A 71,405-nucleotide genomic window follows, 5' to 3' on the forward strand; every position below is an offset into this window, starting at 1 on the left:
GGGTTCGTTCTAAAAACCTGAGTGGACGGACAGGCAGGTGGACGGCGCGGTCAGCCAAACACCAAAATCGCCCTGCACGTCCCGGACAGAAAAGTCCTGCGGAGTTCGGCTGCCAAGAGCGGCTCCCCGCGGGCAGCAGGATGTCCCGCTGGTGCTGGAGAGCAGTCAGCACAGAGAGAAAAGCTAGAAAAGCGTTCCTAGATCTCCTGCCTGCCCTACGGGATAGACTCAGGGCGTCCCTTCGCCCTCCGCGACAGCTTCTGGGGCAGCCCCGCACCTCCGGGCACAGTCTCGGGGCATTCCTGCGTCCGTCTACCGCCGGAACAACCTCCCGGCCACGCACGCATCCCCGGCACAGCCCCCCGGGGGGTTCCCGCATCCTCCGGCACATCTCCCGGAGCATCCCCGCATCCTCCGGGACACCCTCCCGCACCCCCGCTCTCCCCCCGAAAGGGCTCGGCCGCGGATTCCCAGCGGGGTCCGCCCGCTCCGGGGGCGGCTTTGCCCCCCGCCCCCGCCGCTCCATTGGCCCCGCCGCCGGCAGCGCTCCGCCCCGCGCCCGGCGATGCCTCCGCCGAAGTTTTCCGCGGCGGGCTCCGCACGTGGAAGCCCCGCGTCCAGCCCCGGCACCGCGTCCCCTCCGGCCCCGCGGCGGCGGCGGGGGGCGCGGCTCCCCGCTGCCCCGAACCCTCCCCCTGTCCCCCGCGGGGGATGCCCCCCTGAAGCGCCGGGGATGCGGCAGCGCGCAGCCCCCCGGCACGGCGGAGCGCGGCGCGGAGGGGCCGCGCCGGGGGGCGGCCGCGGAGCATGGCCAGGGCGCCCGGCCGCCCTCTCGGGGTAGCATGGCCGTGAGCGCGGCGGTCGCCCCCGCCGCCGAGCCGCTGCCCCGCAGCATCTTCAAGAAGTTCCTGGTGATGCTCTGCTCCCTCCTCATGTCCCTCTACGTCTTCTACTGCCTGGCCGACCGCTGCCAGACGTTGCCCGGACCCATCATCGCCGCCGGCGCCGCATCCGAGGAGGACGAGGGCGGCGGGGGCGAGTTCCTGGGCGGCTCGGCCGAGCTGCCCCCCTGGCAGGCAGCGGCGGCGCGGCGCAAGCGGCTCCTGCAGCGGCTCAAGCAGCGGCGGCGGCGGCAGGAGGAGGCGCCGGCCGGGGGCGGCGGGAGCCGGGCGGGCGGCTCGGGCGGCGGGGGCGGCGCGGCGGGCACGGCCGGCACCCTGGCTCTGCTGCTGGGCGAGGGCAGCAAGCGGCTGCCCCAGGCCATCATCATCGGCGTGAAGAAGGGGGGCACGCGGGCGCTGCTGGAGTTCCTGCGGGTGCACCCGGACGTGCGCGCCGTGGGCGCCGAGCCCCACTTCTTCGACCGCAACTACGAGCGGGGACTCGCCTGGTACAGGTACGGGCCGGTGGCGGGACGCGGCCGGGGATGGGGATGGGGATGGGGATGGAGCGGTGGCCGAGCCGCCAGTGCCCTCCGCTGGCCGCTGCTCCCGGCAGCCCCGTCCTCGCTCCCCGAAGCACCCGCCGAGCCTTTTCTCAGCCGCCCCGCCAGCCCCTGTCTTCATCGAGCACTCTTCCCCCCCCCGACCCAGTCCCTCGCTCCACCCGTTCTTCCGTGCCTGCTCCCAAATCCTCCAGCCCTCCTCTCCCCGCATCCCCTCGCGGCTCTCCCCGTTCCTGAGTCCCCCCACCCGCCCGGTGCGGTCCCTCCGGCGGTGCCCGCTGCGAGGCGGGTGGCGCACAAAGGGAGAAGCGCTGGGTGCCCCGCTGCCCTGAGGACTGCTCGGGGATGCTGAGGCAGAGCTAAACCCTGCCATGAGAAGGCCAGGCCCCCCAATACCTTTATAACTCCCCCAGCTCTTCGCAAAACAAGTGGCTGACTGCTCTCAGCCGCAGCCCCGGCTGCCTCCCCATCGGATCATCGCCTCCCGCAGCTCCCAGCCCAGCGCTGCAGCCGCAAGAATCTGCTTTTACTGTAGTCAGTGTGGACAAAACTCCCCAGTTCCCAAGTACATGTTTCAGCATCCCAGTAATGACTAACCAAAAATGTCACTTCCAGGAGCGCACCCCCCCCATGCTCACCTTGCCTACAGAATCCTAGCAAGAGGTCGTTCGGGTGGTTCTTTTAATGAATTCGTGTTTTGTTAAACAAGCCAGTAAACGTTAAAGCCGAGAGGGTTCTCGGTGACGTTGTTCAGGTCTTTTTTTGCTGTGTGTTTTAAAGTTAGTAGAGGAGCGTCCCTCCGGCAGATTCCTACAGGAGGGCTTGGTTAAGGTGAGAATGGAACTGCTGTCTCGAGAAGTGTGTCTTGTGTTTGTGGCTTTCTTGAATGAACTAGCAAACAGGCGAGGATTTTGGGTGCCCCTGGAGCTTGTTTTACTTTCATGTAAAACCCGGCTATTAGCAGAAAGAAGAGGATTTTGGCTCAGGTTGTGGTGACAGCATTGAAATGTGGAGTAGGGTAGTACTGACAGTCCGAGTGTTTATGTAAAAGTCTTAACACGTGGAAGGGATGAGCTTCCTTGTGTATCCGCCAAAGTCAGAAACACGCTGGGTTTCTGCAGGCTGCAAAGTGTGGGTTCTCTTGAGAAGAAAGATTTCCTTTTGTGTGGGCTGAAGCTGTCTACGAAATTATATTTTTAGCCTGTGCTCATCTGATTTCCACATGCTGACCCTGTAGCAGAAAGGAAACGTTAAAAAATTAATCTGAAAAACCTCAAGAACTCTATTAAGTCTTGACTTTGAGAAATAAACACATGGCTGTGGGGTGGCATCTACTGAAATTTATGGTGGATATGCAGAAAAGCTCATTTATCAAAGATGCTCTCGAAGCTTTGAGGAGCAGATGGCAGTGGGATAGACCTGCTTCTGGAAGCAGTCCCTGGGCGAGGAGCACAGACCTAGACAGAGGAGGAGCCACAGGCATTTAGGGCATGGTGCAGTCCTCGGTGTCAGGGATATAATTTTCCAGAGGTTTGGTCTTGATCTTGCAGCTCCTATTCATTGGATGTGCGGCCCCGTGCGCTGTTTGTGTAATCATCATGTTTTAGCTGTTGGCACACGAGCGCTCCCATTAATTGCCGCAGTTTGTTTGTTCTGGTATTTGATGTACTGAGTTGAGTTTCATCTTTTTTTTTTTTTTAATTTTATTTTTTTATTAGCCCTGTGGAGGCTGAGGTACAGTGAATTCTTTGTATGGGATTGTTCCTTTGAGACCTAATCTTGCTGGCTTTGCTTGTATGAGTAATCTTTGCTAGCACACAGAGTCCCGGCGCGATGGCAGAGCTGGTGCCAGCGTGCTGGTCACCACTTAGCAGCCTGTTACAAATACTCATTTCAAAAACTACCTGTCCCTCTGCACGCTTGGTTGTAATCTTTGATGAGGGTTCAGTGCTGGGGAAATGGCCAGATGTTTGCCAGAGGTCCCGATTCCTTATCTTTGGCATCAGAGGTTTGGGTTTCACGCTCGCTGCTGTTTCCCAGCTCAGACTAAACAGCGTCATTACAAGGTATAAACACTCGGGTTTGTTCTCAGCGCCCGCAGGAAGCCGGCACAGGCAGCCAGTGCCTTGGCCCCGGGAACAAAAGCTGGTGGCTGTTGCAGAAATGGAAGAGGCAGGCAGCCTTTGGAGCTGATGCTGCTGCCACCGGAGCACGGAGGTGGGACGTCACGGGAACGGGGTAGCTGTGGGGTTTCGGGCAGGAGGAGAGCCCTGGTTCCCCCTGGACACAAAAGAGCTGCTCCCCTGGCAGAGTGGGGAAGCGGCCGAGCTGTGGCTGCAGCAGTGGGGTGATGCTCCTGGAGCAGCCAGGCAGGTGAGGCACAGGTTTGGGGACGTGCAGGTCACCTGCTGGGGTCCCACACAGATAGTGGAAGCATCACCCAGGAAATCAGCTGGAGCAACGAGGAGGTGTAGCTCTTGTCCCTGGGTAAGGGACAGCTGTCCCCCCGAGGAGCTGACTTGGTAAAAGCCATCCGTGGGATAGGTTTGGTGATGTGACACTTGTGTGTGGGTTGAATATCAAGGGCAGATGTGTGCCCAAAGGAACTTTTTCTGTTTTGGGTTGGAGTCCCCTCATCCAGTGGGGACAAAAGGAGGGAGGGGGCAGCCCACAATGCTCGCATTGACTTCAGTGCTGGGATTGCTGCTCCGGTCCTGAACAAGGCTATTGAGCTAACAGGGTTCAATAGCAGGTGAGCATGGGCTTTAATAGAGTTCAACTGCCAACCCCCACCCAAAAACGGCTGTACAGCCTGGGGAAAACTCCCAAGAATAGGGGCTGAGCCAGTCATGTTAAAAAAAAAAAAAAAAAAGCCTACATTAAAAGAAAATATCTGTGTTTGCGGGTGATACTGTGGATCTGCCTCTTTCCCTCTGATCTTTTGTTAGTCTTGTACTGATTGAGCTGCCTGTTGGAATGCCATTATACTGTCAGTCACCCCAGGAACATTTATTTCATATGTTTTAATCTCCCTGCCTCTGTAGTACCAATGCCACTTTCACTAGAGTGAAGCCAAGTTAATGTCATTAGATTACATCTGAGCCAGGGGAAGATGAAAGATAATTCAAAGTTACTCCGTCAGGTTGGGAGCCTAAGTATTGCTCCTCCCCTCCTCAATGCTTCCAGAGCTGGGGAGTTCTGACTCCTAATTAATGGATTCTTGGGATTTTTTTTTCCAAGGTGTTTTTTTGTTGGTTTTTTGTTTGTTTGATTGTTTGTTTTGGTTTTGGCTACTTTGTAATCTATGCAATCCCTGATATTTCTGAGTCAAAGGGAAGAGAGTAATCTCAGATGCTGAAGGGGTCTGGGGTGGAGGAAAAGGAGTATTGTTGGGAGGGGACATGCTCACAGCAGCTGTGAGCAGCTGCATCCCCCCTGGAGCTGTGTCCCATCCTCTGCCTAGAACCAGAGTGAAATCAGAGCCTGGGGATGGAGGAGTCGGGCTGCTCCTGGAGCAGGGGCTTTGAGTCTTTGCAATCCAGCAGTGCATTCTGTGAGTGAATAGAGTAAGTGTGGGAGGCAGGGTGGGAGTGCTGGTGTAGGGGGCAGGAGTGTGTGGTTGGTGTCAGGGGGACATCAGGGCAGTGAATACAATTTACAGGTGGAGCAGGACTGGGGTGGCCTTCAGGAGCAAAGACCTTGTTGCAAACCCCTCTGCACGAGGGAGGTGCTGTAGCAGTAGTTGCCTTGAAGTGATCATCTCCCCACTTTTCTTCAGCCATCCTTGCTGCTTCTGCGAGAAACACCAGCTCTTTGACTGAGTTCAGGGTGTGCCCAGCCCAGAACATGACTTGTGTTATTGGACACTGAGTTTATTTGGGTTTCCACTCCGTGCTGCCTGTAGGAAGGGCTGGTTTAGCAGCACCTTCTCCTTGTCCTGGGAACATCTAATCTCCCAAACACATTTGAATCACTAATAGCATCAAGCACAGCCTGCAGCAGTTTCTCTGGAAATTGCAGCCTTGGACAGCCACATGCTGAAGAGATCAAGGTCCTTGTTTATGTATTAGCTGTGTAATCAAACACCTCCTGTACTGAGCTTGCAGGGCCAGGTACTGTGCAAAAAGGAAACAAAAAGGTGGTCTTGGCCTCAAAGTGCAGCAAATTCACTGTAAACAGCAGGTGGAGATGGGCTGAGCCTGGCACAGAGAGTGGTGATTGGGCCACATGGATCTCCTGGGCAAGGAGTCCCTGCAGATGGAGGATGAGGTGGGTCTGTGGCTGGCTGAAGTGACCTTTCTTTGCTGGGGAAAAACAAGGGGGGAAAGGAGCTGGAAATGCTGGTGAAATCAGGGCTGGAGTCACTGAGTCTATATAAGATAGTAACTGGTTCTGGTGCTCACGTGTTTTGCCACTGCCTGGACTTGGATACTCCAAGGGTTTTCAGTAGAGATGTGAAACAGTTTGGAGGTTGGTGCTGACTGCTGGGAGATGTTGCGGTGTGCCTCAGTTTGCCCACGTGTAAAGGGGAAGTCTCTGCCCTGTGCTGCAGGGATGGAACCAGCAGGGCTGGGCTGTGACCTCTCTCCAGCACAGACACGAGGAGTTTCTGGGAGTCTGGGGGGTTCAATACCACCCTGAGCAGGTGAACCCCACCAGAGCTGCTGGCAGAGCAGCTGTAGCCTTGACACAGCTTTGATTGTCTGTCCTTGTGCACGTGGATGGAGTGTCCAGGGATGGCACTGTACAGGCACTCCTCACGAGATCTCCCTGCAGAGAGCCAGGGCTGGGCTCTTTCCACTCTTACTCCTTAAATAGACCCCAAAGGGTTTTTAATTTTTGGTGGTTTTTTTCCAAGCATTTTGTATCTACATCTCCCTTCTGTTTTCTGTTAATGGAGAAGTTAGTATCTGGGGTTTGTATCTGTTCCTGATGATGGACTGAGCTCCTGAGTTGGCATATTAGGAGAAGTCAACCACACATCTATGGGAAAGCATCAAAAGAAATATTGAGATTTTACTGGACTCTTCTTTCCAGGTGCTGTGGTCTGCACAGGGGTAAATTGGGGAGATTCTGAAGTCTATAAACCCATCCTCCTCTTCAGTACTGCTTCACACCTCAGTCCTGGAGAGAACAGCACCTTTCTCACCCACCTTCTGCTCTGCCTCAGCCCGAGATGCTTGGAAATAGAGCTCCCCTGGCCCTGTCTGCTGGTGCTGAGCAACTGTGAAAATATGGCCTTGGCTGTCCAAGATGTTGTCAGTAAAATTCTCAGAGCCAACTCTCATGGAGAGCAGAACAAAGCTGCAGCTGGCTGGGGTGAGAGCTCATTTATGGCAAAAATTGGGATAAACTTTAGAGAAGCAGCAGACTGACCTGCTTTAAGCACTCCAGTCAGATTTAGTGAGTCTCCATCCCTGCACGTAGCCTGTCCTGCTGCCTTGGCCCTGCTGCCTCCGGGGGGCTCCTGGGGATCATTCCATCGAGTCTGGGTCCAGGGCCATGCTCTGGCCACGCCATCACCACCAGGATGTCTTTACCACAGCCCAGCTTGGATTTCACCCTGACCTTTTGAAGTTTATAATGGGAGCAGTGAGGTCTGGGGAGGGGGAAGGGAGCTGGTGCATTTTCAGAGAGTTCAGAGCAAACAAGCAATGATCAGAAAACCTGAGAATAACCCCCCGTGAGCCCCCTGTGTGACGCAGGCACTGAAACTCCTGAGATGCTAATTATGCTTTTTCCCTGGAGAATTCTGGGATAACTCAAACTGCTTTAACAGGGAAACAGCAGATGCTGGTGAGGGGCAGCAGGGGCGGGCGTTGTGGCCATAAATCTTTGCAAATTCTCATTATGTGCAGGTATTATGGGAGGGAAGTGAATTAGGCTGCAGTTAAATTTGTGTTGCTGGGGTTGGATAGGGGGGTCTTACCCCATTAAAAGACCCCAAGTGGGGCAATGAGGGTGTTCATGCAAGGTCTGGGATCATCCTAGGGATTGTGACAGTGGCTGGTGTTTCTGTATTTCTCCTGCATAACCCACCTCCTGGAAAATTCACTTTTTCATGGCTTGGGGTTAAACATGTTCAGCTCCAAACTGTGCCCACCTGAGCCCTGTGCCAGGAGCTACGTGAGCAGGATGGTGCCTGCAGTGAGAGTATAAATAGAGTTGCTGGAGGAAGTGAATTATTCCTGGCATTTCTTCCATTGAATAATGTGATTCTGCAGGAGGAAATCTTTCAGCAGAAGAAATCGCCGGTTCCCTTCGTGCATGACAAGACCATCCTTCTTGCTTCCTGGAAGTGAGGAGACTCGTTATGTGCTCTCTGTCTTGCAACACCATCTGTTGCAGGATATGAAGATCCCTGCTCAAACTCCCCCAGGCTGCTGAGTACATCTCTGGTGGGAGATAGAGGAGAAACTTCTTGCTGCCCCAGGGGAGCTTTGGAAGCCTCGTGTGGTTGATTTCTCCATGGCCAAGCATCTGTGTCCAAGTGTCACATAAGAAACTCCTGCTGGGGCAATTCGAGGCATCTGGAGACCTTTCTTGCACCAAACTCCTGCAGATTTGGTGAGATCCTGCCTGGTTCCCAACTCTACCCCTGGACTGCAGTTCCTGAGCACAGCTGGTGGCTGCAAGATGGGATATTAGCAGTTGGATAATTTCTTTCCACAACCACCCTTCTCACATCATCCCTGGGGAGAGATGTTCAGGTTCAAGTGCAACATCATGATGGGAAGCTGGCTATTTATTGATTTAATTATTTATTTCTCTTTCCAGTGGGGTCTTTTTTTTTTTTTGTTAAAAATTGCAAAAAGCCAGGCTGATTTGTTCTGCCATTGCCCATTGGAAGAGGGCTCCCTCCCATAAACCAAGCTGTCTGGGGAAGCCCTTGATGGAAAATCACCAGATCAATAGTTTTGCATTCTGTGTTTTTCCATGTGTGGCTCTGTGTGTTCCTATCTGCTCTCAGTGTTGCATTTTGTCATTACCATTTCACTTCTGTCTTCAAGCTCTTGTATTGTAGCACAGAGCATCTTCTGACATTATTTAAACATTTTTGCACAGTCTGAACTGGACTCTTTGGGAAGCCTAATTACAGGGAGAAATCCCAAGCATTGGCTCAGTAGAACAAGTGAGGAAGCATCTGGATTTCCCACCTGGGTGATGCTCCTGACTCCTCCAGCACAGAGTTAGTGAGTGGAAGGCTGGGGATGCGATGCCCAGGGGAGATGTTGTGCCAAGGAGGTGCCTGGCTCAGCTGAGCCACCCAAAACACCCTGCAGGTCAGTGACCCCACAGGACTGATGTGCTTCAGGCCCCTGTAGCCAGCAGGACATGTTGCTTTTCCCATTTTGCAGCTGCACTTTGGCTCCGCAGTTGTTCCCTCAGTTGGAAAATAGCTCTTTAAATCCCGTTGGTTTCCAGCATTGCTGGACTCCAGGTTGTACCTTGCCAAGTTTTGGGTTGGGCCTCATTAAGAAGCTATTGGGAGGTCCCTGGGTCTCCAGGTGCAGCAAGGCACAGCTTTTCCCTGCTCCTGGGGGACCTGTGCCCACAGCAGGGTCCCCAGGCCTGGGTGGGGGAAACAGTGGATGCAGTTAGTATTGTGCCATTAACATGCTGTGATGTGGATAGGTTAAACTGGTGATGGCAGGAGGAGCCTGGGTGATGTGCCAGAGCCACAGGTGAGGGAGCTCTCCCTTCTGTGAGACACAAGCACTGGGTCAGTGGCCTCATCTGGCATGTTTCTCATTTGCCCAAACCTTGCTGATAGAAAATGTTGGCAAAGCCCCATCCCATCCCATCCCATCCCATCCCATCCCATCCCATCCCATCCCATCCCATCCCATCCCATCCCATCCCATCCCATCCCATCCCATCCCATCCCAGGTGTTTGGCAGCTTGGTGCCATGCCATGGCCATCAGCAGCACTGATGGAATGGAGGATGAGGAAATTTCTCCACTCTGCCCATGGGGAAAGAGGCAGAAAAGCACCCGGAGCCTCTGGCAGAGTAAGGCAGAGCACATGGGACCTCTTGGCACGTGTTCAGCCAGTGTTGATGTCCCCTGGCTGTGGTGAGAGGGAGTTTGGCTGGGACAGGCATTGACCATGGGTGTTCAACGTGTGCTGAGCTTCCCTTGGCACCAGCCACATCCTCCAGGCTGCTCCTCAAGCTGCTGCTTGTGCTGAAGGTCAGGAAAAGTTCCCCTGATGCCTCTCACAAGGGTTGAGGGTGCTAATCCCCACATGTGGGCTAAATTCCATCTTGGGTAATTCTGGTCTCTGCCCCTAAAAGCAAACTCTGCCTTTTCAGTTGGCTCCAGTTGCCTTTGTTCCCTGTGCATGGACTTGCTGGGCAGAGCCCCACCAGAGGGCTTGGGGTGTTTGGCTTTTAATTGCTACAAAGTAGTTGTTCTGAAAGACAAAATAGGTTTTTCTGCACGCAAAAGCTGCATGTCACAGCAAGGCATAAAGTGAATATTGTGCAATAATCCCGTCCTCCTGCACTGCTGAGCTCTGCTGTGTGAATATGAGTATCTGTAAATGTTTGCCTGGTATTCAGCATTCTTGTACGTGTGTGGCAAAGGTTGTTATAGCCTTCATCACCTCTAAAGGAGGATAAAAACACAAAAGGAAAATCTCATTGCCTGCAGCAAGCAGAGCACAGGCAGTGGCACGCAGAGCTGGGCCAGAGGAGCATGGTTTGGGGTTGACAGCTGGCACAGCCACGTCCTGTGCAGGGCTTGGGGAGCCCTGGCTTGTGCATGTTCATTCCATGGCTCCAGAACCCTCTGAGAGGAGATTTCATGGGGTGGCTACTGAGGCAGTGGGTGTCCCTCCTCCCCCTCTCTTGTCTCCATCTGTACTATCAGCAACAGGTTGGAAAGAAGCAGAATTGGAGACTTTCTCAAACAGCGTGAGATTAAGCTGTGAAATTGGCTGCCACAGGAGGTTTTTAGCTAAAAGAATCTAAAAAGGGTTCTGGAAGTGCTTGGCAAAGAACAATGCACAGGAGCTGCTAAGTGTGATGGACAAGAAACAAAGTCCAGCTGAGGGAGTTGCCAAGTCTCATCTGGGAGGTACCCAGGGCTCTGCTCCTGCTGCTGGCACAGGAATTATCTTGTGGATCACAGCATCACCCAGGGAGGCTCATTTTCCCATAACTGTTACTGGAGGGAAATTATGGTTGGTGTTGTTTGGTTAACAATCCAGCTGGTGTGCAGGGATGAATTTTTGCAGTTGGCATCACGTGGTTGATAGCAAAGAAGGGAGCATTTCCACTTTGCACCATGGTCTGGGTAATTTGGGAGAAATGACCATCAAACCCCTGTTCCCTGTCAGCTCCTGTGCTGCCTGCAGGGCAGTAGCCAAACTCCTCTGCCCTGTGCAAACCTGCCTGGGTTTAAGGGCTGCCAGAGGTTTCTGAGCAGGCACAAAAACCCCCAAAACAGTTTGTGGGTGGGTGTGAATGGCTGAGAGTCAATGTGTGTCCTGCAGAGCACCAAATGCTTCTTGTCCAGCTGCTCAGTTGGACCCTCCTTAGGACCAGGGACAGGATTTTGTTGGGCACCTGAGGAGAGAGAGGTTTGGGGGCCAGCATGGGCATTGCCATGGCCTGGACAGCACGTTCTGTGTCATGTCCAGAGCAGCTGAGGAGGCTTTGGGACACACTCAGCTGCCTGGTGGTGAGCTAGGGCCTGATGAACTCCCAAAACACTGAGCTCATTGCTAAAGGTGCAGCTGGGAGGGCTGGGATGGGTTTCCTGCAGCCGGTGAGCGTGAAACAGAGCCATGATCTGTCCCTACAGCATTGCCCTGCCCGGGCTGTGTTTGCTCTGACCACAGGCAGACACGAGGTGCTCAGAGGCTCAGACACAGGAGTCACACTGAGCTGAAACCTTGTTTTGTCGTGCCCAGGATGTGATCCCAGCACAGGCGCCCGGAGCTGCCTTTGTCACAAGTCGTGATGCTGCTCTGCCTGCTCCTGGCCCGGCCACCCTTCCTCCCAGCACAGCACATCCTCTGGAACAGCCTCCCGAAGGGTTTAGTAGGACGTGAAAGCAGCCTGGGGAGGGGCTGCCCGGGCTGACCCAGATGCAGAACACGCAGCTAATTGAGTTTGACCATCGCCAGTGCCCGGGTCGGGGTCAGCCCTGGGCAGCACCACGGCTGCTTTGTTTGGTGTTGGACAGGTTGAGCTCTGCACTGCCTGCACAGGGGGGTCGTGGCCCCCTGTCACATCCTGGGACCTGCTGTCCCCACGGGGCGATGTGACAGGGTCAGTGAGCTGTGCCTTTCCAGGGGGCTGCACCGTGGAGTTCACAGCTTCATCTGCCCCAGGCTTCCTAATTGCACTGGAGTTGTCTGGCCGAGTGACAGCACAGCACTGGTCACAGCTGATGCCTGGGTGTGTCCCCGTTCTTGGTGCTGCCATCCCTGCAGTCAGCCTGTGGGGGATGCATTTAGGAGTTGTTTGACCCCTCAGCTTCCACAGATGCAGCAGCCGAGATGTCCAGAGGGAGCTCTGTCCTGGCTGGTCTCCCAGGCCAGCCATTAAGCACATGGCACGCACTGGGAGGAAAGTGCACGGAAAGCCATCCCGTGCCCGTGCTGTCCTCAGGGAGAGGGCACTTGCCACACCTCCAGATGTAGGAGTGGAACCCGGAGATGATCTCACTCCTGCCCTGACCAACCTTTTCCAGCTCACTCCCAGCCCAGAGCTGTAAAATGGATTCCAGCAGGATGCTGGAGATGAGGAGCAGGGAGAGACCTGGGCACTGTCCCACTCTCTTCCCCTGGCAGCACCAGTGGTGGCAGTGCCAGAGGCTCCAGGCACATCCGTGCTGGGAGCCACAAGCCATGGTACTTGGGAAGGAAAAGGGTCAGGAAGGAGCTTTGGGGAGTGAATAACAGCCTCAGCTGAGGCAGGGCCAGTTATTCCTGGTGATATTCCTGCTGGAGGACATGGCAGATACAGATCTACCTGCTCCCCGAGCTTTGGAGGAAAGTAAGGTCAGGGATGATGGGGACATCCCCCGAGCCCTGCTCTGCAGAAGGACTTTCAGGCACAAGTCCATGGATCACCCTGACATTGCTGACTCGGCCACGGGCCTTTCCCTCAGCAGAGACTTCCAGGAATGCCGTCCTTAACATCTCCCACTAGGCAAATCATAGCCAGCATATGGTTAGGGAGAAATTGGATTTACCCTGCAATCTAATCAATGTTAAATAACAGTAATTCTAACTCCGAGCTCCGTGTTTAAAGTGCTGTTGGTCTCTGGGGCTCATTGGAGTTATTTAATCTAACGAAATCCCATTACTGTCTCATGAGGGTGCACCACGGGGATGTCCTTCCTAGGAAGGAAAGCAACGGTTAAAGAATTGGCAGCCAGGGACAAATATCTTGTAGGGGAAAGGGGCTGAGTGCAGTAAGCTGAGGGTTTCACCTGGCAGGAACTCAGAGCACTTTGGCTGCATCCTTCCAGGGGTGACTGTCATTGCTCAGGACATGGGGGTGGGGAGCACATGCCCAGGTTCCTCCTGCCACGTCCTTGGGCAGGCTGTACCATGTGGTGCCACCTTTTCCTTTTTCCTGGCCCAAACAGGAGTTATGTTTCTTAACCCATCTCAATACCCAGAATCGCAGTTGCTGTGCTTCCTGCAGTGGGTTGTTCTCAGCACTGCCTCTCCCCGTGCTGGTCCTGGCTGTGTTGGCTACTGGACTTTCATGGAATCAGAGAATCAGCCGTGGTGTGGCTTGGAAGGGCCTTACAGACCAGCTCGTTCCAAGCCCCCTGCTCTAGGCAGGCACACCTTCCACTAGCCCAGCTTGCTCCAAGCCCCATCCAATCTGACCTTGAACACTTCCAGGGATTTAAGATTGTTTCCCCCAAACCTGCTGTACTTTTTTCCATTTGTGTTAAGCAATTTTTCATAATCTGCTTTATAGAGGGAGACAGGAACTCTTCCGGGTCACATTTCCCACACTGGCTTTGTGACAATTTTTAAGCTTTCAATCACTCACATCACAACAGAATCAAGCCGAGCCTTTTGCACCAGTTGCTTTCCTACATGCTGAGCATATTGTATTCAAATATCTTGGAATTCTGTCAGCAGAAGGTAGGGACTCTGCTGCTGTCAAATACCAGCTGGGCAGCATCCTGTGTACTGGGGGAGTGCTCCTTCCCCTGTAGTGTGTGCTCCAGTTTCCCATTATTACTTCTTTATTAAGACTAATACTCTGCATCACTCATTTGCTGCTAAAATTGGAACCATTAGAGCAGTAAGTGACAATTACCTTTTGAGAGGTGTGAGGTGGGAGCCCAGTGTGGTGCTGCCCCAAAGGAGAGGGATCAGAGCTGCATTTCAGCTGTAAATTCCTGTCTCACACTGGACCAGCTTTCTAGGGACAGTTGGGATGACTGTCAGGGGTGCTTGGCATCCTCTAGAGGAAGGATTGCACCCATAGGTGCTGGGAGAGGACATGTCTGGCTCACTGTCTGTGGATGTGATGGGGATTGGGGGTGGTGAGGGGTTGTGGCTCTGTGCTGCTGAGTTGCCTTGGGACATCTCTGAGCTGCTCATCCCCACAGAGCAGTTTCTTTCCTCGCAAATCATCTCTGTGCTGCAAAAAAACCCAAACAAAACAAACATTAAAAAGGAGCATGTGTGGTAATTTAGTCATGTCATGTTAAGTGCTCCTAAAATCACGTCTGTGCTGCACAGCAGCATGCCAGAGCTCCCTGGAGGAGACGATGTGGCAGGGTTAGGTGCAGAAAGATGGGGCAAAAGAGGGATTTCTGCAGGAGGAAGGGTGAGATGTGCCCTGGCAAGCACTGCAGGGCCAGCCCTTGCTGTCTGAGGGGTGGCAGTGGGTCCTGAGCAGGGGCTGGGTGAGGCTGGCAGGGTCCCTGAGGTGGCAGTGGGTCCTGAGCAGGGGCTGGGTGAGGCTGGCAGGGTCCCTGAGGTGGCAGTGGGTCCTGAGCAGGGGCTGGGTGAGGCTGGCAGGGTCCCTGAGGTGGCAGTGGGTCCTGAGCAGGGGCTGGGTGAGGCTGGCAGGGTCCCTGAGGTGGCAGTGGGTCCTGAGCAGGGGCTGGGTGAGGCTGGCAGGGTCCCTGAGGTGGCAGTGGGTCCTGAGCAGGGGCTGGGTGAGGCTGGCAGGGTCCCTGGGGTGGCAGTGGGTCCTGAGCAGGGGCTGGGTGAGGCTGGCAGGGTCCCTGGGGTGGCAGTGGGTCCTGAGCAGGGGCTGGGTGAGGCTGGCAGGGTCCCTGGGGTGCCATGGGAGCAGGGGTGATCCTGGCTGTGCTGGCTCTGCTCATTATGCACGTCCCTTTCACACCACCTTCATTATTCCCTGGCTATCTTGTGTCATTAAGATATCAAGTTCATTTAGGTACATCCACATTGGCAGTTTAATTATGTCTGGGTACTACTCTGTATTTTATTCATGGACTATCTGGGGGCGGTTGTCAAACACAAGACTGGGAGATAAAGGTTGGGTGGCTGCAGAATGCTAATGTCCTGCTGGTTCCCTTTTGGCAAGTGCACATGCCAGTTATTACCAAACTGATTATTTCATTCATTAACACCACATACATCAGCTCCCTTCACCCGCTATTGTTGTATACATTCATCTTTTCATAAACAATTACCCGACAAAGTTGAGAAAGGCAAGTATTGGGAATTAATGCTCTGCTGGGAAGTTCCTGGTGTGGGTTTGTAACAAGGTGCTGGGGGTGTGTAGAACGCTCTGTTAGAGTGATGGCTTCATTAATCAAATTAGGGACAATAGCATGTCACATGTGTGCCGTGGTTCCCAACAACCCGCCTGTGCTGTGCCAGGGGCTCGGTGGGTGGAGCTGCCTGGACACTTTGTGGTGACATGAAATCCAGGGCACCCTGTGGGAAGGCTTGGAAAGCAGCTGGACCATGATCTCATTCCCCATTATTATTGGTTTTTGTAGTACTATCATTATTATGATGAGGAATATTTGCGTTGAAAACAGGTTCTTTGTGTGTTGTTCCTGACTTTTTTTCCAGCTTCCTCATACTGCTTTTCCCAAGCTGGAACCCTGTGCAATAGGATTAGAAGTGGTGGTGGGAATGATTAGGACATCACAAGCGTGTAACCAGCTGGGGAACAGAGCCCCTGCCATGTCTTCTTTCTACAGGTTTTGAGTGTAAAAGCTGGTGATGGAGAAAAAAAATAGCAGGGAGATGTGAGCAGTGAAGAGAAACCAAATCTTGAACTAAGTGATTCCTGCAGCCTTCCTGGAGAGGGTGGTGAGAGCCAGCAGGAAGGACTGGCGATGCTGCTTGCCCAGAGGGAGATCATTCATAGCATTCTCCAGCTCCTCCTGCCCAGCACAAACCCCTGTGAAAGGGATCAGACCTGGAGCTGCTCCCAGCCATCCCCTCCAACACACACGTGGTTCTGGTGTGGTGTCTGATTTTATTTCTTCAGGTACTTTGTACCCTCAGCTGTTTCCCCAGGCAGGCTCTCTCCCTGGGATGTGGAGAAGGAGCAGCTGCAGGAGGCCACCAGTACAGGCAGAATCAATTCAGCTTTTCACTCAAGCAGACACGCTCCAAAAGTAATGCTTCAGGGGTCACACTGCTGCACTGCTCCAGTGCAGGATTTGCAAACTAAATAAAGGATCTGAGTGAGTTTTAAGTGCCTAACTCCCTTAGGCCCCTTTGGAAAAAACCCCACTGGAACAACTAAGAAGCTTTCACTGTGCGTTTGCAGAAACATTAATCCTCCTTGCTATGTCAAGTCTCTTTGATCACACTTCAAAATCTTCATCTCCAGGGGTCCTGCCTGGGCTTTCCAAAGTGGCTTAAGAACAGAAGACCCGGGCCCCCAAGACTCAGAGTCCTTTTCCAAATCCCTCCGTGGCTCTCCATGGCATGGAGAGATCACATCGTGCCAGGGGTCCCTGGTCCCACTGCCCTGCAAGGTGGGACCCCACCATGGGTGATGGGTGACTGTCATAATGGGATTTAAAATCTCTGCTGCTCTAAAGAGTGTCAGTGTGGGCTTAGCCAGTTCTTTCTGTGTTTCCTTATGTATTCCCAGGGAAGTGTAATGAAAGGAAGCACACTCAGGCTGGGTTTTCTCTTTGGGGATGCTGAGAAATGAATGGTGAAGGAGGGTTGGTGTTGCTAAGCAGGGCAGCCCTGGAAAAGGAGAGGCTAGGAGTCATCTTCAGGAGCTGAACTGAACCCTCCAGCCCTTGCTAGTCCAGTTCTGAGTGAGGAAGAGCAGTGTTTATTGACCTGGATCTAAATTACTCAAGTTGACTTATGAACCTGAGGGTTTTTTCCATCCATCCATATTCTGAAAAACACTTAATCTTTCTTTCTTTTTTCTTTTTTTTTATTATTTTTTAAATTTCTTTTCACATTATTGAGCTGTGTTCACTCTGAACATCCTCAGTATCACACTAATGCCCCAGCCTCAGCCTCCACATCCCTTCCCTGCAATGTGAAGGTGAGCATGGTACAAACCTAGAGACCAGCCAGAGCTGAGCTGGCTGCTGTGTCATTTACCTGTGAAATTTAGATCTGCTGCAAACTAAAAGTCCCTGAAATATGTCAGTTACTGGATTAGACAGTGATGCACTCCCTGGGAGAAGGTGGAATTGCTGAGCACAGGGAAGACTCTTGTGAGTAGTGGCTAAACTCCCTGCTGACGTGGGGCTGGAGAGACCAGCATCCACCTCTGTGCAGCTCCCTCTGCACTGCCCCTTGCCTTGCCCAGAACTTGCAAGTTAGGCCAGGAAGAAACTTTTTCAGCTTTCTGTTTTCTGGAGACTTTTGCACACTTTGCACTTGACTGCTTTGCTCTGGGAATGAAAGTACAGAAGCCTTTCCTAGCCATTAAAGTTTCATTTAACAAAAGGGCAAAGAATTGACATAGGAAGGATGAAGAACCACTGCAAGAGTGAACTTGTGTGACTCTATATTTTAGATCATAGCCTGAGGTCAGGCTCCCTTTTTTGTAATACAGATAAAGGGTTTTTTGGCCATGCAGCAGGAGGAGATGTGTAGTGATACATAAAGAAGTCACCTCTAAGCATAATTTAAGGAACAAGCTCTGTTCTCAACAGTGAGGTCCTTTCAGGTGTCTGGGTGTTTCATGAAACTCTGCACACACAGATACACACCCAGATGGGCACACACCATCTCCAGCAGTACAGGGCATGCTGCAGGGATTTCCAAAACTTTATCATAATCTCTGTTGAACTGTTAAGGACTCCACAACATCTTCATGGACAGATCTTTTTATCTCTGCAGGTAAGGGAGAAAATCCATCTCCTTGCTCCCAAAACCTTGGCAGCCAGTTCATAATCTCCAGAGACACAAGAGTGTCCAGAACTCCCCAGGTGTGGCTGTAGAGCCCAGTGGGTCCCAGCTTGTTGCATCCACTGCCCACTTCCAATATTATTCCCTACCTCCAGCTTCAGCTGCCTTAATTTAGCTAATTTAGTCCCTGCACTTACTAGGTCTTGATTTTCACTCTCTTAGATTTTGTGGCATTTCTTCAGAGGGAAGGAGAATGGAGAAACACTGCTTTTTGTTTGTTAGTTTGTTTTTTTGGTTTTTTTTTTTTGGTTGGTTGGTTTGAGTTTTTTTCTTGTTGTTTTGTTGTTTTTTTTTTTCACAAATCACCTCCATTCCTTGTTTTTTCTGTGTCCTTCCAATTTTCAGGCAACTTTTTATTCCCCTTTCTATTGTCTGCAGCTTCTCTGTCACCACCCCTCTCTCCAGCTCCAGTTCCCATCCTCTTCTTCCACAGGAGGAGCACATGCACTGCAGTGAGTGTGCATGGCCTGCGCTTGCACCAAGGAAAAATGAGGCAGACATGGCAAACGAGCAAATTGCATTATGTATTGCAGGCAATAATGTAGCTCCCAGGGGACAGAGATAATGTAGTGAGAGACAAAGGAACAATAGTTCTTGCTGGCCTGAGCACTCACATGATTGTGGCCTTTCTGGAATTATTCCTGATTTCTGTGTGATTGTTTGTGTCAATCCTTTGACTTTTCACTTTTGTCTGGCTTCTTCTGAATCAAGCCCAGAGCTGATAAGGGATCAGGATGTGGGCAGAGGCATCCCTCAGCACCAGGGATCGGGATTATTTTCAAGATGGCTGTGATTTTTGGGCTTTGTCTGTCTAGGGGACTTTTTCTGTAGAACTCATGGTTTGGGTTCCTGCTTTCTGGTGAGGGCAGATGTGCCATTGGCAGTGGGAGGGAAGCAAGGGAGATTCCTTGAGTTTTGGGTGCAGAAAGAGGCACCAGGATGAAACTGGTGGAATAGCACATGTCCCCAGGCCACATCTGGGTTTGGGGCTCTTGCAGGACACAAGGGACTGGTGATCCATGGTTTGCAGGACACTGAGCTGTCCCTGTGATGGGGATGGATTTCCTCAGCAGCCTAGATGGTGAGAAGCTTTCCAAATCAAAGCTCCACCAGCTTTTAGAAAAATCCCATCCGGGATGTTTGCCTGGGGGCTCCCCAAGGTCCCTCTACAGAGACAGCAAGGCTCTAAGATGTGCTTTGGATCTCTTCTCTTCTCTTCTCTTCTCTTCTCTTCTCTTCTCTTCTCTTCTCTTCTCTTCTCTTCTCTTCTCTTCTCTTCTCTTCTCTTCTCTTCTCTTCTCTTCTCTTCTCTTCTCTTCTCTCTCTTCCTTCTCTCTCTCTCTTCTCTTCTCTTCTCTTCTCTTCTCTTCTCTTCTCTTCTCTTCTCTTCTCTTCTCTTCTCTTCTCTTCTCTTCTCCTCTCCTCTCCTCTCCTCTCTCTCTCTCCTCTCCTCTCCTCTCCTCTCCTCTCCTCTCCTCTCCTCTCCTCTCCTCTCCTCTCCTCCTCCTCTCCTCTCCTCTCCTCTCCTCTCCTCTCCTCTCCTCTCCTCTCCTCTCCTCTCCTCCTCTCTCTCCTCTCCTCTCCTCTCCTCTCCTTCTTTCCCTCTTCTGCTTTTTCTGTCTCATCTCTCCACCTTTCTCAGACATAAGCAAATTCCAGGAAGGCATCAGTTGTCTTTAACACCCAAAGGAAAAATCGAAGGGAAGGGTTCAATTACTTCATGAAAAATGAGTCTCCTAACGGAGGTCTATCCATTTGCTAGTTGTGCTTGTTTTAAAACTGAATTATAGAGACTGCACATTTTTCCAGAGACAAATGCATTAATTTTTCTCCAAACAGACAAGAGAGAAGCAGAGGGAAAATAAGATAATAAGAGTTTCCACAGTGATTTATATGCCTTTGTGAAAAATAATGGGGGCAGACAGCAGTGTGTTCCAGCAGCTGGGAGGAAGGGGCAGGGGGGTGGCAGGGACGACTGCAAGGAAAACTGCCAAAGTCCAAGTCTCATTGTTGGTTTTAGATGATATAAGATCACTTTATGTCTCTGACTGGCTTGAAAAATCTCTCTTTCTCTCTCTCTCTCTACACATATAAAATATAGACCATATGATGCACTTAAAGCCAGCACAGACTATGGTGTTTATACAGGAAAGGATTGTGTTTCTGGCCGACCTCTCCCCAGCCCTCCTTCTTCTGACGAAGGATAAACTGGGACCTTTAGAAAACAAAGTGGTGGCTGCAATTTTTAACAGATTTGCTCTTGTATATATTTATACAGGGCAGGCGAGCCCTTCCCCAGGGCCTGTGGGCAGAAACCAGGGGGGTTGAGTTTATTTATTTTTTTTCTGTTCACTTTGGTTTGATTTATATGGTAAGAGATATTTTTTATTATACTGCATAGTAAATTGGGGTTTTTTATTGCTCATGAGAGCTGTTTCCCAAAATTGGACTATTTATATAGTACACTGATTGCAGTGTATTTCTGATCTTGATGTCTAACTGTAGGGAATAAAAACACTTACATAAAATCAGATGCTTTTTAAGAAAACCTTCAACTTCTCTTGAAATAAGATGAAATGGGTAACTTTTTCTCAAGATGATGATGTGGCACTCAGCAGCTCCCAGGAAATCATCTTGGTTTGGTGACTAAAGACTTTTGGTGGGAATTGGAGGCTCTGGGAGGTTTTGAAGCAGTTTTGTGGTTTGTCCATTGATGTAATCCACAGGAAACACATCCGTGGGGCCAAAGGCCACCAGGGCTGTGGTACCTACACTGATGTTTCTCTCCAATTATGGGAATCATTCAGTGAATTAATTCCCAGTTGGTTTCCCAGCAGAAAAATCCTGCAGCATTCAGATGGATGTGAGAGTAGAGGGAGGCTGGAAGTGATGCTTTAAAGCAAAACTTAAATCTGTTCCAGGGCAGATGGTTAATTGTGTTGTTCAATTTATTTGCCTAATGCAAATCACATCCCATTTGCCCGTGGCACCAGGAGAAGCAGATTCCTGTTTGTTTTGCTAGAAGCTGATGTTTCAGGGAATATTCTGCAGCTCCCACGTGAACCTCCTGCGTGTGGTCCCACAGGAATATGACTTGCACACAGGACAAACAGTGGTTCCCATGGAAAGGTGCTGGCATGGGGATAAAATTATCCACGTTGGTTTGCAAGATGCAACCTCTCATGCTCATGGCTCCAGACCTGAGAAGGTGCTTTAGCATCCTCTTTTCCCCTTCCCAAACCAGGCACCAGGAAGTGTCTGTGGGGCTGGATTCCTGCCTTGGGCTAAGAGGGTTTCTCAGGGAACTTCCCAACTTCCCAAAAGGGCCTAATTGAAGCCTGTAGAGATTTTTCACAGATTCATGGCTTTTCAAAGGAGAAATTTGCATATTAATAAGAAGCTGTTCAGACTGATTGGCTTAATGTGTTTGGGGTAAGTATAATTAAATGTCAAGGGAAATATATCATGAAGTAATGAAGCTGGAGTTAATTTATCAAAAAATGAGTCCTAAAGAGGGAGACACTTCCAATAACAAACAGTTCTTTAACCTTCCTCCTTAAGATGATTTGCTTAGTCAGGGCAGAAATGTGTGGTCTTGAAGGTCCTCGAGTGAGAGAGACATGAGGTGGTTGTTGGTTTGGGGATGGAGGTTTTTCCATAGTCTCACTATTACAGACCCTTCTGTCCTGGCTGAGCCCATCAAGAGGGTTCCCCCAGGTCCAGGTGGGGGAAAGAGCAGTCCTGGTCTCTCCAAGACCAGCAGCAGCTCCTGTGCATTTCTGGGAGAATGTGCCCATGTAAGATTTCAGGGGTGCCCTTAGGGAGGAAGAATGAGATTGAGATTGAGATTTATTTATGTCAGGTGCTGAACCATTTGAACCCATTATTTTCTCATCGCTCAGTCTTTACTCTTTGAACTTTTCAGAACGTGTGCCATCTCCTGCTCTGTTCACATCCTAGCTGGGCATAAACCCCAGCCCACACAGGCACATCTTTAAAACAAAAATTGCAATGCAGGGTCTGAAACTGGATGGTTTAAGATCATAACTGAGGAAGGTGAGGTCCAGGCTGAAGGCTGTGCTGATCCCTGTCAAGGCTGTGGCTCCTGGCATCCTTCTGTGTGATGGAGAGAGGTTGGGAGCTCCCTCCTTGGTGCAGACATGCAGTGGACACACAGGCAAGGACTTCCCAGCAAAACTCTGCTTTAGGTGAGTGCTGGCTTCTTGGGATTTGTGTCCAGCCGTGTCCTCTGCTGTCCTCTTCCAGCAGTGACTGACCCTCCTGCGTGCTGGGATGGCAAAAGGGAGCTCGTGATTTGCACGTGCAAGGGAGAAGGGCAGGGTGCAGGGATGTGAAAGGATCATGTCCATTGTCTCAGCTGGAAAATCCTCCTTTGGAATAACGTGACGTAGAGGGGAGTCAGCAGGTTGTAACAAAGAATCACTTCTCATTTGGGAACTGCATTGGAAATATGATGAAATCACTGTGAGCCCGATTTTCTTCCTTGTAAGAATCAGCTGGTGCTGCAAGAATTTGGCAAATGACACACCTTGTGTGTGGAGCTGTGCCCACTGCTGGGGTCAGGCTGTCACTGGGAGAGGTACCTGGTGCTGGAGAGAGCAGAGGTGATGAGTGTTGGGTCCAGGTCTGATGGGGACAGGAGGAGTTTGTCTTTCCCAGTGCACGACTTACCCCACTCACTGGAACTGCTGGGAGAGGGGCTCTAAGGCTGGGTTAAAGAGCTCATGGCCAGCCAAGGGGGAAGCAGTGCAGAGCTGCCTGATGAACCCAGCCCCAGCCCCTACCCTGGCAGAGAAAGATCCTTTAGAAGATGCCTGGTGGTGTCTCCATTCCCATACAAAGGATGGACACATGTTGAAGGGGCAGTGACCAAGAGCCCTGGGGCTCTTCATCTGTTCCTGGTAGGCAGAGGGCTGGGATTTACCAGCAATTATCCATTGGAAAGAAAAGAGCTCTGAAACACCCCTTCCAAACCCCAGCTGGACAGCCCAGAGGAGGTGGCAGTGCCACCTGTGATTGCCTCAGTTCCAATGAATTTCTTGTTCCAGCAGAGAAAATCAATGGCTTGCAGGGCTAACGACATCAGGGAGTTTCTGCCTGTCCATAGCACTTAGGCACTGGTGGTCTCCAGACGTGCTTTCCAGTGCTGTGCCTTTTTGGGAGCCTTTTGTCACAGTTTCCTCTCCCAGACTGGCCACAGGATGGGACATCCCACGGATGCTGGGACATGGGGATCACTTCTCAGCACAAGGAGCACAGGAGGCCCCTGGGCACCTGCGTGAGCACAGTGCTCTCCACTACCTGCTGCCCTCGAAGCAGCAGCCCAGTCCGTCAATAATTAATCACAGCAATTAGACAGAGGGTTTGCGTGCTGTAATTAGCTCTGATGCACACAATCTCCATCCCCAGGAGAGCAGTGGGACAGGAGCTGAGCACGGGGAGCACAGCAGGGGCACAGGGCTGGTGAGCAAAGCCCCCTCTTTGCGTGCAGATCACCCCCATCCCCGTGGCTCTGCAGCCAGGGGGGCTGACAGGAGGGGAGCTGACATAAAGGGGGCTGACAGGAGGGGAGCTGACATGAAGTCACACTGTGCTGCTCTGACAGGCTCTCCTGGGGGTGTGTGACCCCCTTACCTGGGGACACTGCTGCTTCCTGCCAGCTCACCTTGGCTTGGCCCCATGTGCCTTGGCTGCCCTGACCCCAGCCCAGGATTGGGGATGCTCCTCCTGAGCAAGGTCACAGCCTGAGGTCCAGGAAGGTTTTTCACCTCTGGAGTTTCCAGGAGACAAGCTGCATTCTCCACAGCATTCCTTAGATGGGTTTCCCAGCTCCTGAGGAAGGGACGAGGCTTCCTGGCTGTGACCTCGGGACAGGGTGATACCAGATGTGACCTGGAGCTGGGTGTCCCAGTCCATTCTGGAGGCACTGAGATTCCTGGAGTGTTTTCTTCTTTAATGCTGAGGTGGTTAAACCCAGGGATGAAGGGAGTGGAGGGTGCCCATGGCACTTGGTGTGCAGCTGGGAGGGAGGCTCTGCTGAGGAGCCCTTGGGTGGACACATGGACACCTCTGCCAGGATGTGATGGGCATGGATGGGATGGCTGTCTGCCCTGGCCCACTCAGGGCTTTGGGGCTGGGGCTGGGTTAGGGGCTGTGGTCACACCTGGCTGTGCTCAGTGCTGGGGGTTTGGATGAGGCCACAGAAGACACCTCGGGAGCTGTGGGGGCTGTGTTTTAGGTGAAGGTTTGCACCCGTGTCAATCAGACTTAAACTTCAGAGGGAGCTTAACTGGAAGGAGAGAAGGGAGGGACAGGAAAGCATTTTTGCTGAAATGCTGCTTGACAGACACGGCGTGGAAACAGCTGCTGCTGGCTGCAGACGTAATGAGATACATAAATATAAATACTGAGATTGCTCAAATAAACGCCAGCATGCTCTGTCAGGAGGAGCTCCTGGGGCCAGCAGCAGCCACAGAGGCAGCAGATCTGGGGGCTGGAGCCAGGAGAGGCTCTGTCTCTTGGAGAGCTCTGTTTGGTGTTTGGGAAGGTGGCACAGAAATGGTGTGCTGTGTCTGTCCCCAGGGCAGTGACTGGCCCCGCTGCCTGGGCTCTGGCACAGGTGGAGGTGGCTGCCTGCCACCAGGTCTGGTTTTTGGGGTACTTTGGTGAGTTCCTGAAAGAGTCAACACGTCCCATGTGCTCTGAGAACTGTCCCTTTCATCCCAGCACAGCTCGGTGCACCTCAGTCACAGAACCCAGAATGGTTTGGGTTGGAGGGGCACTAGAGCTCATCTCATTCCAAGCTCCCCTCTCATGGGCAGGGACACATTTCACTAGCCCAGGTTGCTCCAAGATCTGTAAAACATTATTTTAAAATAGTTTTTAACATTCTAATCTTTCATTATGTCTGTGGGTCTCTACCTGATAATGAAAATAATCTATGCTTCTTAATATACAGTAAAAAACAGAAAAAAAACTTCCTTCAAGATTTCAGTGATTAAGATTTATTCTACTTCTAACATTTTTCAGTAAAGTTTTTTCTTTGCTTACTTGGACCTATTTGAGATTAACAATCAGATATTTCTCATGTTGAGGTCTACCTTGGATATTCACCTATAATGTGAAATTTTATCCCCTTGATCTGTCACAGTTGACTGAAGACATCACTGGCTTTGAACACTTCCCTGGGCAACCTGTGACAGGATCTCACCACTCTCATAGTAAAGAATTTCTTCTTAATATCTGATCTACTTTTTTCATACTTCAACTCCTCTGGAATACTGGTGATGTAAAAACCTGTGTGCTGGGAGGGACCTCACTGCACTGGGCACAGGGACCATGCTGTGGTGGCAGGACAGCCACCTCAGCACATCCTGTGGAAGCAAAATAATCCAGAGATGGTTTCCTGACAGTGGGAATGAAGCAGTCCTGCTGGACACCTTTCTGAATACAGCCAAGGGAAGGATCCACCAGAATTTCAGCAGGTGATATGCTCATCCTGCATGGTCTGCAATGGGGATGAAGAGCAGAGACAAAGGAAATTCCAAGGCCCCTGACTTGTTTTGTGAGGGTGCGGAATCAAAATTTCCCTGTGCATTATCTTTCTGCAGAGAGAATGCCTCTACAGCAGGATGGGTAAGGATAAGAGAGACCCAGGGCTCCTTGTCCTCTCCCAGGACTATTCCTGCCTCTTATTTTGCTCCAAGCTCAGCTTAATCCATCCTTATTAAAATCAGTGGCAAGGGTGTCCTTTTACTATTTATGCCAGTTGGGTTTGATTTTACATCCAACAACAAAACGAGTGTTTTTCTTTTTTCCTTGCAGACCTCTCTGATCTTTTGCCTCTCTCCTTTCAGCTCCCTCAGTCTCACAGCTTTTCTTGGAGGTTGTTTTTTTTTTCAGTTTTTCTCAGTTTCCTGAAATGCATCTTTCCGTGTATCGATTTCACCTGAGATCTAAAGGAAGGCAGAGCAGGAGGCTCAGCTAACTGCCATGTACACTCACAGCTCATCAAAGCAAATACAGAGCCTTGTGAGAGCTGCTGGGGCAGCACAGCCCCTGGGCTTAGCAGCTGGCCTCATGGGAGGGAGGAATTAATCTCTTTAGGCAGCATTTTTGAATTTATATATCCATACACGCTCCTGGTTACATCAAGTTATCACTCTTGCTAGAGCATCTTTCTTTTCAGTCATCTCTTGAACATGCTGTAATGGTGCTTCTGGGAGTGTGGGCTGCAGATGGGGGAAGGGAGTTCTTGTGAGAGCGAGTTCTGGGTTTTTTATAAATTCCTCTTGCAGAGACACTGCTTAAAATTATTTGGAAGAAAAAGAGAGATGGTGGGGGAAGAAGAAGACAAGTTGCTGGTGACAGCAGTGACCCAGGGAGCAGCACACACCTCTGGGGGGTGTGAGATTGCACCAAGCCACGATGCTGGCTGTGCCTCAGTTTCTCTGTCCTCCTTGTTTGATAGCTTCATGATGGAGAAGGCTCTGTGCTTCCCCCAGGGCTGCTAGCTCTGTCACATGCCTGTCACCACGGTGTCTGGCTCCCTCCTGGAGACAGAAATTCTGGCACTGTTTCTGTGGAGAAGTCAGAGATGGAATAAGCCCCCTCAGACAGTTTGTTTTCCCTCTCTGCCCTGCTACTCCACCCTATCTAGAGGGTCCCATCCACCCTGTGACCGTTTTGCATTTCTGGGAGCAGATTTGGCCCTTCCTGACCCTTTTCCACAGGGCCCAAGGTCCCACAGCTGATTGCAGAGCTGTGGGGCTCTTTCAGAAAGAACAGCATTCCTTTGCTAAGTTTTCCCTGCAATGATCCCTTCAGTGGCACTTCCTTAAAAGCAGCACTTGCCACCACAACTCCCTTTCCCACCACTGCCTCAGGCTGGGGTGCTCCAAACCCCAGCCAGACCCTGGGCATTTCTTGGGAGGAAAATCAAGCTGCAGCAAAGCTGCCAAGCAGGGAAAAGCTAACAGAGGACAGAGTTCCCCTGTACAGTTTGCTTTAAGGTGTTTGTTACCACATCCATTGACAGCTCATCCCTAGCCATGAAAGCAGGGAGGGTCCTTGGATGCTCTAACACCTACCCAGGGGTTTGTCCTTCCCCACCATTTCTTTGTGTGTATCTCACTGGTTGGACCAGTACCTCAGGCTAGTGACAAAGATGGAGAAAGCACCTGGCAGCTGGAGCAAGGTGCCCCCAGTCCAAGGTTTGTTGGGGTCAGCGGTGCCTTCCTGCTTCTGTTGTGTCTTACAGCCCTGCAGCTCCTCAAAGGCTGTGCACTGGGAAGATCCTGATTGCCAAAGTCACCACCACCACCTCTGGGAAAGCCCAGCACTGTGTCCACAGGCTCTGTGGGACTTCTTTACCCCAGGTGGAAAGACCTGACACCCTTTTGAGGCTGCAGCCAGGGCAGTGGGAATGCAGCTGAAGAACCCAAACTGAAGTCTGTGCCATTCTCCTGCCATTCTCCCGCCCTTCTCCTGGTTGTTCAGTGTCTCCTGCTCTTGCTCAGCATTGACTCTCAGCTGTGGAAAGTTGTTCCAGGGACAGGGACCAGTGAGGATGGAGCTGGCAAGCAGTGGGGAAGGGGGTGTGACTTGGTTTCTTCACCTTTCCAAGGGTTCAGGTGCTCCCAGATGTCTCAGTAGCTGCAGGGCAGCACCACCACGTCAGAGAAATGTGGGCTTGGTGCCCGTGGGGGGAAAGGGCAATTCATGGAATCACCAGAGACTGGTTTGGGTTATAAGAGTCCTTAAAGATCATCCCATTCCAACCCCCTGCCATGGGCAGGGACACTTCCCACTCACTGTCCCAGGGTGCTCCAAGCCCCAATCCAACCTGACCTGGCAGGGATCAAGAACAATCACAGCTTCTCTGAGCAATCTGTGCCAGGGCCTGCCCACCCTCACAGGCAAGAATTTCTTCCTAACATCCAATTTAAATCTGCCCTCTTTCAGCTTAAAGCCATCACCCCTTGTCCTGTCTGCCACTCCCTGCCACTGTCAGAAGTGAGGCTCCCTGAGCAGACCCCTGCAGAACCATCTGCCCTGGTCCAGAGCAAAGAGAGTCCAGCCCAGTACCTCCTTCCAGATGGTATCAGGCACCCACAGAGAAATGTCTAAAAGCTGGGGACTGTAGTTCTCCTCCTGTTACCTCCCCCCAGTTCAGGGCAGTTGGGTTTGGAGGTTTCCCACAGCTGAAGGGGCACTGGGACTCTGATGCTTCACTGCCACCCCTTTATTTCAGCCGCCATGAATTTGGCCAGTCTGTTTCTAAATCATTTACACTTTTGTCTTTTGCAGCATCAGGTAAACTGGCAAATTGGCAAAAAATCACGTCAAATTCTGCTGTAGAATTATGTTCCACTGTAGAACATTGGCATCTGCTCAGTAAATGCCACATTTATTGTCAGCAGTGATTCCCTTCATCTTCAAATCATTCAGGATGCATGAGAGGTCCTTCATACTCCTCAGCTTGGTTATTCCCCAGCCTGAATGTCCCAAATTCTTGGAGTTACCCCTCAACAGAAACCCTCAGCAAAGATTTGACTTTTTGGGACCATGTCTTTGCTCAGCCTCCATGTAAAGTGGTTGCAAAGGGAATTGTATTAGGAAGGCCCATTCCTTATTCTCTCATTTGTAACATAACAGCCTGGGGTTTGGTTATTATTGCTGTTTTTAGCTGCTGTTGTCTTTCCATTGTTGCTTTTTTGATAGATGAGTTCAATTTTGCTGGCATATTGCACAGGTTTGCAAACCAGATGTTGCTGCTGAGGGATGGTTGCAGTGAGGTGGGCAGGGATCAGTTCACCTCACACAGGGGTCAGAGCCAAGGGCTCAGGGTGAGGGGGCTGCTGTTGCCATGAGAAGTGCTGGTGGCATGGTGCTGAACCTCCCCAGGGCTGCAGCCACCCTCATCCATCCCCCATTCCCCCTGGGAAGGACAGGACTGTGGGAGGATCAGGGAAACTGCTGGGAGCCTGGGAGGCAGGATGGATTTGTGTGCAACCAAATGTGGGGGTGGGAACCTGGCGTTTTGTAGGTGCTCCTGTCTGGGTGTGGTGTAGCAGTGATGTGTGTGAGGGGTGGGATGTGGGGTACCATGCAAGTGGGATGAGGAGGAGAGGGAGAGGAGCTGGGAGTCACCTGTCCTGTGGCTCCTACACCTTCCTGGTGTGCTTTGTCTAACATGAAAGAGCTCGGGGTATCCAGCCACCAAACATTTTTTATGTGGCATCAACTTGCTGTCTCCTTGGAAATACCAGAAAATAAAGTCTTGCCTCCTGGCCCTTGAAAATTCCTCTGTCCTACAGGAAGGGAGTGTTGTTACTCCAGGAATTCACTGTTATTCCAGGGAATTGAAGCCTTTGTGCAGGAAACCCCAATGTGGGCAGGGAGGAATTTAAAGGGATAAGGCATTATGATGTTTGAGATGTGCAGTGTTCCTGCCATTGCAAGGATCTGGTGGGATCCCACCCAGAGGGCAGGGCTTGAACAGGCAAAATGAATTCAGGTCCAATTCCAGGTAAATGGGCAGTGAAAGGAAGTGGGAAATCAAGGACGAGTTCGGGTGTGTGCAGAATCAGAGCATGCAGAGTCAGGGGCCTCCTGACAATGACTGCTGGGAGGGGAGGGCTGGGCCAGAGGCAGGAGGCTCAGGATCCCCAGGACATCCCCAGAGCTCTGCCCACCTCAGGGGATTCTGGCACTAACGTGTCCCTCGTTCCCTCTCCGGCAGGGACCTGATGCCCAGGACACTGGAGGGGCAGATCACCATGGAGAAGACCCCCAGCTACTTCGTCACCAAGGAGGCCCCAGCCCGCATCTCCTCCATGTCCAAGGGCACCAAGCTCATCGTGGTGGTGCGGGACCCCGTGACCAGAGCCATCTCGGACTACACCCAGACGCTCTCCAAGAAGCCTGACATCCCCACCTTTGAGAGCCTGACCTTCAAAAACAGGACTACAGGCCTGATCGACACCTCGTGGAGCGCCATCCAGATTGGCATCTACGCCAAGCACCTGGAGAACTGGCTCCTCTACTTCCCCATCGGGCAGATCCTCTTCGTCAGCGGGGAGAGGCTCATCAGTGATCCTGCAGGGGAGCTGGGCAGAGTCCAGGACTTTCTGGGCCTCAAGAGGATCATCACTGACAAACACTTCTACTTTAACAAAACCAAGGGCTTCCCGTGCCTGAAGAAGGCAGAGGGCAGCAGCAAACCCCACTGCCTGGGGAAGACGAAAGGCAGGACCCACCCTGACATCGACCAGGAGGTGGTGCAGAGGCTGCGGGACTTCTACCGGCCCTTCAACATGAAGTTCTACCAGATGACAGGCCAGGACTTCGGCTGGGACTGAGGCTGAAAGAAATAATTTAAGAAAAGGAAAATATAATATAATATATATATTTTTTTTATCAGTAGAGAGGGGGGAAAATACAGAAGAGAAAATAATAGCTGTGCTGAAACATGATTTTCTCTGATTTGTTTTTTTTCTTTTCTTTTTTCACGCTGCTTTCTTTCGTTTCTTCTCTCAGAGGAGAGGTGCTGTGTACATCCAGAAAAGGAGGCTGGGAACAGCAGCCTGGTCCTATTGGTATGGGCAGCTTCCCTCAATGGCCCCAAGGTTTAGTACTGCCTCTGTAAAAAAACACAGGTGCAAAGTTTTTAGAAGTGACAGGGGTGCTTGGGGTAGCTCAGAGTCTTCCTGAAAGTTCAGCCAGGTTTTGGCTTGAAAGTGCCATTTTGGCCAGACCTCACCATTTTGACAATAAAACAAAGGTGGCTTGATACCTAATTTGGCTTTTCAAATGTTACCTTAGGGGATTTTTTTTACTGCATGAAACATTTGGTGAATTTTGCTTCCACTTATCCGATTTTTTTTTTTTAGTTTTACCCCACTTAAATCAAGCTCTTTTCATCAGCCAAACTTATTTTTCCTCTTAAGGCAGCCAAAACCAATAATCCCTTGTTTTGTTTTGAGACAAAATAATTTTGGTAGCCAAAAGTGAAAGAACACAAATGATTCTTTTGATTCTATAATGAAAATCTCCAGGTAATCAAAAGGCCTCATTCACAGGAGCTGGCTCTAAACCAGTTCCCTATTGCATCCCTTTTGCTACTCCAACAGCAAAATGGTTTTAAAGTTTTTTTGTTGTTTTTTTTTTTTTTTCTCAGGGGGGACCATCTGAAGGGACTTTGGGGATGGGAAGTCCACACTGACATGATGCTCATGGCACCTGAAGGTGTTGGGGGGGACCCATCATCTCACCAGGCTTATGCAAGAAACTTCTCAGTGTCCAGTGAGCATGGTTTGAGCCATAATGATGAATGTTTTAAGTTGGGCCAGTCTTAAATAGACTGGAGGAAGGGTTGGTTGTGAAAAAGTGAGCAATAATCATGTCCAGAAAGAGGAATGAGAAAACAATAGTTCTTTCCTACAGGAGAACTGAGAGGGAAACTGGAAGTTTGTGAAGAGTTTTTAAAACTGTCAGGCAAAACAAATCTCCTTTACCACACTTTTTTAGCTGGTGGAAATGTTTCAGTGACAGAAATCTCTTAGTGAAGCAGAGCCTTTTATTACCATGGGCTCATTTATCTGCTGGCTCTTGATCTTCAGCATTTCTGAGCTATGGGAGTACCCAGTTATAGCTTGGTGCTGCATAAACAGTGTGGTAGTTCTCCCTCTCCTGAGAACAACTTTGAAGAGTACCTGAAGGGGTAAAACTAGCTAAGTGGGCATCCCCCAGGAACGTGATGAGGAAGAAGCCTGGGGATGAAGTTTACTGGCTGCCTGCCTACCAGCAAAGATCTTGATAAAATCCCAGCAGAGCAGAGATTTCAAAGAGTCCAAAGAGAATTGTATCAGAAGTTACAATTTCACCTGAGAGGGAGGCGTTTCCACCTCGGCAGGTTAGGAAAAGAGTTTGGTGACCCACTCAGCCTCATGGCACTGAGTTCCTCTGCTCGTGTTGAGCCACATCTTCTCCTGACTGCCCTAAACCTCCTTTCTACTCAACCCTAACAGCTCCCTCTGTCCCCAAAGAAGCTGAGTCCTGGAACCTTCCTATCCCCCGAAGACACAAACCCACAGGGTTTTGCATGCCAGGCCCATTTCCCAAGGGAATGAAAATAGCTTCCTTCAACTCGTGAGGCCCCAGGAGCTTCTCCCACCGTTGTCATTGCAAGGCTCTGCCTGAGCCCAGCTTTCCATGCCCCAGCTGGTAGAGAAATGCTGATGGGTTGGTGGGCACCAAAGCCAGCCTGAGCTCAGCACTCTGTCGTGGTGTGGCACAGCTCAGTGCCACGTTTACTGCCTCCACTGATGCTTTCACCCCTTCCCCCATTTATGTCCCATTTTAAAGCCTTTTTTTGGCAAAGTCCCATGCCACATCTGCATAAACACTTTAGCTTGCAGCAGAAAGGAGGCACCACACAGACCTCCAACAGTCCCTTCTCTTACCTGCCTCACCTCAGCCCCTCAATATTCATGCAAGACACGACATGAGAAGATCAGAGAAGGTCAGAGAGAGCTTTGGCTCCATGAGACCATGGTCCCTCCCAGCATCTGCAGTTCACTTCAGAAGCTGGGAGAACATTGGGCTCTTGGTAATGGTCTGTTCAATGGGTCACTGGAGGTGAGGGGAGCAATCTTTTGGGGGAAGGAATGGGGGATGGACACCCTCCCCTGCTGTGCTCTTCCATTCAAATGGAAAAGCCAAGGTGGTAGTGAGGATGAGGCATCAGTCACTCAGAGGCATAACCAAACAGTGCCAGCACCAGTAAGGCACAAAATCTGAGGTCTTCCCACCTGAAAAGAAGATTTAAGCATGCCATTTCTTAGGTACTTCAAGAAGAATTAAGTTTGGGATAATATGGACATGCCTTTGACAAATGATTGTGGTTTGAGCCCAGATGGGATCTCATCCCCACTCACTCCCCTGGTGGGATGGGGGAGACAATTGGAGGAGTAAGTCTAAGGAAAGCTGTGGGTTGAGATAAAGACAGTTTAATAGGTAAAGCAAAAGCTACACACACAAGAAATGCAAACCAAGAAATTAATTCCAGACTTTCCGTGGGTGTTCAGATGCTCATCCCCAGGACAGCAGGAATCCCTCACATTTGGAATGGTGATTTGAGAGGACAAACACCGTCACTCCAAAAATTTCCTGCTGCCTTTCTTCCCCAGTTTCATGTGCTGAGCATGATGCCATATGCTCTGGAATCTCCCTTGCACCTCTCGGGGTCAGCTGTCCTGGCTGTGTCCCCTCCCAGCTCCTTGTGCCTCCCCAGCCTCCTCACAGGAGGAGCAGGAAAAGCCTTGATGCTGTGTAAGAACTGCTCAGCCACAATGAAAACATCCCTAGGTTATCAGTACTGTTCCCAGCACAAATCCAAACCACAGCCTTATGAACAAAATGGACTCTACCCCAGCCAAAACCAGCAGACAGGTATAAACACCCCTTACGACTAGGATGTTTTAAAAAATCAATATAGTTATATTGCTATTTTCTCCCATACAGTCACATTTAGACCACTATAAAACAGCTTTATGGGGCCACAGGCTGGTGTCCCCATATTGGACAAGCTACAGCAATACCAAATATTTCTTAGACCTGAATGTCAGCACCTGCCACCAAATCCCTGTCATTAAATCAGTAGAGCCTTGATGTGTACACAAGCCCATCATATGTGCCTTTAAAAACTCTTCCCAGCACATCAAGCTCAGCCACTTAGGAATACTTTCCACTAAAAACTTCAATGTTTTATTCCCCCTCATTTCCACGGGTTTGAATACCTTGTTGCACACCTTGTAAAGCTATTTAGGGATCTGAGACTGTGATTGATTGGTTTTGATCTGGGCCATAAGTAGTTTTGAAAATCCCTCCACATGTGAACAATGGCTTTTAAAAAGAGGTCATGCAACCAAATTGCTTTGAACTCTAATAGCATTTAAGCCTCTAAACTCTTCAGGCTTATTTTAAAATCCAGCCATGAAGTTCAGATTATTTTAACCTAAGAAGAATTGGAGGTAAACTATTGAAAACCGCATCCCTCCTGGGCCTGCAGTGTTGAGCACATGTATTGGAAGGGAAATCAAAAGTAACTATAAGTAAAAAAGTTACCTGTATAGAGTTTTTATTTTAAAAAATATAAGCAGAAAAATCAAAACATTAACTATGAGAAAATACTTAGCTTATTAAAATGCTTCTGGTCTCAGTAATCAAATCTGCCATTAGGCACTGATGAAGCTTAGGCTTATATGCAATGGAACATTTGGATTTTAGAACAAATCCAAATTTGGGGTCTGTTTTAAGGAAAAAAAAAACACACACACCAACCCCCACCAACATTTATAAGGCATCCTATCAGCATCGAGTGTCAAACTGATCACAAGGAAGTTTTGTAAAGGTTATTGAAGGTGAGACCTTCCTTTAACCCACTGCAGCAGCAGCTTTCAGCCAAACCTGGAGCGTGGGGAAGCTCTTTGCTCTCTGTCTCAACTGAAAAACTCAGAGACAGAAGATTTTCTTTAGCAATGCAGTTTGGCAAGGCAATACCAGGTCTGTCTGCTGCTGTGGAATCCATCACTGCCATTCCTGGAAGGGCAAGGATGGGGCTGCTGTGCCCATGGTGCCCTTGGTGCTGATTTTGTGCCACAGGGAATTTTATCAGCTCCTGTGGAAATGCCACCCAATGATCTACACAGTTAAAAGGTGTTAATGAAGATCAGTGTGGGAGTCCTCTGCCTGATGTCAGGGTGGCCTTTGGGTGCAGCACTTAGTCAAATTTCCAGCAATAATTTGGCCTTTTCTACCCTGCACGGAGTGGTTTTTGACTTTCACTGATTCTCAGTTCTCCCACATACACACTTCACACACAGCATCAAGTCTTCAGATGAAGGGGGAAAATTGCCCATTTTCCTAGCCATTAAAAAATTCCTTGATGCTATACAACAGTTTCTGGGGTTTCTCTCCTCCCTCCCCTTCACTTGGTGATACTGTCATCCTTGTCCCTTTGGTGCTATTTCAGTATGAAAAAACCTGATTTTAATTTAATTTAGGAATGAAAAAGCGCACATTTAATAAAGTTTACGGGTACTGAGAGGCTGTGCTCTCTTTTTGCTGGTGGCAGCAAGCTGGAAAGAGGGGGCAGGTTTATGAAAAAAGGGGGAAAACCACAAAATTACCCATTTGTGTCTGATTTTAGTCTCCTAACCCTAACTGACTCCATGGCTCTGCCTTCTGTGAACTCCCCAGTGGCATCGTTGGCGTTGTTCCCATGACCTCTTGTCTTCCACCACATCAAGGTCAACGCCATATTCCTTTCTTTAAATTGCAAAAATCCTCCAACAGTCAAGTCTCCCTGTCTTCCCCTTTGGTGTCCCTGGCCCTGCCATGTCCACAGCAATTCTCCACTAAGATGGATGAATTCCTGCTTCCCCTGACCTGGGTAGTTCAGGAATGGTCCCAGTTCACAGTGCCCTGTGTGAAACCTGAGGGGAAAGGAATTCCTCAAGAAATAAATACAGTGGAGAAGCCCCCCTGTATCAGGTTTGCTGTGTGGTCAAGTAAAGTGATATTCTGTTTACCTTTTTTAGATGTATAAACAGATTAAGTCCCAGGGAAAATATGCTCCCAAACTTCATAATATTTTATTAAACCACTGAAGTTTAATATAATCTTTTGGCTTCCACAGAAGAAATTTTCCATTTCTTTTCTGAGCACCTTTGATTTTATTTTCTTTTAATTACCATTTTCCGGAGTTAACAATCTGGGGTTTGCACTCCACCCAGAAAGGACTATCCAGATTAGAAGTGGGGAATTTTGCTGAAATGCAGGAATATCAATGTGGTGGTAAGAAGTCAGCGACACCTGGGCAGAAAACCGGAGAAGGCAATGTGCAGAATTAATTCTGCTCAACCAGGCAGTAACAAGGCTGCACTCCTCAGTTCACAGCATTTATTTCCTAAGACATTGGCCAGCCACGGCTTTTGTAAAGAGTTGCAGCTCCTTCATCTCCTGCCTGTCCACGCGGCCGTGCTGTGCCTCCACCCTGGAGGCAGCTCCCTGGGGAAAGCTCTCCTTACCTCAGGCTCAGCACTGCTCCATGGACACAGCTCTGCATCATCATCCAAGGGGGTGTGAAGCTGCAGGAGAATGCTAACGCCACGCCGAGCCTGGAGCACACGGCTTGGCCCCTGACCTCCCCATCCTGCTGGCTGAGGAATGCCCTACAAGCATCTGGCTCGTGGGGAAAGCTGCTGGGAGCCAAGCAAAGCCCCTCAAGAAAGACCCAGCGCCTGCATTCCGGCATTGTTAATTAGGAATAATAATGGCCATCATCGTGTCATGGCTCTTAAGGCAGCTGTGTGGATTCTGGAGGCCAAATTTGCCGGTGTGAGCATTTCCAGAGGTCCTCAGTGCAGCAGAGGAGCTTCAAATGTTGCTTATCAGCCCCACGTGCATGTCCCTGCAGTTCAGACAGTCCTGGAAATGGAAGGTCCTTCTTCAGACACACCAGCCTCTCTGAGTTTCTCCACTGATGTCGAGGCAGTGGTGAGGCTGCAGGTTAGACTTGCTTGGCCAGAGTTTCTCCAGCTCATTTCATTTGTTCTTCCACCAACTGCTGTGATTTAGGGCATGTGAGCAACAATCTAAAGGAAATGACTGAGAGGTATTGGCTGGGGAGCACTTACCTTCCCTTGCTTATGGAAGGGGATCAATAGATTTTCTATCCAGCTCACTGCTGGGGGCCCCCATGGCTGGGCACAGAGGAGATGGCAATGGACTGAAAACATTCTCTTGAGAAGGACAGGTTTAAGAGCACAGAGGAAAGAGGCCAAATGCATCCTACTGACAGGACAAACACAGTCACCAATCTGATTACTCACCTTTCTGCACACTCCCAGCTCTCCAGGGCTCTGCCAGTGCAGAATGACCACCAGTGGTTTCCTGGGATCCGTGGCTTTGGGATGTGCAGGGCTGTCCGTGCCGTGAGCACATCCCTGCCTGCAATTTGGGCAGGCTCCAGAGAGGAGCAGGATAGTGGAGGCACAGGGAGCATCCCACCAGGGCCCCCAGCACGTCATCAGCCCAGCAGCATCACCACATCTGATGGGATGCCAGGGGCCATTTCCCTACTGGGTTTTAATCAGCTCTGTTCAGTTCAGACAGGGTCTGTTGGCCAAAGCAAAGCTCCAGTCCAAGGACTGCAATTTAGGGGCACATCCTATGCCACAGGCACATCTTTACCCACCTGCCATGGGAATTAAAAGACAAAACCAATGGCAATGATACACCATGACTTTAGGCCCCCTCGCTGTTATCCTTCCCTTTGACTCAAACCCAGTGTTGTCCTGAGACCAAACTCCTTCATTTCCCACGATGGGAAGATTCAGGGTTAAATGAAGAAATTATTTCTATGACTTCTCCTGGGAGCTGCTGGGGCTTAGGGCACGGCCAGCTCTGCCTGTATATATTGGATATTAACCCAGTACATCTGAGTGAGCAAGATGTGAGCTCCCCCTGACCTGCAGTGACCCTGGTGTCTGGCAGATGCTGCTGATGTAGTAAAGGACAGTACATACATGTCTGGAATCATATCTGGACTTTCACTAGCTTAGAAGAGCTTGTAAATGGCAGGAATGATCTTTTTCCAGCATAGCCTGGTCCCGGATGCATCTTTCCACACCAGATCCCAGAATGGTTTGGGCTGGAAGGCACCTTAAAGATTATCTCATTCCACCCTCCTGCCACGAGCAGGGACATTGTCCACTATCCCAGGTTGCTCCAAGTCCTGTCCAGCCTGGCCTTGGAGAATTGCAGGGATGGGGCAGCCACAGCTTCTCTGGGATCCCAGGCAATGGACATCCAAAGTCAGAGTTTTATGTTGGAAGCACCTAAACCCCTCTCAGACATGATGTGCCCTGGATGGGGAGGGCATGGGGACAAGGAGGGGTTCGTGGTGCCCTGGGCATTGTCACTCCAGAGGCCAATGCCACTGAGGAGCCTGCAACCACTGTCTGGACAGCCAAACTATCCCACTAGCCTGGGAAATTCATCCTGGTTTGACACCCCATATTTTACCAGCTTTACTGAAGAGAAAATTGTCATATGCTTCCACTTTTCGAGGAGCTGAGCTGTCCTTTTGATAGCAGCTGCCAGCATAAATATACATGAGAAACAGGTTTTCAGTTCCTGAGAAATGTCTAAAAATTGTAAACAATCCTCAAGTCATATGGGGATAAACAGTCAGAATTTCAATATTGTTTATAGTTTAAAAAAGCAACAGTTGTCTGAGTGGAGTCAAGCCAAGTCCTTTTGAATAGATAATTTTCAAACATTTGGTTTCAATTCTTCCAAACCTTCAGTAGAGAAGTCCCATTCATGGAGTATTTAGCTTACAATTCGAAATGAAAAGTATTACAGAGTAGAAAACTGGATCTTTCTGTTTCAGAAAATAAATGGCCTCAGACACTGAACCATCTTGAAAACACTTTTTAGACAAAAAAAAAAAAGAGAAACAAAACCACTCAGCCAAGAAGTTTATCCAGGCTGTTCTTCTCCTGCTGAAAATTCCAATTTTGCTGAGTTAGTTGTTTGTTTCACTTAACAAACAAGAATATTCCATCAAAAATAAGGTCCTGCCTGTCAGGCTGAGAGCAGACATGTCCCTCCCTGTCCCCCAGCCTCCAGCCCCTCAGCCTTCCCCCACTTCAGTCCCCACTCCAGCACAGAGGTTCTGCAACTGGGGAGAGTGGAAAAGAGAGTTCTTTAATTTCCTCTTTGCATTAAGAGTTCATTAGGAAAAATCTAGAGGCCCCTCACTGTGCCTGAATTTGCATGTCTTCTGTGGATGTTTAAATTATATTTTCCTGTGGTTTTTTTCTTTCCCCCCCTTTTCATGTGTCTTTCCTGTATTACTGACACTGGATTGCTTCCCTGCTCACAATTAATTCCTGAAATAATTTATTTCACTTCTGTCACTATTCCTCAGCTGGATGGCTCACACAAACAGAATTTGCTAGTTCTGTTGGTAGGAAATTATTTATTTAAGCTATTTATTGGTATTAGGGAATAATCAGACAAGTTACATGGCAGGACTCCTTTTCCTAGGCTGGAAAAGACATCCTTCAGGAAGAAAGAAAAAGTTACTAAAAAGCTTTACTGGATGCATTTTGGATGCCTCCACTCCCAAAATCATAGAATAACTGACTTTGGAAAAGCCTTCTAAGATCATCAAATCCAACCATTAACCCAGAACTTCCAGGTCCACCACTAAACCATGTCCCCCAAGGGCCACATTTGCACATTTTTTAACACTTCCAGGGATGGTGATTCCCTGGCCACTTCCATGGGCAAAAAATGCTCTGGGTTTGATGGTTTTTTGAACCAGAATTTAATTCTTTACTCTGAGGGTGGGCAGGCCCTGGCACAGGGTGCCCAGAGAAGCTGTGGCTGCCCCTGGATCCCTGGAAGTGTTCAAGGCCAGGTTGGACATTGGGGATTGGAGCAACCTGGGCTAATGGAAGGTGTCCCTGCACATGTCAGGGTGACACTGACAGGCTTTAAGGTCCCTTGCAACAAAACCCATTCTGCGATTTTAATAAATCAATGGACATTTTGGTTTGGATTCCTGTTGCTGTCCTCTGATCCAGATTTCCTAGATGGATACAGGTGTGAGTTTATGCACACAAAGGGGCGTTCATGTGGGAGACTGGAGCATTTGGAGCTCTGGCAAATCCTCTGTGCAGAGGACCAGAGGGTTTCTGTCCTGTAATACAGTGGAGGCAGCAGAGGAAAAAAAAAATAAAAAGGGCTCCCAGATGTTTCACTTGACTTTCTATCAGGTTCTTTGCTACCTGTGTGGCCTTGGCAGAGCACTGGGGTTTGTTGGATGTGAACTCCCCTGCTCCTGCTGGATCCATCCCAAGGTGGGGAGCTGCCTGGTGGTCACAGAGGAGACGCCAAGCTGCAGCTATTTCCTCCTTCCTCTCCCAACCCGTAGGCTGTGCTCCAGTATCTCTGCTGAGAGAAGAGGTTTTTTGTTAATCAAATGAAATAAAGGTTGGAGGGATGAAAGGAAAGGTTTGAGGGAGCTGCAGGTGGGGAGACCTCACATGACTGGAGTGCAGCAGCTGTGTCTGCAGGGCTCAGTCTGGCAGAAGTGTCATTTGTGCTTCACCCCCCTTCTCTATTCCATCTATTCCATCTCCAGCTTGGAGCAGTGAGGCTTTTCCACCTCTTCCTTCCTCCCAGCCCTTCTCCTCCTCACACACACAGACACTCACTGTGGTTTTGGGCACTGGCTAACCAGCAGCCACCACGCTGGGCATGGTGCTCACCCAGAGCTGCCCGCACACCACTTGGAGAAATCAGTGACTAATTCTGCCAGACACAGGGTTTGGGGATTTCCATGCCCAGCCCTTGGCCTCATCCTTTCATGTGCCAACCACCCGAACCCAGAATGAAGCAGACAAATGAGCCCCAGGGCGTAAAGATTACTCACTGCTTTAGTAATCTCAGTTCCAATTCATTGGCATATAAATTACCAGTTTCCTTTGGTTACTCCCTGTTGGAAACTCCTTTCCCAAGCTCTCCTTCCTTTCCAGCACCACCACACCCGTGTCCAACCAGACATGACACCGAGAGCTCCTGCAGCTCTCCATACCCACAGGGTGTAGTTCCATCCTCAGGCTTAGATTCAGGCACTTTGCCCCGTGGTCAACTGGAAGCAGAGACACTCAATCATTCTCCTTTTTACACAGTATCCTGCAAGGCCTGAAATCCAGCCAGGTTTGGGAGTTATTGATAGAAGGGTGGACAGCTGATCTCTGCAAAGTGATCTGTGAGCCAGCTCAGGAGGATTTTGTATTCCAAGACTACTGGAGAAAATTTCTGCTTTTACATCAAATTCCTGGCTACCTTTTGGCAGGAGGCTCCCATGCATAAGGAGCCTGTGCATAAGGTCTTGTTTGAAGCTTCCTGCACTTGGCATCCTTGCACTCAGGTTAGGTGCTGCAGAGCTCCTTGTATCATCCACATCAACTCACATCCAGACCAGCAGGGTCCTGGTCCTTCTGCCTCCCTCTCCATGCTGCCAGTCAAGAGCTGAGCTGGTGTCCTGCAGCTGGTGGGTCCAGCAGTCACTGCAGCTGGTTCAAGCTGCAAAGTTCAGTCTCCAAAGAGTCAGAGGAGACTGTGCATGGAGCTGGCTGGGACTTGGAGGCAGGGAACCTCTCCTGCCAGGGCCCTGTGCTGTGCAGTATCTCCACATGGAGTCAGCTCTAATGGGAAATGACAGCTCATGAAAGCTGCTATTCATGGCCCTCTAAAGACTTCATTACCCCCTGCTCATCCCAGCCCCTCTATGAGTTTCACTCTGGCTTGACTCCAAGCCCAGAGACAGAAGTGTCTGGAGAATCCATGGCAGCCCAGGAGCACAGCCATAAGCTGGGTCCTGCCCCAGTGCAGAGCCCAGGCCCATCCCAGCTCTCCTGTCCAGCTCATGATGTGTTTTTGTTGAGACTCTGATGGTCACCAAGGCCTGTCTGTGCAGGTTTCTTCACCATTTGAGTACCTCCACAAATCACTCCAGATGTGTTTGTGTCTTGGGGCACACACAGAGCAGGCATAACAACTCTGCTGTTTATCTCTAGCTGGCAATTTTTGTCCCTCCAAACCCTAAAGGATTTCTCCAAGCCCAGGGGCTCCTAGACATTCCCCCTTTCTCAACTTTGCCAGCTCTAAAAAACTTCTAGTTAAAAGACTTTTTGTTTCAAAATCCTCCAGTTTTTACCACTGACCATTGGGGTGGCTGCCTGCGCAAAGGATCTGGAATGAAACATCCTGTCTGTTAAGTTCCTGGGCAGCTGCACACCTTGAGGTATAGGCTGAGAAGCAGGAGAAGGATTCAGAGAGAAGACCCATGAGAATGGGTGAAGACCTGGGAAACCCTGGAAATCCTGCCCTGAATGAAGGAGTCAAGCAAAACCTATCTTCCTTAAAGGTAATCTTTTCTCAGTCTGGAAGAGAAGAGATCCAAGACCTGCAACAACCTGAGCTTGGACCAGGGACTTTGGCCACTCATTTTGGTGCCAAGTTTGATCATCTAAGTCTGGATTTAATAGTCCTCTGTTGCAAGCTGGCCAGCTGTGCTATGGAGTGGGAATTAGTTCTTCTGTTTATACCTCCCACTTCTGAGACATAACGGATGTAAATTACTTTACTCTGCAGAAACACACCACATAACTACCAGGAATATAATTCCTACCCACAGGCCTAAGACTGTGAGACAGGCAGTCAAATGAAAGGGTAAATAGAGAGCTTCTTGAAACAAACTCAAACAAATCAACTCTTACCTCCAAAACCCTGACTGTGGCATCATTTTATAAGGACAAGGTTCCTGGACAGGATACTGAAAGAGACATTTCAGCAGGGATGACTTGGTGGATAAAGAGATGGTGGCAGGGGGCCAGGCTGAGCTGCCAGGGCCTCTCCTCACAGAGTCCTGTGATAGTGCCACAGCTGTGAGCAGCAGGAAAGGACAGAACTCCTTCATCACAATCTAATCTAATCTAATCACATCCAGCTCCTGGGACCTCATCCCCTCCCCACCTTTGCACTCCCTGGAACTGCTGCCCAGAAAGGGCTCCCCAAAGCTCTGCATGATCCATGCCAGGCAGCACTGATGGGGTGCTGCCTGCAGGAATGCTCGTGCTCCAGCAGCTGGCAAAGCCACGGGGGTGACCTGAGATGGACCAAGTGAGTGTCACCAGCTTCCTAAAGCCAGCTGCCAAAACTCAGCCACCAACCTGAGAAGAAGCAGGAGTATTTAAGGGTGCCTCGGGATAACATTCACGAGACAGCATCAATTCCATTCCTGATATCCTGGAACCCAACAAAGCTGCTTTTTGTTTCTGGCTGTCGAGCAAGACCACTTCTGGCTCACAGCAACACTCTGTCTTCCATTGTGTGGGGAGAGGAAGGGGTTCCAAAGAACCCTCACTAATATATTTAGCCAAATACTACCTCATTGTTTTCATGCCTGCCCACATCCAGCACCTACTCGTCTTCCCTTTAGCTTTTTGCTAAGGAACTACAGCAAGTAGATTTTAGCCATCTGTCTTTGGTGGAGCTACAGTGGAAACCTTAATGTCCAGAGGAGCTCAGTGTTCAGCTTTTCCATGGCAGTGGGACTCTGTGTGGCTGGGATTTTGGGAAACTCAGAGGGGCTGGGGATACCCTGAGCTGCTGCTAGTGACTCTGAGGAGGAAGAACCAAGGGATGTGTGTCTCCCTGGAAGGATTTACATTTCCACAGCAGACTTTCAAGAGCATTAATAGCCAAAGCCTAAGAAGTAAAATGTCTATTTGTGGATAATAAAGGCAGACAGATGCCCCCTGCATGCAAACTGCCAGTGCCTCTGAGACAAGAGGCTCTAAATAAATAATAACAAATCCTAAAGCTGAATGCACAGTTGCTATTTGCATCATAAATAAATGAGGAGGCTTTTATTTACTCATTCTGGGGGCAGAGAACAAACCAGAGGAAATCCTCAGAGCTCCCACACCAGAGATTTTCATTAGCTCAGCACAACTGCACAGTCCAGCACAGCTGCCTGCCCCAGGAGATGCACCCAGTGCTCACCAGTGAGAGGGAGAACCTACAAGAGGTCTCCATCACGATGGAGAGCTCAGCTCCCTGCTGGAAAGCAGGAAAAGGGACGTGGATGTCCTGGTCCATGGCAAGCTGCACATGAGCCAGCAGTGCCCTGGCAGCCAGGAGGGCCAACCCTGCCCTGGGGACATCAGGGACAGCATTGCTGGCCAGGGAGAGGATTGTCCCACTCTGCTCTGAGCTGGGGTGGCCTCACTGTCAGTGCTGCAGGCAGTTTTGGCACCACAATAAAATAAAGACATTAAACTATTAGAAATCATCCAAAGGAGGCCATGGAGATGCTAAAGGGCTTCAAGGAGAAGCCATGTGAGGAGTGACTGAGGGCACTTGTTCTGTTCAGCTGAAAATGACTGAGGGGAAACCTCAGGCAGTCGCAGCTTCCTAGAGAACATCTGCCATGAGGATGGGTGACAGCTCAGCCAAAGCCAACTGGTTTGGTTTTGCAGTAAAACATTCCTTTTCAGCTCAAAAAAAAGGGTTGGTTTATCTTCTGGGACATGCACATTAGTGTATGGCCTCTTGCTGTAGATGGAGGGTAGGCTTCCTATGGGCCCTCATGGGTCATTTATTCACAGAATTGCAGAATGATTGGAAAGAATAAAATAATTCCACTCCCCCGCCATGGGCAGGGACAGCTTCCACTGTCCCAGGCTGCTCCAAGCCCTGTCCAACCTGGCCTGGGACACTTCCAGGGGTGGGGCAGTCACAGTTGCTCTGGGCACCCTCTGCCAGGGCCTGCCCACCCTCAAAGTCAGGAATTTCTTCATAAAATCCTAAATCTGTTCTTCTGCATAAATTCAGTCTCCCTTTTTCCCATCACTGCATGCCATTGTCCCAAGTCCCTCTCCAGGTCACTTGGAGCCCCCTCAGGCACTGGAAGGGGCTCTGAGGTCTCCCTGGAACCTTGTCTTCCCCAGGCTGGCACAAGGGTTGCTCAGGAAGGAGGAATGATGGCTTGAATTTCTCCAGGACTCAAGATTTTTAGCTTTATTGTTTGCTATTTTTAAACAGCTAGGGTTTGGGCAGCTTCCTAGGTCATAAAAAAATTAAGAAAAATAAAATTCCCCTTTGGCACTGCCTGTGTCGTGGACAGCATATGGGTGATGCATTTCAACTGAAAAGATTAAAGTTTTCCTGTCCTATAAACAACTGCAAAGAAGCCCTGATAATAGGAAATGTCAGAATTCTTCCTAAGAGCAGAATTAGTGCCTGCCTGTAGCACATCATGCTGCCTTCAGCCAGCTTTTTATATGTCATGTCAGCAGCTACAGACAAGCTGCAAATAGTTTCCTATCTCCTCTAGCTTCCATTCTCCTAGCACATGACTGACTTCCCTAGAGCTGTTTTGGATTTACACTGGCTGTGCTGCAACCAGGACTGAGCAGCCAAGGTAGACTGAGGCAAGGCACTCCTGCTGCTCCAAAACCTAAAGAGTGAGATTCTTTATATAATGGGAGGATGGAGGAAATGCACAGTGGAGTCCTCGCTGTCCTTGGCAGAAATCTGCATCCCTCTTCCAGCTGGAGTGGAGCTGGGGGGATTTTTGGCAATGAGGCATCGAGTCCTCTGCCCCTGGTGAGAGCAGAGCCCTCTCCCAGTTCTGACCCCAGCAAGAATTAGCTGCCCAGTTCTAGAAAGCAGCAGGCAGGTTATTCCAGTCTGGATGGAAGGTGAGCACACCACAGGTGATGCCTGGAGAGGCTCCCAGGAACAGAGGCTGGACAGTGACAAAGGAATAAAGCAGGGATTTATTCAAAGGATTCACCTTGGGCAGTGCAAGAGCCCGGCCGTGGCTCCAGCCAAGATGGACCCAAGATGGACCCAAGATGGACCCAAGATGGACCCAAGATGGACCCAAGGTGGACTCTGAGTCACGAGTTCTCCCACTTGGATCAGTTCTGCTCCATTCCCATCTTGGGCTTCACTGTCCAAGCCCAGCTCCAGGTTCTGCAGTCCCATCCTCCCACATTGCTCTCCTCAAGTCGCTGCTGTTTGCACTTTTTGGGGCTGAAGCTGCAGAGCTGTCCTTGTTTGTGGGGCTGGAAAAGGATTGTTTTGTGTGCCTGAGCTGTGAGGAGAACTTGGAACACTTGGTGTGAAGTTCAAAGTCCCACACCAGTGCAGTGCAGAGTCTGGAAATATGAAAGCTGAAATTTAAGGCATTACAGGCCAGACTGGGAGCAGCCTCTGCTAAGACCCTGCCAATCCCCACCATCCTCCCTAACACTGTCCCCATCCTGGTGACAGCAGGGCTGGTTAACACTCCTCCACTGCCTCTTCCACTCACCTCCCCACCACCAACCACACCTCACACCCCTGCCCTTGCCTCCCGTGCCCAGCCCTCCCCATCAGATGCAGTATTCCTGAAGGCTTCTCAGACCATTCCCTAATCTCTGCTAATGGATGGGGTTTCGTCATGATCATCCCCTTAAAGTCCTCCAAAAAAATCTTTCAGGGTGTTTAGGGTCTATTAGAGATACCATGTGCAAAATGCTGCTCTTTCACACACACATTATCTCTAAAATTACACCAAGAAATTAAATAAATCAGCTCCCCAAAAATTTATAAACCAGAAAAATAAATGATGTAATTAATTATTCTGAAAAAGACTGTTTATAGTTCTGACTCTATAAAATAGAATGCCTGATTAATTAAACTATCCAAGAATGTGTTTCTTTTAATTTCAGCACAATCAAGACCTAAATCTGTGTCTCGCTTTCCCTCCTCTGAGTTGGAAATGATTTTATGTTCCATCTTTAAATTATACACATGAAGTTTATAATAGGGCACGGTCTATTTTGTTGCCAAAACCTACTCCGTGAGATCACCTATTAAACTGCATTTATATTTTTATGACAAACAAGAAAAATTACAAAGCAGCTACTGAGCACCTGCTAATGAGGACCAAATGACTCCCCAGGTACTGTTTCTGTTGTGCAGGGTCTGTGTTATTGTCTCTCCAACCACCAGATGCCCAAAGGAAGACCCAGGGATTTATAAAACCTAATGTCAGCCCCTCAGAGGTCACAGCTCTTGCTGGGTAGGAGATCCTGGTCAGAAGTTGTATCCTTGTGGGTTCCAAGCAAGAAAACTCAGCCCTTGCATAAAACAAGGTGATGGGAGAGATCCTGACTGGTGTTCAGCCTCTTGCCTGGGATGAGGGTGTGGGAAAGCAGGACTGGTGTGAGATGGGTTAAAGCTGAGGCTTTGGAGCTGATCAGGAGGGGTAGGAGAGGAGCTGGCTCTTCAGTCAGGTCAATCCTCCTCCCAGCACCTCCAGCCCTGGGGATGAGACTCCCCCTAGTCCTGAGGGACCCTCAGCTGGAACAAGCCATGAATCCTGACTCCTCCAGGAAAGACTGGCCTAAAATAAAGACATCTTGAGGAGCCCCCTAAGCTTGTGGGTGAGCACAGGGCATAGAAAATTTCCTTCACTGCTGGAGCCCCACCACCCCTCCAAAGTCTTTCAGCAGCACAGACTGTAGGAAACACCTTCTGCTACCCCACAAGCCCACCCAGGCTGGGTGGGACCAGTGTGTACCTGGAGATGTGGAGCACCCAGCAGGACCTGCAGGTGATGAAGAAGGAGAGCAGTGTCTAGCCTGTCTCAGGGCCCCAGGCAGTCATGGGGGAGCACCACTGGTTTGGGGGGACCCCAACATGGCCCAGCCCCTGAGGGCCCCCCGTGTCAGCAGCACCACTCCAGGAATGTCCAGGAATGCAGCCCAGGAATGGCAAGCCATCTGAGCAAGGAGGGGCACAGACAGGCCTCTGGGAAACACAACAAAATTTCAAGATTTGGGGCTTTGTCAGAATTCTGGAGCTTTTCTAGGGGGTACCAGCACAGTGCAGGGCTCTGTTGGGCCATGGATCACTCTTTCCTCTGACACACCATATCACCCTTTCTCCCAACATCCCATGCTCAAAACGGTTTTATTTTTCTGTAAAGTGTGACCACCTGCAGCTTTTCCCTCAGCTCCTGGCTAGCAGAGGAGATGGACCATGGTCCCTCTGCACCACCTGCCCCTCCTCTGTGCCAGCTCCCCCTGCCCAGCCCCACAGCTGCTCTCAGAGCATGGCAGGGCTGAGACCATCCCCAGGACATTCCCCCCTTCCTTTGGAAAAGGAAAGAAAAAGTAGGGGTTTGCTGTAAATGCAAAGGCAGTCTCCACCAGCTGCTCCCCCTTGAGCCTAGGTCTGAACCAGCCAGGCTCTGGGGCAGGCTCATGCACATCCATTGCTAATGCCCATGTTTCACCCCTGGGGACGATGGACACCAGGAGAGCCTCCAGTGACAATACAAACACACCTCTGGCAACGTGGGCTGTGCTAGATGAGTGACTAGTTATCAGCTTCAGAGGAAGAAAGCCAACACTGTGTGGAGAGCAGGAGAGCTCTCAGAGAAATCCCTTCAGCCTGGTGTTTCCTGTACTCTGCCAGACACCGAAACAGCCCTGGGATTTTCCTTATGAGCGCTGACTTTGGAGGTTTCCCTCAGCTGAATCATTACTTATTATGGCACTGAACCACTGTTCTGCCTGGCTCTGTGCCACCACCATGGCAGTGGCCACATTCTGTAATGCTTTGGGATTCCCCATTAGAGGAGAGCAAGCCTGCCCATGTTTCCTTGGCAGAAAAGCAGGCTATGACAGGAGATCTGTGGCCAAAAATCACCATAAACCCAGTGCTATTTCGTTTTAAATGACAGCTCCATTTACACTGTGGTGGGACTAAAGAAAGGCCTTCCCCTACAATCCTATTTGTTTATTTTTCCATGCTCTTTACTAATGAGCACAACAACAAGTTTTTAACACTGGGCATGTCAGCTCATCCCATTACAATAAACTCCTTCTGTATTGCATGAGTAGTAGACACATGAATAATTTAACCATGGTTTAATCAACATTAAACTAAAAGTTTAATCAAGACCAACTATGACATCTTTCCCTGTAAGAATTACAGAGCAAGGCTTTGCCTCTGGTTTCACTGCACTAGAATGACCTCATATATCCTCAGTGAGGTTTCAAACAAACCAGGGAACATCACCTGGCTGCAGCAGGAAGAGCAAGGGGAGAGCCAGGCAAGAGCTTGGTTCTCCTGCTGGCTACAAAGATGGACATACCATGGAAAATGCAAGGAAAAGGGGCAGAACCACTCAGCCAGTGGATACGAAAGAAGCATAAACACTTGGGCTAAGAAGAGACCACTGGGAGGAGCAACTACGTGCAGGAGGTAGGAAAATCACAGCCCTGGTGTAATTCCCCAGGTAGGGAGAGAGACCGGGTGAATCAAACAGTGCAGAAAGGATCATCCATGAACACACACAGAGAGGGTCATCCATGAACACACAAAGGATCACCCATGAAGAAACACACAAAGGGTCACCCACGAACACACAAAGGGTCATCTATGAACACGCAAAGGATCACCCACGAACACACAAAGGGTCATCTATGAACACGCAAAGGGTCATCTATGAACACGCAAAGGGTCATCTATGAACACACAAAATATCCTCCATGAACACACAAAGGGTCATCCATGAACACACACAGAAAGGGTCATCCATGAACACACAAAGGATCACCCACGAACACACAAAGGGTCACCCATGAACACACAAAGGATTATCCATGAACACACAAAGGGTCATCTATGAACACGCAAAGGGTCATCTATGAACACACAAAATATCCTCCATGAACACACAAAGGGTCATCCATGAGCACACACAGAGAGGGTCATCCATGAACACACAAAATTCCTCCATGAACACACAAAGGGTCACCCATGGACAAACACACAAAGGATCATCCATGAACACACAAAGGGTCACCCATGAACACACAAAGGGTCATCTATGAACACACACAGAGAGGGTCATCCATGAACACACAAAATATCCTCTATGAACACACAAAGGGTCATCCATGAACACACACAGAGAGGGTCATCCATGAACACACAAAGGATCACCCACGAACACACAAAGGATTATCCATGAACACACAAAGGATCACCCACGAACACACAAAGGATTATCCATGAACACACAAAGGATCATCCATGAACACACAAAGGGTCATCCATGAACACACAAAATATCCTCCATGAACACACAAAGGATCACCCACGAACACACAAAGGATTATCCATGAACACACAAAGGGTCACCCAGGAACAAACACACAAAGGATCACCCATGAACACAGAGAGGTTAATCCATGAACACCTGCTGGTCTCACAAAAGGACCAGAGAACCTTCCATTCTCTGTTGGAGCCCTCAGAGGCTGGCAGAGCTCTGGCTGCTGCTCAGCCCACGGGAGCTGGACCTGGTGGTGTCAGAGGTGGGTCCCTCTGTCCCTCTGGGGTGCTGCTGGGCCCTGGCAAGGGCAGTTCTGATGCTCAGTCTCCACTCCCCAGGCACACAGCTGGGGATTCACGGGGCTCCTTTCACTGACAGGGAACACTTCTGGTCCCAGACAGAACATCTGGGACAACATCGTGAAGCTGCAATATTTTGTGGTTCCATTTTCAGAGAGGAGTTAAAAGTCACCACAGAAAACACTGATAAATTAGCATCTTTTACCATTGCACTTCCAACACCTGAGGTACAAAATCTGTGGCACACATTGGCACATTTCTAATGCCATCAACAACAGGGAAAGCAGATGCATCCAGCTCCCCTAAAGCAGCATCAGTCTCTTCAGCATCCACATTTCACCAGAACTGTTTTCACCCGAGAATTTTGATGGAGAAAAATTCACTAGTTACAGGCTGAAACTCGATGGCAGCCAGACAAATCCCCTCTCTGGACCTTTCAAAACACTTTCTGAAGCCCCCGTGCAGCCCAGGCCTCACTCTGCCCGTGATCTCTGATTTATTAACTGTTTTAAAGGACTTTATGGCTATTTCTGCAGTGGGAGAGCACCACAAAGGCTCAGACCACACTGTTGGCCCAGGGCTACATGTTTGTTCCTCTCCAAAATTCACAGCCATGCTGATTTTATTCCAAGCACCCAGGGCATCTTACAGTCCAAATGGTTCATTATCTCTGGCTTTCTTTAAAAGGTCAAGAAATACTCTCTGCTTGGCAGATGGACTAGGGTAGGAGTCATGGAGTCTCAGGATTTGTAACATAACAAGGTTATTAAATTGCAAACCCTGAGCAGAGGCAACACCAAGAATTTGCCTGAAGTTTTTAAAGAAAGAAAAATAAAGTGGTATTTTGAGAAATTTCCCCATTTCTTTTCCAAAAAACCTCCAAAAAACATACAAACAAACAAACCAAATAAAAAAAAAAAAACAAAAAACCCCAACAAAAACAAAACGACATTTGGCTTTCAAAGCAAGTAATTCTGCTTTCCAAATAATTTCATTTCTCATTTCTTTATTAATTTTCTGACCTGTTGCCTCCAGGCCCTTCTTCCCTTTTCCTATTTTTTTTTCCCTGCTGCAGCTACTGGAGAAAACAAGGAAAGGACAAGAAAAGAGTAGGAACTCCCTCCCCCAAAATTATCTATTCAACAGCTCCCATTGCCTTTGTGTCAGGTTGAGAAATTCAAAGCTCATAAGGACCAAGTACAGCCATCAGCTGCAGGTGCAGGAGAAGATCCTGGTGCTGCAAGTGAGCACCTTTGGGTCCATGGTTATTTTGGGATGGATTGGCACCCACACCCTACATCAATGTTCCCCCTGGGCACTGGGAATGGGAACACAAAACCAGAAATAACAGCCCAGCATTAAAAACCCACACCCCTCTTCACCTCTTTGCTACTGAACCTTGCTGACTGTTTAAGCTAGAAGAGACCAAATGAAGACAAATGAACTTAATAATGATGAGTCCCCAAAACAGAAAACCTCTGGGAGTTCGTGGTGCTTTCACACAGCACGGATCTGACTGCTGTGAAATCCAGCAACAAAACTCCTTGGCTGGCAAACAAACAGTTTGGCTCCAGCTCTCATGGTCTGGGATGCTCAGGAGCTGTTCCCGTACAACCACGAGTCCTCATTACCCTTTGTACCTCCAGAACGCTCCATGGAGCATTGGACAGCAATCATGAATGCCAGCCCCAAATTCCCAGCCTGGCAAAACTGAGCAGAACTCAGACTTTAACCTCTACAGAGCTTTATGGAGCCCAAACTGAGTTTTATTGACTCCAGTAGCTGCCTGGACAAAGCATTCTTTGTAAACCCCATTGAGTTCCTGCTTTCAGCAAACACTTTTCCCTTCCACATTGTAATTATCTGCCAACAAAGCAGAAACCACTAGACTGACAGGATCCACTCCCAGGGCTTGTAACACCCATTTCTTTGTCACAGGTACCTTGTCACACTGGCACAACTGTTCTATTTTTGCAGTTAGAGGAGGAGGAGCAGAGGGAAGGTGGGTGCAGGGGGAGGTTGCAGGCTGGAGGAAGAGAGGCAGGGGAAGAGAATGTCTCTGGGATGATGTTCTTGCCCAGATTCTCTGCTTCACCTGCTGCTGAAGTAGCACAGAGGGTGAAGATGGTGGCTTCAGATCCAGAGGTGCTGCTGCAGGCAGGGAAGGAGAGCTAGGTTTTCCAGCCTGAGCTGTGCAACAGGGCTCAGCAGCCCTGTGCCTGCAAAGAGCTCTCATGCCACAGGCCCAGCTGCAATCTCAGCTGGGCAATTCAACCTCAGGCTTCCAGTTCCCAAAATGATGAGAGTTGGTCAGGGGCAACACCCACAGCTGGTGAATCTGCACAGCAGGAATGCACATCAAGCTCCACCCTACAGGGCTTCAAGTAGCTTCAGGAATGGGAGCTTCTTCTGGAATGAAAAAGTGATGCTCCAGAGGGTCCCCAAGCCCCACTGATCCACCCCACTGATCCACCCCACATCCTTACACACATACCTGACCACTCCGCCCCATCCAGACCTGTATGGTCCCAGGAACAGATACACAGACAGACCTGTGGAAAAAACCCCATGGGATGGATCCCAATGAATCCCAACTGCCGGGGTGCCTGGGGCAGGCAGAGGTGGCAGCACATCTCCCAAGGCTTTACCTGTCCTAGGGACTGAAGTCTGACCAAAGGTACAAATTTCAGCACTTAACTTCCCTTCTTCTCAACTGAGTTAGGACCTCTGAGGTGAGAGATGTTAGTTTGTCTCCCACAACTCAAAACCCCAGCTGTCCCCAAATTCAGTGACATCCTCAAGGCTCCCACCTTGCTGTCAGGACTTGGACATGGCTACACGAGGCTGTCAGCCCTGTTCACACCACTTTGTCGTTGCAGGATTTTCTAAGGCATGGTGTTGTTCTCCAGCCACATCAAGAGCACACGTCCCCTCCTCCAGCTCAGGTGTCCATCCTTCCTCTGCCTGAATCCCAGGGGAGATCTGATCTCAGCACTCCATCACCTCCAAAAGGCCACACAGCTCCACCACTCAGAGAAACACTGCCTGAATACGCCCCAAGAATTTATTTATAGGTGGCACAAATATCTTTACACACTTCAGAGCAGTTGCCCCTGGGAGCTGACATCCTTGTTCCCATGACCCTGTGGAATTTTCCCTTTTGTATTTGCCCCTCAGATTCCCTGGCACCCACACATTGCCCAGCAGACCCCAGTGCTGGCTGGCTGGGGATGCAGCTGTTCACCCCCACCCTGAACCAAATGCACTTGTGACCTTTCTGTTGCACTCCTCCATCTCCATGATGGGTGTCTGTGCTCCCCATCAGCTCAGAGGAGACTTTCCCCTGGGAGCAAGGGCTGGTTAAATCCAGGGAAGCAGCCCCAGGAACATCCAACCTTGCTCAGTGTGTCCTGGCTCCCTTAACTTGTGGCCCAACCTAAACAGCTCTTAAATACCATTTTCTTGCTCCCTGCTCACTTTCTTTTTGTCACCTGCAAATTTAGATTAACAAGGAGGTTTGACAAAGTGCTACTGTATATGTTAATAAACCCATTAGTGTCGGCCTGCCTGACATATAACCTGCAGAGCCTCCAGTGTTTACTAATATGATTGTCAAAGCAGAGGAACATTACTTTTTAATGACATTTCATATCACTTCAGTTGAAGTAATATCCTGGGACACGATAATCAGAAAGCCATTTAGCCACAAAACTATGTGCTGGATCGAGGCTGGTGCATGAAAAAATGCTCATTTTGTCAGAATTAAAACATTTGTGTTTGCTTCATAAGTTGTAAGTGCACTTGTGGAGGAGAAACATGTTGTGAAATATTTATTGGAAGCAGCCAGGCTCAGGTAAATGGGGCTTCAAAATGAAATGCTGGGAAAGGTTATTATTCTAGTCGCTGTCTCTTTTGCATGTGATACATCAACTGACAATTCAAATGTATGAAATGCTTAATAAAGCAACAAGATTTTAGAACTTCTCTTTAAAGAACAGTTCTGAAGTGGTATGAGTGCCTATAACCAGTCCAGCTGAATTTATTGCTGCTTTCAGAGTCAGGCAATGGCTGCAAGACAGACTGAGAGGGAGTTTGATTTTATAGTGCACCTCACATGCTCCAGGTGATTCCAAAATGCTTTATAAAGCAATGAGTGTGGCACAAAGACAGCAGTGGCACAAGGACTGCAGCCCTGCTGCTCTAAATAATGGCTCTCTCCCAGCTTGGCTGTCCAGGGCCAGCTCTGAGCTTTGCACTGAGCTTTAGAGGCAGCAGACTGAGGAGCAAAGAATGCTCATCCAGGTGAAAGCAAACTGGGAAACTCCCTGAAACATCCTCAGAGCTGCACTGGAGTCATTGAATAAAATAAAGAAATTTATTATCCTGGTTTAGATAAAGATACATAAATTAACAGTAAATTAATAATTTCTCCCTTTTTCTGAAACAATGAAGCAAAGGGATCCCTCTTCCAATTTGGTCAGAACAGCCCTTGTGATAGAAATCAGCAATTGATTTAGTTTAAGCCTCCTGTTGGATGGTGGAAAGAGCTGATTAAAGCTAGACATGTACTCCTAATAGGAGCAGAATGCCTTTCTGTCATTATTATTAATTATGCTACTGTGATTATTATCTGTTCATCCATCCACTCATCCCCCTTTCTAACATCCCAGCACTGACTACATATGTATGGATAAAAATTCTTACTACCTTTTTGTTCCAGGTTTTCCAGGGGGCGTAAAAAAAAAGAAGACAACAAACCAGACCAGACCAAACCCCTGAATTTACAGGATTTCTTGATAGAGTGTGAGTGTATCTGTGTGTGAGAAAGTGGTGGGAGATGCGTGGGTGTGATGTACGTGGGAGCATTTGCCTGTGACAAATGCACAAAGGGAAGGTTAAGCCAAAAAAAAAAAGACTTTGTGTTTCATGTTGGACCCACTGGGCTCTTATAACCTCCCCCTGCCACTGAAGCATCTGGGTCCAAAGCTGGAAACCCCTCTCCCACTCTCACAAGCACTTCTTTACCTGGGAGTCAGGTTTGCTTGAACTCTTGGCCATTGGCCTCAAGATAGTCAAAAATTTTCCTTCTCTAAGTAATTAGACTGTGATAAGAGGAAACAAAGGGCCCTCGGAGCAGTGAGGGCTCCAATAAGAGATGAATTATTGGGCCAAGATGGAAATCTCTGTTGATAAATGACTGGCCCCAAGCAAGGAAGGACTCAGCAAAACACAACGACATCCTTGTGCCACAAGGAAGGGGAAGGAACGTTGTAAAGCACAACAAAGACTGTGCTGCAGCCTTCACCAATTGATTAATCAAGTGATATCAACATTTCCCCCTGTTTCTTTGCATCACTTACAGTGCCTAAACGTGGTGTGCAGGATGTTGTGTCCAGTTCTGGACCTGGTTTGAAACCATGGAGAGTTCCCTGACAAATACCACCACGGGGAAGGAGGGTAGAGTGAAGCTGCCAACACATCCCAAGGATTGGTGCCAAATCCAGTGGATCCTCACAGCACTTCAAAGTTAATGCTCCAGCACTGAGCCACGGCAGTCTGGGAACAAAGGAAGGAGAGAGAACCAGGTTTTTCCCTTTCTCCCCTTCTGTGGGAGTCTGGCTCCATAGAGTGGGGGATGCCTCGCCCTCCAAGTGGAAGAGCTGCCATTTATTAATGCCCAATTCCTGGGATTTTTAAATCCTAGTTCAGAGCAGGGGAAGCATCCACTGGTGTCACTGGAAATAAACCTGACAGTGAGGCTTTGAGCACTGAGACCAGCAGGTTTGAACATTGCAGTTCCTTCTGGACTTTGGGAGGGGGGGGGTCAGAATGTTTTTATGCCAACAAGGTGCAAGAGGAGCCCTGAATCCTCTGTGGATTGGTACCCAGCCAATGACACTATTGGGGTTCCCTGCAGCCTGGAATGCAGTTATCCCTGGGGGCTGGCACCCAGTACCATTATTTTTAGTGGAAGAATTAAGTAGAAAGAACTAGCAGGATGTACGTATATGTATATGTATATATGTATATATGTATATATGTATATATGTATATATGTATATATGTATATATGTATATATGTGTATATGTGTATATGTGTATATGTGTATATGTGTATATGTGTATATGTATATGTATATGTATATGTATATGTATATGTATATGTATATGTATATGTATATGTATGTTGTGAGTACCTATATACACCTTTAAAAAACTGAAATGGCTTGATCTGGAATTGCTAAACCTCTTTTCTTTTCTTTTCTTTTCTTTTCTTTTCTTTTCTTTTCTTTTCTTTTCTTTTCTTTTCTTTTCTTTTCTTTTCTTTTCTTTTCTTTTCTTTTCTTTTCTTTTCTTTTCTATTTTCTTTTCCTTTCTCCTCCAGCAATCACTACCCAAACATACCTCTCCATCTAATGAGATTAGCAAGGTACCATGCTAGATCTTTATTAGTTAAAGCTGACCATACTGCAAAACTTAGCCTGAATTGCAATGAGATGACTGCCAGAGTGAGGATTGCAGCCAGCAAGCAGATTTATTCCAAATGGATCTCTGCCTTAGGGAATATGCTTCTTCTCTTTAACTCCATAAGAAATGGTAGCCAAAGTTCAGCTCTCCTTGCCTGTGGTGCCACTGCTTCCTGCTCACACTGGCCTTACACAGGCTTAATTCCACTGCTGTGCTAATTTCCATGAACAAGGTAACAGAGAAATGAATTTATTTGCTCTGATGGATCACAGCAGGACTTACCATTGAGGACAACTATACATGGCAAATCCTGCCTTCTCTGCTTTACTTAACTGGCAGATTGGAGAGACCAAAATATCAAATATTAATACTGTTGAGTGTTGATATCAGCAGTACTTATTTTTACAGCCATCTTCTGCCCTCAAACAAGTTAGGTTTGATCCTAATGTTTTATTTTATAAAATGGGGGTAGGGAGGAACAAGTGAGAGAGAGAGAGAAGTTCTACTATCAAACAAACAATGCTGGCCTATCCTTACATGTTGATGTGGGCCATCATGCCCAGAACTTCCTTGAAAGGTCTCAGGAGGACCAGCACGTGCCCTGGGGAAGGAGCAGAGGCCAAAGCATGGCCAGGGATGAGTGTTTCACTGCAAATGAGTTTCTTGCTTTGGAGCAGAAATGGCAAGAACATGCAGAGGGATCTGGTTTCCATCAGTCCATTATTTATAGCAGAGCTTTCACACCATGGATTATATCCATCTATGCTGGCTCTTTCGGGCTCTCTCAGTGCTCTGCTGCACTTCCTCCTCACCTGAGCCATGAATCTGAATGATTTACCCTGCCATGATGAGGCTGTTCATGTCTCATTTAGCTGTGTTTTCACTAAATGTGCTCCAGAGAGCTTGGCTGCTCCTGAAAAGGGGGTTTGCAGGCAGAGTATCTCCAAAACATCCTTCTGAGCCTTGGACCAGGGTGGGGAAGAAAGACTGGTTTATCAGCTGTGTACAAGGGAGAGATCTCCTGGAGCCTTTGATTCATGGGCCCAGAGGACAAACAGCCTCTCTACACCTGGATCAATTATCAATTGAACGATCAATTGAAAACTGGCATGGAGGAGAACACAGTCTGGTGGAACAGCCAGGCACTCTGACAGCAAGGACTTCACATCAAGTCCCACCCAACTTGCTGAACACTGCAAAACCTCCTGTGCTCAAACCATTCCAGACAGCAGAACTCTCTAGCTGGGCCTGAAACAAGCTCCTGTCCAGCACAATTGGTGAGGGAATGTGCAGCACATCCACATGCTGATTACCCACACAGAGCAGAGTGAGGGCATCTGGCATGCCTGGAGTCATCCAACACTGTTCTAAGCACCGAGGTTCAAAAATGGCTGTTTGGTCTCTGCTGTTGATTGAATGGGATTTGTTGTCCATAATAAAACTCCTGGCACATGATCGGTCACTGTATATAAACCCAAATTACACTACAAACAACCATGGTACTGTAAAACAGCTCTAAAACACCAACAAAACAGGGGCCATCCCAAGTCCAGGCATTCTGAAGAGCCATGAGAAATCTGGCAGTGCTGTTCAGGTCCCCCCAGTAAGACTTAAAGGTGGAGGACATGGCTGATGGTGTCCTTCAAAGTTCTTGCCCAAAGTCTGAATCCCAGCACAAAGGATGGGACAATTTCTTAGATACCTAGAAACAAGGTGACACAACACCGTGTCCTTGAGGCCACAGTGAACAGCATCAAACAGTTTAACTCTGCTGGATTTTACTGGCAAAGCGGGGCATGGGCTTACATCACCAGCATGTCTTCCTCCCAAACCCACAGAGTTAAAGCTGACAGGAGCCCAGACCTCTCAGTCATACCAGTGGCTCCATAACCACAACAGATGTATCACCACAGTCACCTTCTGGACATTGGCACCTAAATCAGTGTTGACTTCATTACCAAAAAACACTTAAGAGCTTTGACTGAGCAAGATGTCCTCGGGAGAGGAGGTGACAGGTTTGGTCTGCTGCTGAACCTGTCGGTGGTTCAGTTTAGGGGAGATGGATCTCACCTCCTTTTTCTGGAATCTGAGGGCTTGATTCAGGTGCCTAAGTGCAGATAACTGCATCTGGTGCCTCTGCAGATGTGGCAGATCTGCCAGTTCCACACAGAAGTCTCATGATGGCATGATGAGCATATTGGACAACCAAGAAGTATCCTAGCAGGAATTCAGGAGGAAAATGAAGATACAGATTGGAGGCTGTGGGATGGAGCACAGCTGCTCACACTGAGATACTGAAGGTGCTTAATAATTTAGCTTATCAAAAGGAGAGGAAGAAGTATCTTATTAGATATGAAGAGCACTTATTAAAGACGAGATCTCTTATAACAGAACTCTCTTTAATCTAACAGAGAAAGCCATATCAATACCAAATGGCTGGAACCAAAATTAGACAAATTCAGCCTGCAAAGAAAGTGCCAGTCTGTAATTGAAAGAGTAATGAGCCATTGGAATTACTCACCCTGGGCTGTGATGAATTCCCCACCATCTTAGTGGATGCTGGTCTAAAAAGCACAACACTGCAGACACATATTTCTGTGTTTGGAAATAATAGTAAAGCCTTTCCAGCTTGCATGAGTTTTTTGAGCTGTAAAACACAAACAGAGCATCAGACTGCTCAGTTTCAGATGGAGAAGGAAAGCAGAGTGAGTGTGAGCGGGCAGTCAGTGACAGCACTATGGACAGGACTTGGAATGCTTCAGTACCATCCCTGCCTGTCTGTGAGGTGTCCTTCCACTCTGCGGAGCAACCCCCAGCCCTGGACTTTGCTGGCAGCCCCCTCAGCAGGGTGACACTGGGAGTAAACTCAGAGTAAGGGCAGGTGAAACACAGAGGCCATCTCAGCCAAAAAATCCCCCAGGAACTTCTCCAGCAACACCTCCAAAGATGCTCCTCACAAGAAGTCTCAGAAGAACAGGATATCCTGGGGAAACGTGGCTTTGATCAGCTCCCTGCACTCCCAAAAAGAGCCCTCCCCAGAGCCAGCCTGCCTGGATTGGGTTCTCTCCATGCCTTTATCCAGTATGGCTTTATCCAGAGCGCACCCTGCACCAGGGATCAGTGCTCCACAGGAAAGCTGCTCCCCTCCTTTCCCTGCCCATTCCCATCTCTTGCACACGACATAGCACAAAGTACACGTGCAAGGTGTATTTTCATTTTATTTCCAGCAGACAGGAAAAAGAGAAAACCACAGGGGAAACAGTCACACGCCAAGACACCTCCGTGCTTATCCCAGGCTTGGATAACCCCTCACTGAAAAAGTCTATATGGCTGACTTCAAGAGTATGTAATAAAACTTAGGAGGAAGGGCAGGCAGAGGTTAAAGCTGGACTGATTTTCTGTTGGCCCTGGGAAAGAGGTAAGCCCTGGATGTAGGTGAATAAATGATTCTCTTGATGCTGTTGCCCTGAAGTGAAAGGCACAAAGATCAATTCAACCCACTCAAAGTAAAAACAAATTTTAAAGATGCATAGAAAACAAATAAAATATTTCACCAATTTTGTCCCTTTTCATTCGGGGGCTGGGAAAAAGGCTCCTGAGAAATGAAATACAGAAATTAAATTTTAAGACACCTGCTTTGAAAAACCAAGACAAGCACGCCACCTCAGGAGTGACAAAATGAAATGTTTGAGGTGGTGCCATTAGAGACAGAGATTAGGGAGTAAATCTGTGGACAGTTTTAATAAAACCTCTGCAGAAGCATTGGTAAGATTTTACAGGGACCAAAACCAGGAGACACTCTGTGACACACCAGCTTGGGAAGAGCCCAGAGAAACTCTGTTCCTCCTGCTTTCCCCAGCCTTTCATGGCAAACACAGCACTGCAATTAATACAAAATACCGTTCATTACAGTCAGATTCCAGGAGCACCAAGTTACCACTTACACCAAGGCTGGGATCAGAATGTAACCAAAATCTTAAAAACCAAGGATGAAGTAGGGAGTCCTCTGAAAGTTCAGACAGAGGGAAATGTTACTGCTTCTCAGGCAAATGGGACAACATTATAAAAGTATTTTTAGCTTTATTCACTTGAATTTCTTCTTTCACCAGCAGAATGGCTCGAGCAGAATTCAGCCCTTGGTGGTGATATTTTGGATTCATATTCAGGCTCATTCTGACTTATGGGAAGCAAACCTTTGGTTCAAGAGCTTTGTTGCCTGACATTCATATGGGCCTCCTGAACATCTACAGAGCTCCTAGAAGTACTCAAAAACCTCAGTATATTTTCAGGAATAGTTATGGTTCCAAGTAAACAGCTTCCTAGTGACTGAGAAGCTGCTGGAAGTGTCCAGATCTTTGCTGAGAAATTACATAGCTACAATTTACCCAGGTTGCTGTGGACATGAGAGGGATTGTTATTACAGCAATCACATTTTCCAGGTGGTAACCTGACACAAAAAGATTGAAACCACCATGGAAAGGCACACAGGATATCAATACATCCTGAGAAAAAGGGAAATTCACACAAATTGGTTTTTGAGCACTTGCAAAAAAAAAACAAAACAAAACAAAACAAAACAAAAAAAAAATCAGAGACCCTGGATATTTTCTGGCAAGACTTATTTTGAGTTCTCTGCTAAGAAGAGCAGAGAGGCTACTAAGAATTACCTCCTGAAAAGGAAAATCTGGAATTCATGCAGAAACATACAAAAAATAAAAAATCAGGAAGTCATAATCACTAGTCTGTTCATCCTTCCTGCTCCCAAACTTCAGAGTTGACTGTTTTCTGAAATGATTGCCCAAGTCTGGATCAGCTGTGAGGTTTGGGGAAGCTGAATGCACTCACTCCTTTCCTTGGAGTAGTGGGTACGACACTGCTTGAACCACAGGAAGCACAGGATGGATGAGAAATTCTTCCCTAACTTTGGGAAACGCAGCAGTCAGGGTACCAAGAGGGTGGTCTGCCTGTTGATTCAGGAGACAGAATTCAAACTGAAAGCTCCATGTGGAGCAAATTAGCAAAAACTAATTCTAATCCATCCCACGCTGGCACAGAGGCACGTCAGCCTGCTGAAAATTGCACCTCCCTTCAGATCTGGGCTGCTCCTTGTCCACCATGGAGAGAAGAAGGATGGGGAGGAGCTGCATGGCAGTGGGTGTGCAGATGGTGTGTGTCACTGAGCCTCTGGAGGATCAGCCACTTGGCCCCGTGCCCCAGCAGAAATCACAGCCTCCTCTATGTGCCCGGGGAAGAGCAGTGCTCCCCAGACTCTGGTAGGGTTCGGAGTCTGATGTGTCCTTACACATCAGACTGTAAATATTGTAAATATACACATCAGATGTAAATACTGAGCCCTATCAGCCTGTAATAATCATCATCATCATCTTCATCATCGTTATCATCCTGTTTAGGGAACTGCTCACACCTTTGAGCAGTTAACTCCGTGTCTCCTCCACGTGTGATGCCCTAAATTTCAGCTTTCATATTTCCAGACTCTGCACTGCACTGGTGTGGGACTCTGAACTTCACACCAAGTGTTCCAAGTTCTCCTCACAGCTCAGGCACACAAAACAATCCTTTTCCAGCCCCACAGCCAAGGACAGCTCTGCAGCTTCAGCCCCAAAAAGTGCAAACAGCAGCGACTTGAGGAGAGCAATGTGGGAGGATGGGACTGCAGAACCTGGAGCTGGGCTTGGACAATGAAGCCCAAGATGGGAATGGAGCAGAACTGATCCAAGTGGGAGAACTCGTGACTCGGAGTCCACCTTGGGTCCATCTTGGGTCCATCTTGGGTCCACCTTGGGTCCATCTTGGGTCCATCTTGGGTCCATCTTGGGTCCATCTTGGCTGGAGCCACGGCCGGGCTCTTGCACTGCCCAAGGTGAATCCTTTGAATAAATCCCTGCTTTATTCCTCTGTCACTGCCCAGCCTCTGTTCCTGGGAGCCTCTCCAAGCATGACCAGAGGAGAAAGTCTGGAGCCCATTTCCAGCAGCCAGCAGTGCACTGGTTTTCTTTAGTTGACACAAACAGAGTTTGTCAGCTTGATCATTCTCGATTTTGGCCCGGTTTAAAGTTGCTGCTGTGAGCAGCTCAGCAGCTGGGAACAGAGAACTTGCAACCTTCACCACAAAAGTGCTCACTGAGCTGCCCCAGGTCCTGCCCAACAAGAGCATCCTCTGTGCACTGGCTTTCAGGACACGTCCTTGGTCCCTGCCTGCAAGGGGGGAGGTGACACTTGTGGTGACTCTTGTGCAAGGCAGAGGCAAAATGTGTGCATCCACTTTTTTCTGCAGACAGAAAACTGAAGAAACACCCAACCAGGCCAAAATAAATATGTTTGGCATCTTTCCTGCTTCTGCACTGGCACGTTAGTGGTGCTGGAACTGAAAACAGGACTGAGTCTTATTTACACTAAAGTCTCTTTCCATCACTTTGGCAGAAGGAAGGCGCTTAGTCGTGGTACATATTATATTTTCTTTTCAACATGTGTAAATGAGGATCAGGCTTTTGCATGGCTTAAAATAGATGTAAATGACCCTTTAGGCTGTCAAAACAGTGTTGAGAGCCTTTCTGCAATTAAGAAATCAGCCCCATTATGCTTTTATATCATGCTCCATTCATATAGCTTTAGTATCCCAGCCCTGGGTAATTCCCCTTGACCTTGGCAATCTGTTCTGAGATTTTACGCAGTTTGGGACTAAAATCAGGAGGCTGAGAAAGGTGCATGAGCTCAGACAGAAACACAACAAAACCTTCAATTTAAACTGAGCATGAAGACCCACCTGGAAGACAACCCAAAGGTCATCTGAGATAGGTTTATTCTGTCTATTAGTTGCTCTGATGACTTCTTTAAAAAAATTCTATATCTTACACATCTTTACAAAACCATGAAAAGAGAAAAAAGAGGCAGAGAGAGAATAACAAGACATGCTGGGCTACCATCAGGGTTTAGATGGCTCGCAGATGGACTTGCCATGCCTCTTGTTCAGATCCAGGAGAATCCCCCACCACAAATGTCTGCCCAATTCTCTGGTTTTGCTCAGTTACCAGTTTGCCCTGTGCACATCAAAGGATGGCAAAGGAACTGGCCTTCATTAGATTTCTACTATTAGGACCATTAATTTTCCTTGAAGGGTTGTTCTGTGAACACTGAGTAAGCAGGCCAATAAACCAACAGCAGTCTGAGCTACCTGAGATTTTGGTGGTGAAGATCAGTGATACAATACCCATCCCTCCTTTCTGGTTAATCAGAGGAAATCCATCAGCCAGCAGGACTTGGCCAAGGAGCAGCCCCCAGAGCCCTGGCAGCCAGGGGAGGATCTCTGTGGCTGAAGCAGCCCATGGCAGGCTCAGCTCTGAAGGGAGCGTCCCCAGGTACCTCAGAGATGCAGAAATCTACTTTCCTTCCTTTTTGTCACAATGTATAGCAAGTAAATTACTAGGGACCTTCAAACAAGGTGATCTATTTCCCTGTTGGTGTCTTTTGCCAGTGAGACACTCTGGAGGCAGGAAGGCTGTTACACTGACTGATTACTGTGGGTGCTCCTTGCTGCCCAAAATGCCTTCAGCATAAACCCTTTCACCTCTTGCTGCTGGCATGGACTACTGAAAGTGAAAGGGCTTTCATTCTGCCTTCTGGACTATTGAATCCAGATGCCATCCACCTTACTGCTCCACCAAATAATGTCTGTGCATGGATGAACTGTTCCTTTGGAGTGTCCATCACATGCAGGGACACCCTGGCAGGTCACCAGTGCCATCACCCCTGAGAGCTGCAGCAAGTGATGCTCAAACCAGCTGCAAAATAAGTTCCTGGGATTTTCTGAGGCTGTGTCAGTCTCTTCCATCCCCAAACCAGAGACACTCTCTGGGCACTGCCCAGCCCAGCACCCTCTGGATAACCCAGCTGAAGGGCAGAACATTTATAGGTACCATCCTTTTCTTTTCCTTTCAGAAGAATGCACGAGGGATTGGCAATGCTTTCCTTACCCCCTCCTCTTTTCCTCCATTAAATAACCCTCTCTCCAGCTTTGCCTGCTGAATGCTGCTTTGCAGCTTTGCTCCAGGAGCAGTTGCAGTTGGAAACACCCAGACAAATCTTATCCAAGAGTTTATGAGGCATAGCTCAGAGGTACCCTGAAAACTGTAGCATGCTACCTAGGGTGCTGCAGATTATTATTACTTTTTTAATCTTGGTATAGTTCTGGGTAAGGTTTTGATTGGGCATAGTATTTCAAAGCCAAGTAGCAAGATCTATGCAAACCACTGGATGGTTTCTGTATTAATTGACCATCAAATCCTTCCCCTTTGCATCTGCATTTTATTATTGGAGAATGTAAAGCAGTTTATAGGGCTTTTAACCTCTTCAAGCAAACACTCCGTGGAAGTTATGCTGCTGCAGGGACCATATTAGCTTTATAGACTTCATTTCTAATCCAAGGAGGGGGGAAAAGTGGAGAAGAGACAGAGCAAATGAATGATGTTTGACAGTATAAATTCAGCTGGTGTAAACCAGCACAACTCCATTAACTTTGGTAGAGTTATGCTGATTTATGCCAGTTTAAAGATCAGATATTTGATCTGCAATGAGGTCCTCGTTCCCAGAACACCAAAATGGTATCAGACCAATCTTCACAGACCATTTATCAGCCTTCACAATTACATTCTTCCCTGCTGCATGGAAAAGCCCTGATCAGATGCCAGGGAGCCATCTGGCAAACTGGGTCCCAGGGCAGGCATGCACTTGGAGGATAATCACCTCCCAGCAGGACACTTCCATCTCCTGTGTGACCAGCAGCCTGTCACCAGAGCTCCCAGGATGAGGGGGTGTCAGAAAAAAGCAGAGCCATGCTGTGGAGCCTCAGCTGAGCCCTGCAATCTCTCACTGCTCAGCTCTGCTTTCCTCAGGGTCTCGTGGTTGAATTCCTCAGGGAATAAGAACCGCTCCCAGGTCAAGAGAATCAGCATCTGGAGCCCAAACTGTCATGGGTTCCTGTGTACAAGGATGAAATCTGCCCCTACATAACCAGGCAAGACAAGCCATGTTTGATCTGTTTTTTGAGTTCTGTGTAGCAGGATGAAAAGGAAAATTCACCTCACTTCCCTTCTTTGCCTCCTTTCTTCACACAGTGGCTCCACCACCCCCCAGCAGGTGGGATTGCCATTTGCCAACCCCTGCCCTATTTCTTTGTTCCATAGTAATCCCAAATGCCACCAGACAGCCCAGGACAGAGATCATGAGCAGGCAAACAGTGGGACAAGGGCCAGTATAATTGTCTCGTTCCTAAGCACTTCACAGGGCTCCCACGTATCTTGTATTTAGTTACTTGGTAAGGTCCTGAACGTCTGACTCTCATGCACTGTGGTTTTACTGCTACAGAATAAGCCAGAAACCATTCAAAAGCTCTAAAAGGTCTTTTTAAATAGTCAGAATGAATTTACAGTGTTGGCTGCCTGGCAAATGCAACAGGCATTTCAAGTGGGAAGGAACAGTCCTTTATTGCATCTGCTCCTGGCATTTAGGGTGCCCTGATCACTAACAATTCCTCAGCTCCACTGCTCAGCATCCTGCAGGCTGCTGGCTGGGCACAGCCAAGAGGGAGACAGGCTGAGAAAAAGGGGCCTGTATGAAAGGAAAACCTGGATGCAGACTTAGCTGGACATTTTCATTATGGTTTATCAGAAAATGATCGTTTTTCACTTAACGTTCACAGAAATTCCTTGGTTTAAACACCTGCAAGTGAAACATGAGCTGGGCTCTGCCAGTAAACCTTCCCCAGATTTTCCTGCCCTGACTCTGCCCTGCTTGGCTCTCTGAGAGCCACCTCACCTCAGGGGTCCAGGTCTGGGGGGCTTTTGACAACTGCTCTGGAACTGACTTCTGAATAGTGCTGGTGTCCTTGAGTGGCACTGCTGAGGACACAAGGCTGAGATGGACCTTCAACCAAGTGCAACCCTTCCTCCACCCAAGTTCATGGCTACTGACACCCCATCTCAGCCACTGCATGCCATCACCTTCATTATTTAACCAAGTGCCAGGGCACCTGGCCTCAAGCAGCATGGCAGTGGGGAGGAGCAGCAGATGACTTTTTGATTGTCTGAAAACCCCAGCCTAATCTGTTGATTTTTGTGACTGAGACAGATTAGAGTGACACAGGACTGAAGGGTTCCTAAGTTTCTGTTTGGGGTTAAAAAGCCATTAGTGGAGCAGCTGGAACTGCCACTGCATGTTTGGAGAGATCAAGGGGGATCATACAGCTCTGTGGGCTACAGCAAAGGACTTCTCCAAATCCTCCTGCTCCATCTCAGCTCAGAATGAAGCCCAGGGCACCCTTGCCACTCGCTTGCTCCACACCTGCAGGGGCACTGATCCCCAGCTCCAGGCAGGTCTGTTCCCTCTCACATGCCTGTCTGGACAGACTGGGCTCCAAGGTCCTTCTGCACGACGGGAGCACACCAAGGTGCAGTTGCTGCTCCACTTGGCCCCTTCCTCAAGCAGATTTGAGGCAGGGGCTGATCCACAGACCCTTCTCAGGAGCTGGCCCCGACCTCCCATCTCAGGCTTAGGTGTTGCCTGACTTGGTTACTGGTGTTTTGGGGCCATTATCTCTCCGTTCTGGGCACAGATAGGGCCATAAAAATTGTACTTCTTTCCCACCAGCTGACAAATCTCCTAGATTTAGGAAAAATTTATAAATATCAGAGCCAAGTCCTCCCCCCCCCCCATCCTTCCCTTCAGAACTTCTGGAAAATGCAGGTTTCCTCAAGGCACTGGAGAAGGGCAATTATCAAAGAAGAAGGTAGTCAGGAAAAAGCTTTAAAAAAAACTAACTAGAATAATTTTAAGGTATTATTATTAATGATGGCTATTACAATACTAGAAAGCTCAGTGATTTTTCAGACAGGACTGAAAAGGGAATAGGAACAAAACAAAGTAAACTCTACAAGACTGCAAGAGACATATAATGAGCTCTGGAAACCAAACAAGATAAGTCTCAGGAGAATCAAGCCAAATCCTCTGCTTCAGGACACCAGTGTGGGTTCCCAGGAGTTCAAGGGCTGGGAAAGAACTGTGGTTACCTCCCTCTGACCAGGACAGAGAATACTAAAGCTGAGATTTCCATAGACCTTTTGGGAAGTCAGCTCACAGTCACAGCAATTAAATGAGCCAAGGAATTCCCTTGAGGGAATGTGCAAAAGTCTTTGCTGTGTTCTGCTATCCCACCCTCCCAGGAGCCATCAGAGCCAGTGTCACCCACCCATCACACCCTGGGTCCCTTGTACCTCTACCCACCACCAGACTGTCAGCTTGGGACATTTCTTAAGGACTGGGCAGAGGCCACTGAGCCCAGAGGTCCCTAATTCTCAGGAAGCACCCAGTGCCTCACTGGGAATTACTTAAATGAACTTCCCTCTCATAGTGTCTTTCCCTCTCATAGGGCCTTTCTTTCTGACACGTCCCACCAAAGTTTTATTTAAGGTAAGATAACAGGAGGGTTCCACACATGAGCTGGGCTGCACCTGACTAAATACTGGGCCCTGGGGATGGCTGGATGGCTTGAACTGGGCTTCACCCCCTCCCTCTCCTCTGCCCTGTATGATTCCCTGCCTATATATCCTTCATGCAAACCCACCTCATTAATCACTGCATCCCAGGGACACCACGGAGTTATCTGCTAGGAAAATTCCATTCCAATCCTAGGACAGAGTATGTCACAGTGGTCTGTATGAGAGGTAGTACCTACAGTAGGGGTGACTTGAAAATCTGCCAGCCTTCAAAAATTATTCACCCTGCCTGAGTTTAAACCTTGGATCCTGGCTGTTACAGACAGAGCTGCCTTTGCAGGCAGGGAGGATCAGTCACAACCAGGGTTATATCCCCTCCCTGCCATGGCTACAGGACCCCATGTCATGTGAGAACCCCCAGCTTGAGAACTTGAGGTTGGATTATGAAATCCCCCAAAATAATCACAATGAGGGTCTCTAGAACATGGACTCATTGCATCAGTCAGCTCTGAGCACAGAACCAGTCTGGCAATTTGCTTCCTTAGACTTCACTAAAAGCTCAGCCTGTGTTTATCTCACCTGAGTGGTTTTGAGAAAGATCTTATTTGTCTCAATGATGTATGCTTCTATAAGCTGAAATCCAGCTCCCAAAACTCCAAGAATTTATTAGATTTTAAAGTTTCTGGTGTGTCAAGTGATTGTTTTGTCTCTGATGCAGAATTCTAGTTTGACAACAGTACCCCAAGCATCTCAAGTTCTCACACGTTTCCACAGCATTTAGTGTACTCCCAAACAACTTGTTCTTATTTACAGTTGTCCAGAATATGCTTTGATAATGAGACCTTTGATCTTCCTTGATGCAAACCCATGAGATACTGTGCAGTAGCTTTCAAGCCTAGGACTTGTTTTTGGAAAAGTAGCATTAAGTTACAAAAAAAAAAAAAAAAAAAAAAACCCAACCAAACAAAAAAACCCAACCAAACAAAAAAACCCAACCAAACAAAAAAAACAAACAAACAAACAATCAAAAAAAAAAAAAAAACCACCACCAAACATTTAAGTCAAAAGTTTTGCAGTTTTGCTGTGGCAGGAGAAAATCTCAGGATATCAAAGAGTCAAGGGAGGAATATGGCACTCAGCTGAGGCAATGGACAAGCAGCCAGACACAAAAGTCTTCTACAGCTCTGACAAACAATATCTTCAAGCCCCTGTCGAGCTTAGTTTAAACCAAAAGGAAAAGGAGACAGAACATGGAATTAAGATATTTCCCTTCTGCCACATTAACTTCAGCAATGTGGTGGCATACGATGGCATAAGAAATCTTAAAGTTCATAAGAAAACTAAACTAGACAGATACATAACATGTGGCTTTTCAATTACATCCTAGAAATGGGCATTTTAGACCTTTCAAAGCACAGTGCAGGTGTTCAAGACTTCATCCACATTCACCACAGGCAGTGAGAGCTGTCAGGCAGCAGCAGCAGCCCAGGGCAGCTCTCAGTGGGTCTCTGGCCCTGCAGTACTGGAGCTCAGCTCTCACCACAGATATTTATAACTGATGACAGAGAGCTGGTTGAGTAGGATTTATCAGGAGCAGAGGCAAATGGCAACATGGGACTGCTCAAAGACAAGCACCTGCAGCAGCTTTACCAGCAGCAACCTCCCTGCTGTCAGCTGAAAGGAGGTGACACATCTCTTCTCAGGGTCAAGGTTGGATTGGGCTTGGAACAGCCCAATGTAAAGAAAGATGCCCCTGCTCATGGCAAGGGTTTTGGGACAAAATGATCTTTAAAGTCCCTTCCAACCCAAATGGTTTAGTGATTCTATGATTTCTATCCCTCAAGGTGTTGGATACTGCACGTCTCAACACGATGGGGCAGCTGATGTCCACCAGACACCACCACCAGGGCTAACACTCCCCAGGGACATCTGGTGCACTCCTGGCTCCCTGTTATGTCCAGACAGATGTAAAACTCACCAGTCCAGAGGTAGTCCAGGAGTGAGCAAGCAGGCACCAGGGACAGGGTTCCCTGCCTTTCACCAAAATGTTTTGACCCCTGCCCTCTTGGAATGAAACCAGCCCCTCAAAACAACAACCAGGAGGAACAGAAAATTGCAAATGACTTAAAGTGGGATGGAAAACCCTGAGCTCGACAATCACAAGCTGAAGCCACTAATCTTCTTGTCATGGGAGCAGACTCCCCCAGCAGAAGGGAATTCCTGCCTTTGACCAGACTAATTAGAGACATGGAACTCTGCTCCCGTTAGGGTTTGAAGTGCTTTAATTGGATGTGGCACGGGCCGTACGCGAGGGACGCAGAGAGCACACGTGGCTCTCCTTGTGCTCAGGCATCTGGCATCCACGGGGCTGTGCCACCACCACGCTCCCTCCCCTGGGGTGAGCTCTGGGGGTCAATAAACACTCAACCCACCCCACAGCCACCACCAGCCCTGGCTGGGTGGCTGGAGGCTGCTGAAGGGTGTTTCTGGTCAATGGTATGTTCTGCTTAAAAGTTCATGGTTTAGTCCAGAATTATACCCTCCCACCCACCTTGTCAATCTATCCTAAACTACCTGTCAATCCTATTTTGTGCCAACACCCTGCTTGGAATGCCCCTTTGGAAGTCCCCTAAAACTGGACTCTCATTAGTCCATGTGACTCAGTTTCTCTCCCTATCTCCCTCATTGGAAAATGCCTTTGTGAACCCTACCCTTTACCCCTCCCCAGAATTTCTCCAATTTGCTAATAATTTGTACCCTCCCCATGAACCTCCCCCATATTTCAACTGTAGCACCCTCCCATTTTTCTCTTTTGCTCCCTGAATTCCCCTAATAAATATTTTTTATCCTATGCAAAAGACCTCCCCCTCCTCTTTGCCTATTTCAAACACAATCTGACAGCCATAAAGGCCATGGAACCATAGCTAGAGCCACATCTAAGGCCTCCTGTTCCTGGGGTGGAACTCACTCTAGGCACAGGACCGTGGTGACAAAGTGAGTGCAGCTCTGGCTGCTACATCAGGAGGCTGTAGAAGGCTGTTGGTCCAACCCAACACTGAAAGGATGTTTGAGAAGGTGGCAATGGGACTGGGATTTAAAGCTTTGCTCAAGTGAAATCAAGGCAGAAGATGCTGAAGAAGTAGTGCCTGTTTCTCTCCTGTGCAGGTACAGGAACAACCAGCTGCTGTGCCTCAGGAGTACATAATATTTCCAAGCATGGTGGTACACAAGGCTGGAAAGATCTCAGATTAGAGAAGATTTTCTATGCAGGATGAATCAATTGAGTGTTTGGGTAGACTGATGTCAGTCCTCACCTCCTATCCACCACTGGCTCCTTGAAGTCCAGAGGTAAGTCATCACATTCTGTAGAATCCTGGTACAGCCCTGGAAAGAACTTTCCTTAGATACTGGTGAGAAGGACACAAATCTCACATTTCTAAGCCAAAAGCTCTCTTCTCAACAGACCACTACAGTTTGGAAAGCAGCATGGAGTGGCCAGCGAGGCACAGGATATCCCTGCAGCCCTCTC

The 71,405-nt window shown here is 48.9% G+C and overlaps 1 protein-coding gene across 1 annotated transcript; it reads left to right on the forward strand.

The window, feature by feature from the left end:
• The first annotated feature begins 842 nt into the window (after positions 1-842).
• Positions 843-30,196, forward strand: LOC134051941 (heparan sulfate glucosamine 3-O-sulfotransferase 3A1-like). The gene is made up of 2 exons (XM_062506061.1): positions 843-1,396; positions 29,578-30,196. The coding sequence occupies exons 1-2, from the start codon at positions 843-845 to the stop codon at positions 30,194-30,196; spliced, it is 1,173 nt and encodes a 390-aa protein (XP_062362045.1).
• Positions 30,197-71,405: the final 41,209 nt, after the last annotated feature.

This window comes from Cinclus cinclus, chromosome 20, assembly GCF_963662255.1.
Source record: "Cinclus cinclus chromosome 20, bCinCin1.1, whole genome shotgun sequence".
Classification (NCBI taxonomy): Eukaryota; Metazoa; Chordata; class Aves; order Passeriformes; family Cinclidae; genus Cinclus; species Cinclus cinclus.

What these genes read in the sequence shown, in the direction of transcription:
- LOC134051941 (XM_062506061.1), top strand. Translation starts at nt 843, where the DNA reads ATGGCCGTGAGCGCGGCGGTCGCCCCCGCCGCCGAGCCGCTGCCCCGC. An exon ending in CGGGGACTCGCCTGGTACAG is followed by an intron (nt 1,397 to 29,577) that starts GTACGGGCCGGT and finishes CCTCTCCGGCAG; the next exon opens with GGACCTGATGCCCAGGACAC.